This window comes from Garra rufa, chromosome 11 (genome assembly GCF_049309525.1).
Source record: "Garra rufa chromosome 11, GarRuf1.0, whole genome shotgun sequence".
Classification (NCBI taxonomy): Eukaryota; Metazoa; Chordata; class Actinopteri; order Cypriniformes; family Cyprinidae; genus Garra; species Garra rufa.
This window is the reverse complement of record NC_133371.1, coordinates 3,267,122-3,339,210: the sequence shown is the minus strand read 5'-3', so window position 1 is coordinate 3,339,210 and position 72,089 is coordinate 3,267,122. Positions and strand designations below refer to the sequence as shown.

The 72,089-nt window shown below is 37.9% G+C and overlaps 1 protein-coding gene across 1 annotated transcript; it reads right to left on the bottom strand.

The window, feature by feature from the left end:
• Positions 1 to 20,666: 20,666 nt before the first annotated feature.
• cdon (cell adhesion associated, oncogene regulated) lies at positions 20,667 to 69,902 on the bottom strand. The gene is made up of 19 exons (XM_073850294.1): positions 69,531 to 69,902; positions 55,411 to 55,550; positions 54,988 to 55,266; positions 54,097 to 54,243; positions 53,865 to 54,008; positions 53,421 to 53,711; positions 52,928 to 53,197; positions 47,580 to 47,863; positions 46,789 to 46,963; positions 45,093 to 45,206; positions 43,743 to 43,949; positions 42,735 to 42,916; positions 36,142 to 36,247; positions 32,727 to 32,849; positions 30,367 to 30,558; positions 27,513 to 27,808; positions 24,602 to 24,681; positions 21,527 to 21,789; positions 20,667 to 21,316 (listed from the first exon to the last, which is right to left on the bottom strand). The coding sequence occupies exons 2-19, from the start codon at positions 55,481 to 55,483 to the stop codon at positions 21,162 to 21,164; spliced, it is 3,381 nt and encodes a 1,126-aa protein (XP_073706395.1). The 5' UTR covers positions 55,484 to 55,550; positions 69,531 to 69,902; the 3' UTR covers positions 20,667 to 21,161.
• Between the last annotated feature and the right edge of the window lie 2,187 nt (positions 69,903 to 72,089).

Below are 72,089 nucleotides of genomic sequence, written 5' to 3'. Positions count from 1 at the left end.
CTTGGATCACGTAACTCTCCTGCAGCATCTCATTCTGTTTCCTACACTATTTTTTGCATTTTGCATTTTGTCCATAGAAATGTGTCAATTAGTGCTGTAATGTGACATGACCCTCTGAAGTTGTACATGCACAACAGGGCGGATCCGAATAATCGATAATGAGAATCGCCGTCTGTGATTTTTATTATCGATAATAATCGATTTCATTGATTAGTTGTGAGCTCCAGGGTGTCAGTGGCTGTTACAGTGCTCATGAACCCGTCGAGAGCAGCCTTACCTCAGCCAGATCTTCTGAAATTTGCCGTCGACTTTTATGTCTCTATAGTGGTTAAACATGAGATATAATGTGTCTCTGATCTCATTAATCTATTATTTGTTCCAGAGCAAATAGTTTTGCCTGAGGGCAAAATCTCATTACGTTATATTTTATAAATATAAATTACCTAGCAACTTGTATGATTTACGATTACCTATGGCACCCTTGTGCCTATACGGCCGAATCACAGCTGTGCTGATATACAGCGATATACTGCCACTTGTGTGATATTGGTCATATATTACTATTTTACTGCACTGTTAATTAAATAAATTCTTTCAAACTTTTCCTGTGCACATAAATACACACATTGTATAAAATTATTAGTGAATGAGGCACAACATGACGGTTTTATTACTTTATACATTAATTCACAGTTCTGTATACTTGTCCCACAGACCTCTATTGTAAATGCATGACTGTATGCTTGTTTTTACAAACTAAAAGACAAGTTGGAAAAAAAAAAGAAGGGAAAAAAAAGATTTACTGCAATAATGGACAGCATGCCACTGTTGCAATACACACAGCTTAAGTTCTATTTAACCTGGAAAAAAGCACATTTCCTGGTAGTTCAAGGCCAGTTGCTGCAGTCCTGTGCCAGCTGTTCTCAGCATTGTCCTTGATGTCTCCTTATGGTGTCCTTCATCAGTTATCTAGCCAGGACAGCACCAGCCTTGATCTTTTTGAAGAACCTTTTCTGTCCAGCTATCCTTCAGATTTCAATGTGAAGCCTAATCTCCTCTCTTTATCCCCATGGCATTTATCCATGAGATCATCAGAAGCAACACTGGATTGTAAAGGCTAATTGCACATAATTGCTCACTGGCTCTGAGACCGAAACAAGCAGCTCTGGGAGCAAAATAGAGCCGTTTTCAATGAGCTGAGGAGATACGAGATAGACATCAGAGAGAGTTCAGGAAGTCATTTACAGAAAGATACCACATTTTCCTACTGACCAAAAGAGGAGTTGTAAAACTCTTCCCATCTTGTGGGATCACAAAGGGGTCAATGAGAATGTGAGAAAAGTGCGTGGAGTGTATCAAAGATTAAGTAAACCGACCACACTCGCAAAGCGCTTATACCCACGTCCCTACGGACTCGTTTTGCGTTTCTCCACAGAGCGCAAATTGAGCTTCTCATTTTTCCTTGGACCCTTAGAAATATGACATCACACTAGTGCAGGAAATCCTATTTTGGATCCCGTGAATGCTTCATATACATTTGGGTCGGCTAGAGCCAAGAGCAGAGCGCCAAGATGTGAAACCAAAGGAGGAAAAAAAAAGAAATAATTTTCACAAGCTTCTCCTTCCCTCTGCCTTCAGCTTCTGTTGGCAAGACACAGGAAAACAAAGAGGCCTGTTAAGGGCCACCTGCTCAGGGAGGATTGTGGGTAAGCACTTCCGCACACTGAACAGCTGAAGCGGAGCCGCTGAGGCAACGGCCCTGAGGGAGTCTTTTTCTCCGACTGGGGGTCGGTAAGATTAAGAGAAAGCAGGAAGCAGAAGAAGAGGTCTTCGCGGCCATTCGACCGCGGGCGTAGTTGCGAGCGCTGAAGCTTCTTCTCTCTGATGGACAGTAGAGCGGCCCGCATGCAGTACATAAACGCTCCACGCTACATTAGAGGCCAAAGCCTTTCCACATGTTGTTTGCAGAAGGCCTCTGTGGTGCTTTTTTCCCATCTGACTCTTTCCAGGTCAGCTGGACCGCCCCCTTCTCTTATACACACACCCTGCCCGACGTGAACCTGCTTTCCGCTTCACAACCGCTCCACCGAAACACAAGCAAACCCTCTCCAGGGTTTTGTGGTTCGCGCATATATGCACACAAGCCGGTCTCTCCATGTCACGGGTCTCTCGCTCCCTCGGTGGCAGGTCAGCTGAGCTGTAAAACTCACTCTAGTGTGTCTGCCGCTTGGCAGAGCCACAAATACATCCACGGCACTTTGAGAAGCAGTTAAGCTCATCAGCCTGACACACTTTGTTGACAGGCCACAAGCCCCTCTCCATCATTAAGAGCCTGAGTGGGTCTGTGAGAAGCCATTACGGTACTGCAGTGTGGCAGCCAAAGATATTACACAGTATACTGTAACTCTGAACATGGAGCCTGGGAAAATGTGGTTTGTGTGTACAGTACGAACAAAACACGAAGCTGTCAGCAGTTATGGTAATAACGGAATTAGAAATGAATAAGCAGGGCATGTCTGCCACCCTCCTTGAAGCTAGTCAGGATAAATCTGATGCCGCTGGAATGTCCCATAAGGCATCGGGCTCCACTGTAATCCTTCTGTGGCTGAAAGTTATGAAAATTTGTGCTATTTTTTCCCGCCTTCCATAGGCTGTCTTTGCTGTGCCGTCCACTTTTGCTGTCAGGCGCCCTCTGCTTTCTCATCATGCTTATATTTCTGTCATCTGTCTCTAACCTCAAACACTGGGCCGAGAGGGCCGAACCAATGCAGAGCTGACAACTGCAACTATGCAAGGAGAGACGAGGTAAAACAACATGGGATGAGAGAAGACTAGATGAGGACAGATGAGACACAAGGAGACAAGAGAAAACAGAATGAGATGAGAGAAGTAAAGAAGAAACAAGTGAAGAAAAAGATTAAAATGAGGAGAGGAAACAGATGAAGGAGAAAAGATGAAGGGAAAAGAGATGAGACAAGTTGAGAAGTGAGACAAGAAGACAAAATGAGGTGAGATGAGAAAATATCCCATGTAGGAGGGGATGTTCTCACGACCTTGTGCAACATTCCCTGCAAGTCCTATAAAGGTGATGAAAGTATTGATCCTTTACAAAACATTCCTAAAATGTCCTCTTTTGGTTTTGAAAGTGTTGCATTCAAGGTTCCATATACGACTTCAGGGCAGGGTTCCTCAAATCTTACCCTGGAGGGCCAATGCGCTGCAGAGTTTAGCTCCACCGCTGATCAAACTCACCTACCTGTGATTTTCTAATGATCCTGAAGACCTTGATTAGCATGCTCAAGTGTGTTTGAGTAGGGTTAGAGCTAAACTCTGCAGGAAAATCAATTCATTATTGATTATTAATTTTCATTCTGTAACTACCTTAGATGGTTGGGAGCCTAGCTAGCAGCAACAGTATCAGCAAACTGTAAACTTGCTTTCAGATTTGTATAACCATTACGTGTCTACACAAAATATATAGTTGAAAGCTATTCTCTTGTTAATTTGGTTTACGTCATTCAGTGGATAATTTATTTGATTTATTTCATTTGTTGCTGCTAAGATTGTAATAGTGAGTACACTGTGTAAATTATTTGTATATATATTTCTATGCAAGTGTAACTTATTCTCCAATAAATCTTCTCACATTACATGGCAAGTTCATTTGAGATGCCAGGCGCCTCGCCTTGAATACGGATGAGTAGACAGTGGCAGTCATTCTCTTAATGTAAACAAATGTACAAGTGTCTAAATAGGACCAATAAATAACATTCTAGGTTGGTCCCCTAAAGGTACTGCAAACGTTATGGGAATGCAGTGTAGAGACCTAGAGGGAACACCCTATATTAATGGCCCCCTAAACACTCCCAGAATGTCCTGAATGCTTCCTGAAGGTCCGCCAAACAATAAGAACTCGTCATTGTGACCGTCTCAGAACGCTCTGGAAATGTTACTAGGCAACATCCTTGACACCAGCGGGGACATTCTGATAACATTTTGGGAACATCAAATTTCCAAATAAAATATGGTCCCCTAAATGTTCAGAGAACATCCTGAATGTTCCGTGAATGTCCGCCAAATAATGTTCCCCAACCCTTTAAAGAACTCCACATTATGACTGCTCAGAACATTCTGTGAACGTTACTAAGCGACGTCCTCAACACCAGCGGGGATGTTTAAGGAATGTTCTGGGAACGTAAAATTTCTTGCGGGGATGACACGAAGAAGATGACATATGAGAAATAAAAAGAAGAGATGGAAATAGTTGAGATGAGATGAGAGAAGAAGAAGAGACAAGAGAAGAAAACATGTCAAATCAGGATGACAAGACAACCAAAAGGAGGCAATGTGAGAGACAGAAAGTTAGACAAAACAGAGAAAAGAGGAGACAAGATAGGAGGAGGCACTACAAGATGGGACAATATGAGAAAGACTAGACAAGACTATAGAGGACACGAGGTAAGATAAGTTTAAAGGTGATGAGCGAAGAGGGAGACAAGGTGAGACGTGGAAAGAGATGAGATGAGAAAAATGAGGAGAAAATGAGATCAGAGGAACCAAGCCAAGACTCTTAAAAATAAAGATGCTTCACAATGCCATAGAATAACCTTTTTTGTCTAAATGGTTCCTTAAAAAACTTTCAACATCTGAAGAACCTTTGTTTCACAAAAGGTTCTTTGTGGTGAAAGAAGGTTCTTCAGATTATAAAAAGGTAAGAAAGAGATGGTTCTTTAAAGAACCTTTGACGAAATGGTTCTTTTTGAAACCAAAAATGGGTCTTCTACGGCATTGCTGTGAAGAACCTTTTAAAGGACTTTTATTTGTAAGAGTGTAGGAGAAAAACGAACGATCAGATGATACATTTGGAAGTGAGAAGAGGAGGGACATGGGACAATACGTGTAGAGAGATGAAAGGAAAGGAGAATGAGATGGGACAAGAGGACAAAACATGAAATAAAAAGATGAGACAAGTGGAGAGAAAATGAGAAGAGCAGAAACAAGACAAGAGGATGCAATACAATAGGAGACAAGAAAAAAATTAAGAGACAAGAAGAGAAAAGGGAGTGGACGCAGATTATGAGAAAAAAGGAGAGACAAGGAAGCAATTCATATGAGCTAAGACATGAGAAAAGGAGGAAGGTGATATTAGATATGAGAACCGAGGAGATGATATGAGAATAAATGACATGAAAATACAAGAGGAGAAGAAAAAAGAAAAAACTAAACAAGATGACAGCACAAGATGAGGGAAAAGAATAGGGAAAGGCAAAAAAAATAAAGTTAGGACACAAAGATAAGAAAACATCAGAGGGAGAAAAAAAGCTTAGGCTCCAACAGAGATTCTCTTCATGTCCTGTAAGTAAATCACTACTTATGAATAAAATAGACCTGACCTCTTCACCATCTAACACAATTATTAACTAGAAGAAAACCGTGTGCACGTGAGCAAATGCAGACTGATAATGGGAGACAAGAACGAAGGGGAAACACAAAACAGCAGAGGAGCTCACGGCTAGGGGAGGAAATGCCAGGTTACATATTTCAGAACACAGAGGGAGACTGTGCAGCGCTGCAGGTTCACTACACACCGAGCTTAGCCTGATACATTAATGACGCACAGACTGTCTGCACATGCTCAACACATACAGCACAAACACCATCTGATCTGGATATGGCAGTCTTCAGTCAGTGTAAACACAGATCCTGATGCGATCATTTTCTACAACCGTTTTAGCTGAGGCCAGACGCTGAATTCATTATACGGTCATGTGATCGCTGGAAAGGAAATCAATGGCAGAGACTGTGCTATCTGTCTTGCTGTCTTTATCTCTTAATACGTTCCATCAGGAAACTGCAAATGATTAGTGATTAATCATATTATTAAGTAAATACCATGCTATATGAACAAAACAATTAGTTTTGCTTACTCATAAAATTGGTATGGCATCAGTGTTGGGGAAATTATTTTGTAACTGTTGCTTCTGTAACTACGGGATAAAGGCATAGATCACCCAAAAAGGACAATTCTATCATTAATTACTCATCCTCATGTCGTTCTTTTCTGACCCTGCATAGACAGTAATGCAACTACCATGTTTAAGGCCCAGAAAGGTAGTAAGGATATTGTTAAAATAGTCCATGTGAAGTCAGTGGTTCAATCATAATGTTATGAAGCTACAAGAATGCTCTGTGCACAAATAAAACTAAAATAATGACTTTATTCAACAATTTCTTCTCATTCATGTGAGTCTACTTCATGCTTAATTATATTTGTTACTTTTTCTGTTTTTTCTTTATATTACCAGCGACATGACAGTGTGATTAAATATTAAAACCCTGTCATAATATTAAAATATAAAAAATATATATATTAAAAAGGATAGCTGCTGACAAAAAGTAGCTAAAAGTGGCTTACAAGGGCTAATAAACAACAAATAAAACTGCTAAACATTTTTCCACAAAAAGGCATTGAGATGCAATACATCTACAAATGAACCATCTGATCAAATTCCATTAAATTAATCAAACAATTTATGATTAAACAGAATGAGAAATTAAATTTCTAAGTTTGTAATAAGTAATTTCTAGCAACTCTATTTTGAAAACTGCACCATCACACTACACTGTAAAAAATGCTTTTCTTACTTGGATTAGTTTGTCTTGTTTCCAGCCAAAGTATCTTAAAATTATTAAATCAAAAGGATTTTCTAGACGATTAAAAATTAGTCTTGTTTTCAGAAAAAAAAAAAAAAAAAAAGTCAAAATTAAGAGTGTTTTTATAATTTGCCAATGGGGTAAGAAAAATAATCTTGCTTTCTGTTTGAAATAAGATTGTTTTTGCTTACCCCACTGGCAGATTATTTTGCTTGTTCTAACACTTAATTTCGACTTCTTTTTCTGAAAACAAGAAAATAATTTTACTTGTCTAGAAAATCCTTCTTGATTCAAGAATTTTTAGATATTTTGGCTGGAAACAAGACAAAAAAATCTAAGTAAGAAAAGCATTTTTTGCAGTGTACTTGAAAATGTAGTCAATTTTAATAACGTTGTTGCATTTAGTTTTCTATTTAGTCTTTCAAAATGGTATTACCATCTGATATTATTATTGTACCTTACAACATTTTTTGCTAGATTTTTTTTTTCAGGTCCAACAGACCTGTGCTCTTTATAGCCATCCAGGCCTTACTCTAAAGTGCTGCCAACCCTCCTGCCAGGCACAGCCGGATCTGTGTTGAAAGGGCGCCACACCTGAAAGCTTTTACCCAGCAAACAGGCCCCAGATAAGACTCAGAGACTTGTAATACCTTCCACTACAATCTCCCCAATCCTATCTCCTCTCATCGCCATTCCCCCCTCTCGAAAAAAAAACACCCCCAAAACATTTTGTTTTTCTACTGCTCACATTTTCCAGCCTCCCGCCCTCCCTCTCACTCTCCTCCCTCCCAAGGCTGTAGGTCTGCCGGAGCAGATGTGTCTGGTCTCCGCAGTCTCAGACTGCTTTAATAAGGGATGTGTTTCACCGGTAAGGAATTTGGTCAGCCAGTCCGCCCCATCTAAAGCAGGCCCACTCATCCTACTCATCACAAATCAACTCCGCTTGGAATCTCTGCCTTTTATCTACCTTTCATCATTGTCGTCATGCGATGCAGCATCTGCTGTAATAAAATGGCAGGGGTTGCTTTTGTCTTTTTTTAATGTGAACTTGCAGAATTGTGCCGTTCCTGCCAAAGAACATTCTGTTCAATGCAATATGTGCAAATTAACTGCGCATCTCAGCAAAAATTGATATAAACGTCTCACGACTCCAATTTCAGGCATAGGTCCAGTCTAAAAGTATTTGGTCTTAGATTATTCCAGACCTGTATGATTTTCTTTCTTCTGTGGAATTCAGAAGGAGGTATTACACAGACTGTTCATGACCCAACTCTAGTAAGGCTATAGCCTAATTAACCTGGTGTAATCTGTTAACAACGCACATTATAAACCTGTCTTTTTAGGCAAGTACCAGATAATGAGTGTCATGTCATAAATGTTTTTAATACAACAGAAACTGTGTCTAATGTGATCACAATTTAATAAAAATTGTAAGAGCCTATTAATTGTAATGATTTGATTTCAAACAACAAATACATTATATAGAGAAAGCGTACACACAGTACTAACGAAGCTGTTTGAAACTCTGAATCAGTTACCACTGTGTCGCAAAATGATTCACTGTTTCGAAGCGCTCCAATCGTATCACGTATCGTGAATCAACGTTAATTCAAAGTGCGCATGGCGATACATTTGATTCAGAACGGTAATTCAAAGCGCGCATGACAAATTATTTGATTCAGAACGGTAATTCAAAGCACGTTTCGTGAATCATTTGATTCAGAAGGGTAATTCAAAGCGCACATTGCGAATCATTTGATTCAAAACGGTAATTCAAAGAGTGCATTGCAAATCATTTGATTCAAAACGGTAATTCAAAGCGCGCATGGCGAATCATTTGATTCAGAACGGGAATTCAAAGCACGTATCACGAATCATTTGATTCAGAACAGGAATTCAAAGAGCTTATTGCGAATCATTTGATTTAAAACGGGAATTCAAAGTGCGCATGGCGAATCATTTGATTCAAAACGGGAATTCAAAGCACGTAACGTGAATCATTTGATTCAAAACGGGAATTCAAAGTGCATATTGTGAATCATTTGATTCAGAACAGGAATGCAAAGCACGTATCGTGTATCATTTGATTCAGAACGGGAATGCAAAGCACGTATCGTGTATCATTTGATTCAAAATGGGAATTCAAAGCGCGTATCGTGTATCATTTTATTCAAAACGGGAATTCAAAGCGCATATTGTGAATCATTTGATTCAGAACGGGAATGCAAAGCACGTATCGTGTATCATTTGATTCAGAACGGGAATTCAAAGCACGTATCGTGTATCATTTTATTCAAAACGGGAATTCAAAGCGCATATTGTGAATCATTTGATTCAGAACGGGAATGCAAAGCATGTATCGTGTATCATTTGATTCAGAACGGGAATGCAAAGCATGTATCGTGTATCATTTGATTCAGAACGGGAATGCAAAGCATGTATCGTGTATCATTTGATTCAGAACGGGAATGCAAAGCACGTATGGCGAATCATTTGATTCAGAACGAGAATTCAAAGAGTGTATTGCGAATCATTTGATTCAAAACGGGAATTCAAAGCACGTATCACAAATCATTTGATTCAGAACGGGAATTCAAAGCACGTATCACAAATCATTTGATTTAAAGCGGGAATTCAAAGCGCGTATCGTGAATCATTTGATTCAAAACGGGAATTCAAAGCACGTAATGTGAATCATTTGATTCAAAACGGGAATTCAAAGCGCATATTGTGAATCATTTGATTCAGAACGGGAATTCAAAGCACGTATCGTGTATCATTTTATTCAAAACGGGAATTCAAAGAGTGTATTGCGAATCATTTGATTCAAAACGGGAATTCAAAGCATGTATTGCGAATCATTTGATTTAAAACGGGAATTCAAAGCACATATTGCGAATCATTTGATTCAGAACGGGAATGCAAAGCACGTATCATGTATCATTTGATTCAGAACGGGAATGCAAAGAGTGTATTGCGAATCATTTGATTCAAAACGGAAATTCAAAGCACATATTGCGAATCATTTGATTCAGAACGGGAATGCAAAGCACGTATCGTGTATCATTTGATTCAGAACGGAAATTCAAAGCACATATTGCGAATCATTTGATTCAGAACGGGAATGCAAAGCACGTATCATGTCTCATTTGATTCAGAACGGGAATGCAAAGAGTGTATTGCGAATCATTTGATTCAAAACGGAAATTCAAAGCACATATTGCGAATCATTTGATTCAGAACGGGAATGCAAAGCACGTATCGTGTATCATTTGATTCAGAACGGAAATTCAAAGCGCGTATTGCGAATCATTTGATTCAGAACGGGAATTCAAAGCGCGTATTGCGAATCATTTGATTCAAAACGGGAATTCAAAGCACGTATTGCGAATCATTTGATTTAAAACGGGAATTCAAAGCACATATTGCGAATAATTTGATTCAGAATGGGAATGCAAAGCACGTATCGTGTATCATTTGATTCAGAACGGAAATTCAAAGAGTGTATTGCAAATCATTTGATTCAAAACGGGAATTCAAAGCGCGTATTGCGAATCATTTGATTCAGAACGGGAATTCAAAGCACATATTGCGAATCATTTGATTCAGAACGGGAATGCAAAGCACGTATCGTGTATCATTTGATTCAGAACGGAAATTCAAAGAGTGTATTGCAAATCATTTGATTCAAAACGGGAATTCAAAGCGCGTATTGCGAATCGTTTGATTCAGAACGGGAATTCAAAGCACATATCATGTATCATTTGATTCAAAACGGGAATTCAAAGCACGTATTGCGAATCATTTGATTTAAAACGGGAATTCAAAGCACATATTGCGAATCATTTGATTCAGAACGGGAATTCAAAGCGCGTATCACGAATCATTTGATTCAAAATGGGAATTCAAAGCGCCTATCGCGAATCATTTGATTCAGAACGGGAATTTAAAGCACATATAATTTGATTCAGAACAGGAATTCAAAGCGCGTAACGCTAATCATTTGATTCAGAACAAGAATTCGGGTCTTTGGATTGGGTTTGCAGGATATTTTTTATCCACACCGGAGATAAAAAAAAATAATTCAGCAGAGGCAGGGATGCATAGACCATCCCTAGAAGCCACCCCCTTCCTCCCCCACACGACAAATCGCACCATGGATATAACTTTATTTTTAAATGGACATTTTGTTGAATTGGTAACGATAAATATAATGAATGATAGCTGGACAAACTCCTTTTTAAAAAGCCTTGAAGTTTAAACGTTTTAGACCTTAAGGGTGGATGGATGGATGATGTGGGATTATACTTATATATCCCAACCATATGACACACAGCTATGCTCAACCATTTCGATAACTCACTGACCCCAGAAGCCATGTTGGTTTTCCTTTTCCTTTTTTAAAAGTGTTTGTCATCCATAGCTTTTCCAAAAATAGCCAACTCTTTCTCAAGAAGTGCTGCCTGTTAATTAGAGTGTTGGTGTAACGAGGCAAGGCCTATAGCTTACAGCTTTGAAAATTCCCACAGGCCATAAAAAACTTTTATATTAAGAAAGAAAACATTTAATGAAGTAAAAAAGGTTTAGGTCTATATCTATCTATCTATCTATCTATCTATCTATCTATCTATCTATCTATCTATCTATCTATCTATCTATCTATCTATCTACACTGTAGAAAGACAAATGAAGAAATTTATGGTAAAAAATAAATAAATAACAGCTGTGGTTGCCAGAACTTTTAGAATTTTAAACTAAGATTGTGCCTTAACTAATGTTACTTTTTAAATTAGGAATTTGTTTGAATTTAAAATCATTGTAATTTTACTTCCTTACTTCCAGTTGCATGCACCACTAGGCCTTAGTTTGAAAGTGAATACTCACACTTCCAGTAGTTCATGTGTTCAGAAGTGATTGTTAATTAGTAACTGAAGTAAATAGTACTGTTTGTTCTTCTGACTGAACTTCCCTGAACTTATTCTTATTTGAGCAGGTAACAATCATATGGGATTTCAGAAAGTCCTGTCCCTCAGCCTGCTCAATAATGAATGATGCAGTGTCACCTCCAGATACTCTATACCTCTCTCTGCCTCATAGAATGAAAGAAACCATACGAGGCGCACCAGGGCACTGTAAGGCACTAATAAATTATTTAAAGTAACTGAGATGGAGTGCTCTGTCAGTTACCTGAGTCCCTGTAGTCTCTTCATCAGAAGGTTCTGGTTTAGATGGGACAGAAGAGAAACTGTCCAAATGCCTGTTGTGTGTACGTCTGCTTTCAGCATTTCCTGAAGTTTGTGGCACCATGGGGATCGCACAGTTCTTCCCCCTGCTCGGTTGCTTCCTCTTGGTTTTTGTAGAAGGTAAGGAGCAGCAATGATAGAGGATAATGTCTGTTTTAGGTTTCTGGACAGAAGTGTGTCAGGAGCATTCTAGATATTAAGCAAGAGGACAGAGAGTTCATGTTTGAAGGTTAAAATGTTAATTATGTTACGAGGGATCATATAAAATACATGTTATTTATTTTTTTTTTATTTAGTACTAACCTGAATAAGATATTTCACATAAAATACATTTACATATAGTCCACAAAAGAAAATTATAGTTGAATTTATAAAAATGTTCCCGTTCAAATGTTTTTGTTTAATGATAGTTGTTCATGAGTTCCTTGTTTATGCTGAACAATTGAACTGCCTGTTCACTGAAAAAAACAATTTGTTGAGTCAACTTTAAGTTTAAAAAGTTTAGTCAACTTAAAATGTTAAGTTGTACTAAGTGACAACTTAGATATTAAGGTTGATTCAACTTAAAAATTTAACAAACCCAGCTTTAAAGTTTAACAAACCAAATTTTTAGGTTAGTCAGCTCAAATATTTAAGTTGTCACTTAGTACAACTTAACATTTCAAGTTAACTAAACTTTTTAGAGTTGACTGAACTTAAAATAATTTGTTACCTCGCTGCCTTAAAATTGTAAGTTAACTCAACAACTGTTTATTGTTTTTTACAGAAAAACAACTTTAGGCCCCACAAATTTCATTGGTTTTTCAGCATTCTTGTTTATCTAAATGCTTTCCAACAATGACTGTATTATTTTGAGATCCATCTTTTCACACTGAGCACAATTGAGGGACTCATATGCAACTATTACAGAAAGTTCAAACACTCACTGATGCCCACTGACTTTGAACCTTCTGTAATAGTTGCATATGAGTCCTTTAGTTGTCCTCAGTGTGAAAAGATGGATCTCAAAATCATACAGTAATTGTTGGAAAGGGTCTAAATACACAAAAATGCTATTATGTGAAATATCGGTAACACTTTACAATAAGGTTCATTAGTTAACCATATTAGTTAACATGAACTAATAATGAACTGGACTTATACAGCATGTATTAATCTTTGTTAATGTTAATTTCAACATTTACTAATACATTATTAAAATTTTGTTAACATTAGTTAATGCAGTGTGAACTAACATGAACAAACAACGAACAACTGTATTTCCGTTAACTAACGTTAATGAAGATTAGTAAATACATTAACAAATGTATTGCTCATGGTTAGTTCATGTTAGTTAATACATTAACTAATGTTTAACTAATGAACCTTATTGTAAAGTGTTACCGAAATATCTTATTCAGGTCAGTACTAAATAAAATATAACATGCATTTTGTATGATCCCTCTTATTTTGGTCAAATAATTAACATATTGCAGATTCTGCAAAGTGTATGTAAACTTTTGACCTCAACTGTATGCTGAACAGGAAGTTCTGTTTGTACCTTTGTAGTCAAATGTGCTTGGGGAGAATATTGTTTATAAAGAAACCAAACCGAGCCAATTAGAACATCACAGGTTTTAGTTTAAAATATTTGTGTTTTTTTTTGGCAAGCTTAAGTTTAAATTTAGCCTATGCAATTTTTAAAAACTGCAAACCTGGTAAATTCAGAGTGTTATTTATGTCCATCGTTTAATATTAAGTAAAGCACTTACATCTGTGAAGATGTTAAGTTTGTTGCACTATGGGATGCATTTTTGCGAAATATACTAGGCGCAAAACTTATTAAAGTTACTTGTATATGATTTTTTGGAATTTGTGAAAAATTTACAGTTAGTCTGTGTTTGTTTGTGCTTAGGTCTAGATATCCCTGACCCTGATGAAATCGAGTACATCAGGCAAAATGTGGAGGCGACTATAAACAGCACTGTGCACCTTCATTGTGGATCCGACGTGCCCACATTGTTCATCTGGGTCTTCTCTAGGCCCGGGACAGAGAAAAATGAGCCTCTAGCCTACAACTATGGCCAGGGCTCCAAACTCCTGGCCTTGGCCAGCACCCTGGGAGAGATTTCCCTGCTTACCAACACAACCACTCTGGTGATTGAGGGGGTCTCGGATGAAGCTGAGGGGGTCTACACCTGTCAGGCCTTATACGACATGGATGAACCGCCTAAGGTTAAGTTTTACTACACCCAGCTGCATCTGCAGGATGAGGAAGAGAGATCCAGGGGGTCAGGACTCCCCTCCAGCGATTAAGTAGCAGTTTAACTAACTATAATATAACTAATCACAGATTTTTAAAGAATGATCTATGCTGACCAGTGTGTGTAGTTTCACTGTGATTCAATTAGACTTCCCTAAGAGTAACATTTATGTTTAAATAAATGTTTTAAATACAAATTAACTGCTGTTTATTGCCATGTTCGTTCACACTGATTCTGTAATTCAAATTCTGTAATCACATTGATATTTTCAAACCAAAACATTTTTAATTTCAACGAAACTGATATTCACATCCAACTGACTCGACCGTTATCCAAGTTTCCATCATTCCATTTGAGGTACTAATAACACAGTCAAACTGTCTCTGAATATCTGCGTAGCTAAATATTTTGTTTGTAAGTTACCACCAGGAACATAACTATCCCTTAGTGTGGGAAATAAACAGCTTTTGGCCTTGAGTAATGAATCCATAAACCACCATGTCTGGGCTTCTATGCTGCAATAGATCAGTCAGAAAACCAAAGCTACAGATATAAATATTGGTCACATAACTCAGTTATTTTTATGATGGGAAATTCAGCCTCGGCCATCGCTATGCTAAGGCAAAAGGATTGCTCCGCAATTGTAGCACATTTAAAACGTTATGTCTACAAATTATGAACAACAAATTTCTTTGGGGGAATTGTTCAGTCTTTGCTACCTCTGATTCACTATACTGATGACTATGATTTTGCCAGGTACTGTGGGAGCTCTGGAACTACAACCATAGTTCTAACCCTTGTGCAAACCGCAACCCCAACCTTAACCCACAATCCGGAGGAAATGATAGGTCGATACGCCCTAGATAGTTTGCCCAAAAATGATAATTATGTTATTATTTACTCACCATCATGTCATTCCAAACTATTCCAAAATACGTGGTTGGGTAAATTCAGGACTGTGGCAGTACACCAAGATCCTTAAAAAGGCACCCAAGATCATTTTAAGTAGGCTTACATCAGTAAGTTTTGGTGCCAAACAACTTGATAAGAGAGGAAGTAAAATGCAGTGTGAATTTCTGCCACCTCCTGGACTGGAGCATGAGGCTTAAATGGCTAAATAGCTGGCAAAGTTTTAAATATTGGGTTGTTTTCTTTCAAAATATTTGGGGCACTTGAAAATGATCCGTGAGCCAAGCTTTGCTGACACTCCTAGGTGCTTTGTGATCATGTGTTAAAGTGTTCTTCCACTGTATTTAATTCACCATTGACATTTATTCAGTCGTCTCCTTTTCTTTTCCCCAGATGAATGAAAATATTATTCCAATTAAATCACACCCGTCAAAAATATACTAAGTGACAATAAGGACAGGCGTTGCACTCTTCCTCTCATCCCACAAGGTTAAAAAAAGGAACTGACTTCCACACAGCGTCATTTGGGATTGGGAAATGTTGTGAAGGTTGACTGAGGTAACGGCTGGTTCTGTCAGCATGTATAAGTGACTTGTCATCATTGGCCTAATTATGAGCAGAAACACAGACACATGGAACGCAGAAGCGTAACGCAGGTCAGACCTCAGGCATGACAGAACGCTTGTAAATTAACTTTACGAGACCTTTATCCCTTCCGCACAACAGAAATATAGTGATAGCCATACATAATTCAAACCCCATATGGAGTAGCAACCCAATCATCAGCTGATCTGCTAAGTCTTGCATACATTTCCTATCGACTGCGGAGATCATGGTCAAGAAAATGGTCATTTATTTGTACAGCGCTGATTATGGGGCTGAAATTTGCTTAAAATAATAGAGGTCTGGGGCAGGGCCAGAGTCTCAGAGTCTTTGTGCGGTTTTGTAACCTCTCGTGGATAAACGGCTTGGAAGCCGAGTCAAATCAGGCCACTCTCAGAACAAGAGACAAGAAAAGAGAAAGAAGCGCGGCCTAATTCATGAGTGTTACATTCATTCAGGGTGTGCCAAAGAGACAGGCGAAGAATGGTGGGCGGAGGAGGGGGCTGGAGAGGGTGCTAACAGGTCCTCTCAGAGACTGGGGGAGGAATTTTTGGGGTGGACAATGGCCACATTTGTTCCCATGGTGCCCTTAATAAGGGGTCTGAGTGCCGTGTAGGAGCAACGGGACAGGGTTAAGGCAGGGTAAGTAGAGAGCGACTTCAGACAGAAGCAGGTCTTTATCAGGAGGTCCTCAACCTTATCTTCATCTCATCAAATGACCTGAGACTTCTGTCAACATCTTTCTTCCTTCTGTCTCTGTCACAGTCACTCTATTCTTCCTCACTATCCTTTTCCCATCTATTGTTTCAGGACGCTTTCTCAATAGAGCAGGGATAGGAGGTTTGGGTCCTGGAGGGCCACGGACTTATGGAGTTTAGCTCCATCCCTAAACTAAGGTACATCTTTGTACCTAAAGGGTCTATGTTGGTACTCTAAATGTACATATTAGTACCTAAAAGGTATAATATCTAATGATCTGAGACCTCTATCAACATCTTTCTTCCTTTCCTCCTTACTATCCTTTTCCAAACTATTGTTTCAGGACTCTTTCTCAATAGAGCAGGGATGGGCAGTTTGGGTCCTGGAGGGCCCACAAACTTACAGAGTTTAGTTCCATCCCTAAACATTAATCTAAACTAAGGTACATCTTTGTACCCAAAGGGTCCATGTTGGTACTCTAAACCCCGGTTTCACGGACAAGGCTTAAGCCTAGTCCTAGACTAAAGTGTAAGTCTGAGCTGTTTCAACTGAAATAAAATTGCACTGATTGGTTTTAAAATATATCCTTGCCTTTGTTTTGTCTCAAGATGCACACCAGTAATGTTTTTTTTTTTTCTAAGCACGTTTATAAAAATTACTTAAATGTCCTAATTGAACTATGGCCTAATCCTGGCTTAGTCTAAGCCCTGTCTGTGAAACCGGGCCTAAATGTACATATTAGTACCTAAAAGGTACAAAGTACTTTTATCCAGAGAGTCTTACATTGCATTTAAGGCATACTTTTAATCAGTTGTAGGAGGCAACAGGACAGGGTTGAGGCAGGTTAAGTAAAGAGCAACTTCAGACAGAAGCAGGTCTTTATTAGAAGGTCCTTAACCTTATCTTCATCTCATCAAGTGATCTGAGACCTCTATCAACATCTTTCTTCCTTTCTTCCTGACTATCCTTTTCCCATCTATTGTTTCAGGAATCTTTTTCAATAGAGCAGGGATGGGAGGTTTGGGTCCTGGAGGGCCACGGACTTACGGAGTTTAGTTCCATCACTAAACATCAATCTAAACTAAGGTACATCTTTGTACCTAAAAGGTCCATGTTAGTACTCTAAATGTACATATTAGTACCTAAAAGGTACAAAGTACTTTTATCCAGAGTGTCTTACATTGCATTTAAGGCATAATTTTGATCAGTTGTAGGAGGCAACAGGACAGGGTTAAGGCAGGGTAAGTAGAGAACGACTTCAGACAGAAGCAGGTCTTTATCAGGAGGGCCTCAACCTTATCTTCATCTCATCAAATGACCCGAGACCTCTGTCGACATCTTTCTTTCTGCCTTTGTCACAGTCACTCTATTCTTCCTCACTGCCCTTTTCCCATCTATTATTTCAGGACTATTTCTCAGTAGAGTTTTGGTCCTGGAGGGCCACGGACTTACAGAGTTTATTTCCACCCCTAAACATCAATCTAACCTAAGGTACATTTTTGTACCTAAAAGGTCCATATTGGTACTCTAAATGTACATATTAGTACCTAAAAGGTACAAAAGTTAACCTTCTGAAAAGGTACTGCCCCAGTGACAGTGAAGTTGCCTGTCCCTGGAGTACAGTATCAAAGTAAATGGTTTTATTACCTTGCCAAAAAGTTCAGATTCTCTTGGCCACATCCAGAGTGTCTTGCATTGCATTCAGGGCATATGTTTGATCAGTTTCTGCATTCCCTGGGAACTGAACCCTTGACCTTGGCGTTTCTAGATTCTTTGTGCTACAGGAATGCCTTTGTGGCTCAGGCTACGCTGTTCACCCCTCTAAAAGTCATCTTGACAATACTAAAGCAAATTCACAGGTCCAGCAGGATGAGATCCGATATCATTGTGTGATCTGATATGCTTCAGTTTTCTGAGCCTACCTTTGCCTGGTGTTTAGATCCTGGCTTTGGTTTTCCAGCTGAAGCCCAGTGGAACCAAAAGGAAATTTTAAAATCCAGACCCTGTAAGCCCAGCCAGAATTCAGGAAACCACCTTGAAGAGACCTGGACGGTGCGCTAAACGGTTCAGCACAATCTGGCAACAGCAAGACCTCCTGTCTTTCCAGTGTCTTCATTTTTCTTTCCAACCAAGAATGACAGATGGAAGCATCATGATGTCAATGGGTTTGTAGGGTATAACCAGCAGGCCTGACTATAATTGATGGACAGTGACTGGGTTTTCTGAGGACTCTGAGACTAAACTCTGATTCACTCCAACCAGCCTACTTTACCTTGAACTCAGGCCAAAATATAAACATCTCAACATAAAACATATCAACATCTCAGTCATGGGTGGGCAAGATGTCATCACATGAATATTAAGTTAGACCATATACAATTAATCTCTTATCTGGTTTGTAGAGCATCTAATTTGCAAGTTAGTGGGAACATCAATGACTTATTAGTAACATTACATTTAGCAGTAAAATGTAAAAAAATTAAACAATTTCAACAGTACCTTAACAACATCTTTTTTAATCAGACAGTGAGATGTGAGTGCAAACGTTTTTTTGATCAGTGGTCAAATGAGTGTAGTGTGGAATACTTCATGTGTATTTTTGCATTCTCCTGGCGGCAACAAATCTCAGTGCTCTAGGGTGTGATAAAGTAGCATTCAAATGTCTGGATTAATATTTAGGTACGTTGCTATAAACATTGACTTTAACTTGTTTAGGAAGATCCTCTCCAAACTGTTGCTCCACCATGACAACAGCAAAAACTGACAATAAAATAAACCATTTGCACTAATTCCTGCTATACTGCCCCTTGTGGAAATATTGACAAAGTACATACTTGTAAATCACATAATGTTTACATGAGCATATTTTCTTTAACAATAAAAACAAAAATTAGTGAATGTATTTCATATCAGGAATATGAGCTTATTTGGTTGCTTATAATTCAGAAAGAGTCAGCTTTGGGTGAGTTACAGATGGAGAATGTTTGACTTTCCATGTGCTTTTACAGAAAGGATGTAGCAAGGAGTCACTATGTCTATAGGGAGGTCAAGATGACATTAAGCGAACATATAATTCATTATTACCATCATTGTAGTTGTCAGTCATAATAGCAAAAGTTCAGGAGGAAACATTTTTGAAGGTTTGTATCAGTAAATGCTCTTCATGGGTGGAGGAGGATTTTCGGGGTCTAAAAGTTATGGTTTGCTTCCATAAGTACATCAAGCTCAAAATGAAATATGTGATATTCAATGACTATGGAAGCACATTTCTGCTACTGAATAAAAAATAAAAAGGTTATTGTGACTTTATCTCACAATTCTGACTTTTTTCCTCAGAATTATGTGATGTAAACTCACAATCACAAGAAATAAAGTCCGAATTGCAAAATAAAAACGGGGGGAAAAAAATTATCAAGTCCAATTTTGAGGGAAAAAAGTGATGCGTTCTCATAATTGAGTCGATCCCCCGGTTTCACAGACATGGCTTAAACCTAGTCCAGACTAAAATGTAAGTCTGAGCTGTTTCAACTTGAAGAAACTTGCACTTACTGATCTTAAAATATATGCACATCCAGTAATGTTTTTTTTTTTTCTAAGGAATGTTCATATAAAATAATTAAATGTCTTAATTGAACTATGGCCTAATCCTGGCTTAGGCTAAGCCCTGCCGATGAAACCAGGCCCATGTCTCGCAATTCTGAGTCAGAATTGCGTTGGTCTGACATTTACTAAACAGGCTTCTATACATGACAGATGGAATTACTATGAAAAGCTATAATAAAAACATCTTAATCCAGCCAGCCTGAAATCAGATGTTAAAATACTGCAAAACATGACAATGCATCCACCCTTCGGAAATTTGCTTATGTAGACAGTCAACTTGAGTACAAGCCACATCTGAAGCTGGCATAAGGAGACCGCAGTAATGAGCTCCACTAAGCAACCAAACAAAAACGCTCACGTGATGTCAACACAACTACTGGCTTTCAACACAAAGTCTGGAAGGGTCAAAGGTCATTCAAGCACTCGCATGTTTGTTTATGGTTAACAAAGAGACGTGGAGAGCAGCGAGGAGGTGCGGCCGCGAGGCTGCGGGGATTGACTGTGGGAAACTTCAAAGAGCCGTCGCAATTACCGGATACTTGAGCAGATATTTCTGATATCCCTCAGGCACTGACAGTGCTGAGTGCTTTATTGATTATAGTAGGGGCGACCTAATTTTAGACTTGGTAAAAACCGCAAAAGCAAACGTTTTAGATGCGAGCTTGCAGGGTGTTTTAGGTGTGCAATAAACCATGGAGGTGGAAAATAGATGTAATACTTAAACTTCTCTTTATATTATTACAAAACTTTACACATACAATGGCTAAACTCCACACTGTGTGGAACAAACGAAAAAATATAAAGTCAAATAAACAACAAAATAAAACGTTTCTCGTCAAAACAAAAAAAAAAGCATAAATAATATAAAAGACAAACTTTTTTCTTACAACAGATACATTCATATGAAATAATATTTTACTACTACAAAAAAAATAAATAAGTCATCTAAAGAGTTTCTGCTTGTATTTGTTTACTTATAAAAGTCCTCCCACAAATGGGATAGTTTCAGCCTTTGAGTCTTCCATCATCTTTGCATAAAAGTCTGTTTATATCCATCCTTCTTTCCCTCATCAGTCTCCAGCTCAGTAAGCAGTCAGTTTAGTGTCCATTTCAAGTCACAATGTCTCTGACCATTCCATCTTTTTTTTCCAAATTCCCAATTCTCTTTCTTAATGTGTACGCATGTTTGATAAGTGTTTAAACGTGTTCAGATCTCCTGCACGGTAGGCTGGATGAGATCTCCAGTCAGGCTTCCAGTAGAGATCCAGGCTGTTTTTTCCTTACAGTCCAGATCAGGCAGTCCCAGCCGTTCCCAACACACCACAGGACCCTCCAAGTCTTCATGCTGCACGAGCTGAACTCCTGTTACACACACACAAGCAGATAGAAAAAAAATTATGCACCAGCTCAAGTATGCAGAAGTCTAGTCAGCTAAAATAACATTGCATGATGGGTAATTTACAGTTTGCCAATGCAGTAATTTCCTGGACAGCAAAGCAACACTGACTTTCCTCACTCAGAGGGTGTGCGGAGTGAATCAGAGAGCTCTTTATAGCGCTGCAACTCTCTCACCTCTCTGCTGCTCGAGGGTGGACTTTGTTTCCACTGGCAGACAAGGGGAATTCTGGGAAAAGGGTGGAGCCTTGCCCTCCTCTGCCTCTTCGGCTGGATCTCTCTCCAGGGAGCCGTTGAGCTGTGGGCTGTCACGTCCATGGCAGCGAGACAAAACGGGGTTGAGGGGCATCATTTCCAGCCCGTCGGGTTGGCGCGCTGCCACGCGGTGCATTAGAGGGAGAGTGCCGGCCGTGAAAGTGCCGTTGGTTTTTGTGTAACACCTGTCCACAAAACACAAACACAAGACGTAAGTAATGGCCACCGCACGCGGCGAGGATGAAACTTGAACTTTTCTGAAACAAACTTCAAATTTAGCATTTTCCAGATATTCTTATGAAAACACAGATTTAAACTTGGGTCCTTTTGCCAAATGAACAGGTTTTGGGCCAAAAAAACTACCAAAAGCATCATAAAAGTGGTGTGTGTGACTATTTCAGTGCAAAAAATGCTTTTCTTAAGATTTTTTCTTGTTTCCAGACAAAATATCAAAAAAAAATTTAAACCGAGAATGATTCTCTACAGTAAAAATTTGTTTCTTGTTTTCAGAAAAAAAAACAAGTCAAAATTAAGTGACAGAAAACAAGATTATTTTTCTTACCCCATTGGAAAATGATTTAGCTTGTTTCAAGCAAAAATGCATTTAATTTTGATCAGGTTTTTTTTTCTGAAAAAAGACAATTTTTACTTTAGAAAATCCTTTTTGATAGATATATTTTGGCTGGAAACAAGACAAAAAAAATCTAAGTAAGAAAATATGTATTTCCGTGTTACTGAGACAAGATTAAAGTTTTAATTAATAGTTTGAATATTTTTTTTTTCCGATTTTCCCATTTTTTAATTTTTGGTAAAGTTTTAGTAATTTTGTGTATTCTGTCATTTGTATTACATATTTTTACAGATATTTACACACACATACATACATACATATATGCATGGGTCAAAGACGTTAAGATGTCCACATCAAAATAAATTTAAAAAAGTGATTTTATGTCCACAGAAAGCACATTAAATGAAAGTGTCTAATTTTAGGGTTTCGAATAAGTTTTTGGAGAATAAAATGTCAAAATTTGATTGAAATAATGTTACATTGTCATTCAGTGTAACACAATATCTATGTAATATTAAAATATATAAAAGGGCATATTAAATTTTATTTTATTGTGTTTTAAATGTGTAAAACATTACCCGACAAATGGACAAAATCTAGGACAGTGGCAAATTTAAAAAATGTAGAATTACAAATAATTAATATTTGGGGTGAAAGTAATTTGTCTTTTAATGTCGCAAATAGATTTTAGTTGTAAATATGCCTGACAAGATTGTTACACTAAGTGACATTTTAATGTCATTCTCTGTAAATTAGGGGAAAAATGTATAATATTTATTTTTTGCTCAGAAAAAAAAAATGCAATTAAATTAAACAGAAAACTTTTTAATATTTATTTGGAAAAACTAAAATTATTAAGTACAATTAAGAAGTATTACACTTTTTTATGGACTAGTTTTTTATGCTTAAACCCTTTTTCGTCTTAGGCCCATATTATATATATAAATTAAATCGTTTTTTTTTTATCTTTTTATGTACATTTATTTCAATTAACAGTTATTTTATTTCAAATAACAAATTATTTTGTGTAAATAAATATAAAAATAAATCACTAAAAACTAGTTGAAATGTAAGCAAAACTTAAATACTGCAAAAAATGCTTTTCTTACTTAGATTTTTTGTCTTGTTTCCAGCCAAAATTTCTAAAAAGTTTTAAATCAAGAGTTTCTAGACAAGAAAAAAAAAATCTTGTTTTCAGTAAAAACAAGTCAAAATTAAGGGTGTTTTTACTTGAAACAAGCAAAATAATCTGCCAATGGGGTAAGAAAAATAATCTTGTTTTCTGTGTGAAATAAGATTATTTTTGCTTACCCCACTGGCAGATTATTTAGCTAGTTCTAATCAAAAACTCACTTAATTTTGACTTGTTTTTACTGAAAACAAGAAAATAATTTTTACTTGTCTAGAAAATGATTCTTGATTTTAGAATTTTTTGATATTTTGGCTGGAAACAAGTAAAAAAAATCAAAGTAAGAAATAAATTTTTTGCAGTGAACGGGGCAAAATGTGAGAGTACAATATCCAATATCAACAAAAAATTATAATTAAATAATTTTAATCATGCATTCAACTTTTATTATGTTCTTTGTAAACACAAATGTGTTTACATCCCTTTTCACAATACGCATTCACTGTGCATCATTAACATTCTTCTTTCACTAAAGAAAGTCACAGGTTTGAAAGGATGTAAGTTATAAATGATAACAGAATTTTAATTTGCTTTGGTGAATAATATTTTATAAGAGCTTAAAGCTTGTGTACCAGCTAAAAACAAGCATCTCTGCAATGTTCAAACTCTGATCGCATCTGAGATCACAGATTTATTTCCGCGAGTCTCTACGCTGCCTGAGCAGACTCAACAGCCTGTGTCTCTGTGTGTTTGCACATGCTGATAAGACACAGGCTTCAACAGACACACACACACACACTCACAATAAACACATAAACAAACAATACCTGAGAGTATAAATACACATGCAGATAACTGTATGCTCACTCAAGAAGTAATCAGGGATAGAAAGCGCACACAGATGCACACGTTTAGTTGGTGCGCTGATATCAGCTTCATTCAGAAGGATTTCCCTCTGCTCTCCCGCTGGCCGCGGCTAAATAAACAGTGCGCTCATTAAGACTGTAGCAAGGGTGCGTTCAGTGTAAACTGTTACTGCCGGACACACTAGAGTACACAAACAAGCCTCGTCGAGGGGAGTTGCCATGTGTGTATGTGTGTGTGTATGTGTGTGTGTGTTTAGCCCAGAACAGAATACGCTCAGGTCAGGGGTGAAATGAGAACCAGATGGAACAGATGATTGGTTTGCTGACTGGAGGCGTGCTGAGCAAAACATAATTCTGCAGGCATGTAAACACCAAACATTAACAAGCTACTGGGCTTGACTTTTCCAGCGTAACATTTCCCTCTTTCTCACCTGTTGTTGTTGCAGAAGTTTTGACAGCTCATGCAGTCCGACGAGTCGTTTTGGGGCAGAGCCGTGTATATCCCTCCACCCTGCCACAACAAACACATGACGGATATAACACTAGCCATATTTCACTTCCAGTCTCATATACAGTGCCTTGCAAAAGTATTCACACCCCTTCATTTTTTTTCACATTTTGTTTTGTTGCAGCATTATGTTAAACTGCTTTAAATTAGTTTTTCCCCACATCAGTTTACACTCCATACACCATAATAATGACAAAGCAAAAACCAGATTTGTACATTTCACAAGTGTATTAAAAATAAAACACTGAAATAAGTACATTGCATAAGTATTAATACCCTTAACTCAGTACATCGTTAAAGCACCTTTACAGCCTCAAGTCTTTTTGGGTATGATGTGACAAGCTTTGCACATCTGCATTTGGCAATTATCTGCCATTCTTTGCCTCACCTTTTCACCTCTCAATCTCTGTCAGCTTGGACATTTTCTAGAGTCCTAGTTGTTCCAATCCTCTTCCATTATGGATAATGGAGGCTACATGCTTCTGTGAACCTTCAATGCAGCAGATTTGTTTCTGAACTCTTCCCTAGATCATTGCCTTAACACAAGTCTGTCACTGAGCTCTACAGGCAGTTATCTTGACCTCAGGACTTGGTTTTTGCTCGGATATGCATTTTCAGCTGTTAGAGCTTTTCTGAGAGGTGTGTGCCTTTCTAAATCAGACTCATTCAAATGAATTTGCCACAGTTTAACTCCACTCGAAGTGTAGTAACGTCTAGAAGCAATGTGAATGCTCCTGAGCTAAATTTCGAGTGTCCCAGAAAAGGGTATGAATACGGGATCTTTTCAGTTTTTTATTTCTAATAAATTTGTAAAGTTGTTACAAACCTGTTTTGTGCTTTGTCATTATGGTGTATGAGATGAAGATTGATGTGGAGAAAAAAAAAGTAATTTAAAGCAGTTTAACATAATGCTGCAACAAAATGTGAAGAAAATGAAGGGGTATGAATACTTTTGCAAGGCACTGTAAGTGTTTTATGGTATTGTTTGTTACATTCAGTATCACTAAACTGCACTATAAGAACAATTATATGAGGGTGATGGGAGATGTAAAAATGGACATAGGCCTTACACATTAGCCTTTTCCTGTACCATATTTGACACTAGTCCATACTGTACAATACCACATTGTATACACTATATACTAGTGTTCTGTACTGTTTTATATTGTAGTATACTTTATTATAAAAACATAAGGGTTGTCTGTGGACACTACAGTTCAAAGGTATTTAAGAGAAGTCTCTTTTTCTCACTAAGGCTGCATTTATTTGATCGAAAATACAGTAAAACAGTAATATTTTTATGATTTAAAGAACTATTTTATATTTTAATATATTTTAAATTATAATTTATTCCTGATATGCAAAGCTGAATTTTCAGCATCATTATTTCCGTCTTCAGTGTCGCATGATCTTTCAGAAATAAGGGTACATTTTTTGAAATTGAGATTTATACATTTGTTAGGATAGGACAATATTTGGCCGACATACAACTATTTGAAAATCTGAAATCTGAAGGCGCAAAAAAATCTAAATATTGAGAAAATCGCCTTTAAAGTTGTCTGAATTAAGTTTTTAGAAATGCATATTACCAATCAAAAATTACGTTGTTATATATTTACGGTAGGAAATTTACAAAATATCTTCATGGAACATGAACTTAATATCCTAATGATTTTTGGCATAAAAGAAAAATCGATAATTTTGACCCATACAATGTATTTTCGGCTATTGCTACAAATATACCCGTGCTCCTTAAGACAGGGTCACATATGTTGATTTTGTCATCAAATTCTCAAATGTAAATTTTTTTTGTGAAAAGAGAGTGTTGGCCACAAGAAAGGATGCATTAAACTGATCAAATGTGTCAGTAAAGATATTTACAATGCTGTAAAAGATTCTATTTCAAATAAATGCTGTTCTTTCGAACCTTCTATTTATCAAAGAATCCTGGAAAAAATGCATCAGTTTTTACAAGATCATTAAAAAGCAAAAAACATTTTCAACACTGAAAATAATACGAACCATTATTGAGTACCACAACTGAGTACCAATGATAAAATAATAATAATTGATCAGCAAATCAGCATATTAAAATGATTAATGATGCTGAAAATTTAGCTTTGATCACAGGAATAAATTGCATGGAATAAATAAGGAATAAATTAAAATCGTGACCCTGGACCACAAAACTATTTGTGGCAGTAGCCAAAAATACATTGTATGGGTCAAAATTATAAATTTTTCTTTTAGGCAAAAAATCATTAGAATATATAGCAGTATTGCAAATAAAGATCATGTTCCATGAAGATATTTAGTAAAATTCTTACCATAAATATATCAAAACCTAATTTTTGATTAGTAATATTTGTTATGTTGACAACTTTAAAGGCGATTTTCTCAATATTTCGATTTTTTTGCACGTTCAGATTCCAGATTTTCAAATAGTCCGAAAATCTCTGCCAAATATCGTCCTATCCTAACAAAGCTTATTTATTCAGCTTTCAGATTATTTATAAATCTTAATTTCAGAAAATTGATCCTCATAACTGGTTTTGTGGACCAGGGTCACAATTGATATTTCAAATTATAATATTTCAGAATACAACTTTTTTCCTAATCAAATTGTTTAGTGCATTAAACTGTGCAACACTATACACTATAATGCTTTACAGTGAAAAATGGATTGACACTGGTTCTGAATGCTAATTGGTTAATACAGCTTTCCACAATACAATAATGCATGGGAACCAAAGAGGCAAGCAACGCCAGACACATTATTTTCACATGATTACCAGAATCTAAAGACAATCACATGTAGGCACACATTTACTCACGTTATGAAGGTGATGAGGGTGTGGGTGATCGTACTCCATGGTGTTGTGGGGCAGAGAGGTGTCATGTGCATGCGGATGCCCAGGAGGGTAGAGGCCTCCTGATCCGTTCAGCAAAGCCAGGCCGTTGGGCAGTTTGTGGTGGAGGTGATGGCAGGTCTGGGGCATCATGGGAGCGGTGTGACCACAGCCCGTGTGCACGCTTCCATTTAGATGGCTGGAGCCAGGCAACGTGGAATATTCCAGAACATGGCCGTTCATCTCCGCAGGCTGGTACAGGTAACTTGGAGGATCGAATTCTACAGAGAATATTTTTGTACGTTAGTATGTTTTTGGTAATTAGTAGTTGAGACTTTAATTATTATAATTTTGGAGAAAGGACTTTTTTTTTTTTCAAATACTTCAAGAAATCAAATACTTTTATTCATCAATGACAGCAAAGACATTTAGAATGTGACAAAATATTGAAAATAAATGCAGATTTTTTTGCTATTTATCAAAGAATCCTGAAAAAAATATTTCAGTTTCTACAAAAAGTATTTGTGCAGCACAACTGTTTTGAACATTGATAATAATAATAAAGTTTATGAGCAGCAAATCATATTAGAATGATTTCTGAAGTGATAGAAAACTAGAGTAATGATGCTGAAAATTCAGCTGTGCATCACAGGAATAAATTACATGCTAAAATATACTTAACCCTTGTGCAACCTTATGGATATTTTTTTCCATTTTAGTTTAATTTTATTTTTATTTTTTTGCCTGTGCTCATGCTAACTACATACATTTTGGTTCAGCTGTGTATTTTTATTGAAATTGTAATATTTCACCCTCATTTCCTTTAATAAATCTATTTCACACTACGTGCAAAAATTAGTTCCTCTCAGCACCTTTGGGACAAAAATATCTCTCCTATTATTAATCCTAGGGCCATTTAACTATAAAATGATGCAATATTTGTTAATAGGCTTTTATTCTGTTGGCAAGGCTTTAAAAATGTTTTTTGATATTTTTTTAATCGTTTTTTGATATCTTTGGAACTTTGGTGTTGCCAACTTTACATTTAAAGGCCTCAAAATTAAAATTTTGACTACTTTGTACTACATGGTACCATTTTTGCTGTATAAAGTTTGGCATATAAAGCAAATACTTGCTTTATTCCTGTTTTCTGCTTATGCAAATTATAGTCTATTATAGAGTCAATTGAATAAATTATGCAGCTATAATTGTGTGTGTGTGTGTGTGTGTGTGTGCCTCCTGTAATGTTTGAGAGAGAGAAATCATTTTCATAAACTTAAACCTTTTTGGTTTTAATTCTTTACTATTTTTTGACATGGACATTTTTTGTCTTCTATGAAGCCATGTCTAACTTTTTTTAAATTAATGCACAAGGATTAAAAAAAGAAAACAGTTATTTTAAAGGGTAATAATATTTCACAATATTAATAAATGGAAAAACCTTTTTTAAAAAACTTTTTTACAAAAAATCTTAACGCACAAAAACAGAACTACACTGACAAATTATAGCCAAGATGTCAGTATTGCATACAAATTTTAAAGAACCCGAACCGGAGTGTGTGTGATTACAGTTAGCAGGCCCATTTGAAGCCTATTTCAGGGGGAGGTGTGTCTGTGTTACTACTTATACACACCACTGTGGCCAGCACTGTTTATTCTGTTACTCAATCTCATTGAGAGTGAAAGAGAGAGAAAAAAGACAGAAAGAAAGAACACTTCAAAGGGCCGGCTGTTGAGGAGAGGCAATGAAAACCAGGCCTGGATCAGGAGGTGGACTCTAATTCAATTTCACAAAGAATTTATTGACATAACATAACCTCTCTTAACCTTACAGAAATACTACATAAACTAAACCAACACAGTGCTGCTGGTCTCATTACTACATATCTAAATATAATAATAACAACAGCAGCAGCAAAATAAACCAATACTTAAAAAAAGTAACATATATACTAAACAAAAATATACATCATAAAAAACATAAAAATATATTTTTTAGACACTACAGTGATGGAAATTCAGTAGTTTTTTTTTTGTTTTGTTTTTTTTAAAGTAATCATTTTGTACTCAGTGTTGTTTTTGACAACCATCTTAGATTTAGTCTTAGTCTTAGTCTTTTGAACTAAAATGCTTCTAAGTTTTAGTCAAATTTTAGTCACTTCTATATGTGATAGTTTTAGTCCAATTTTAGTCGACGAAAAGTCAAAAAGGTTTTAGTCTAGTTTTAGTCAAAAAAAAGGGGGAAAAAGTAGTCTTTGAACAAATTAATGTAGGTCAGTAAGTATTTTGCTGCTGGGTAGTGTCACTTATAAGTTGTGAAAATAGCAGATCTATAGTTCAACACAATGTGAGCTTCCGGATCGACTATTTTCACCAATAATTACAATAATGAAGGAATGGTTTTAGAACATAAAAGACAAAAAAGGATGGAATGCTAAAACGGCTTGCCATACTAGTATAGCAAAGAGTATTTAATGCTGAAACGGCTTGCCATAGCGTCAGATACTTTTTAAGTTTTAATTGGCATGCACAATAAGCAGAAATGTCATGCATTTTAAACGTCTGACGGACCACCCACTAACATTTGTCTATTCTCGTCTCATTAACGAAAACTCACACACGTCTCGTCATGTTTTAGTCATCAACGAGCCATTTTTATCTCGTCATCGTCTCGTTATCGTCATGAAAAAAAGTGGCGTCAACGAAATGATTTCGTCATCGTCATCGTTGACGAAAACAACACTGTTTGTACTATGGTACACAGTGGAAAAGCATCCAGCTTTTTTTGGACAAAAAGTCAAACCTTGACCAGGAAGTGAACAGAAAGTGTGGCACTTACTATGCAGACTGTGCTGCTGACGGTTCCTCCACAAGCACATAACGATGAAGACCAGCAGAATAAGCACCATGACTCCCAGAACACAGCCCACGATCAGGTAGAGCAGGCCGCCCGGCTGGCTGGGTGTATCTGCAGGGTAAAAGCCTGGAGGGGTTATGGGGCGCTGGCTGGGCACACCTGGAGGTTGACGGGCTGAAGGACAAGAAATAAAACAGTGAGTGAAGGGATGAAACATCTGGAACATCAAAAGAATATGTCAAAAGCTATATTTATTAGTTAGTGATTTAGTGTTTTTACATTAACATTTATTTTTATATTTGTGATGCAATCTGGGAAAACCCACTGGATGTCGCTTTGGGACATTTTCAGGAAATTTTGTCAAAGTTTTCATTAAATTATTATTCTATAACATCTTGTCTATCAATATCCTGTCAAAATTCACTTGTTTAGTGGAGAAAAATAGCGATTGCAGCAAGCAGAAATGACTGTCTTTCTCTTTGTTAGGAACGCACTGCGGAGGTACTTTCTATAAACACCACAAACACAGTTCTGAAAGAAAGGTGTATTAAATTTAAGAAAGGTGCATCAATGCACATTACCCAACAGTTCTGTGTAAACTATGGCACGCAAAGTTTTGAGATGGCAACAACGCAGTCTGAAGTACTGTATAGCTTGTTTCACTCAGTTCAATCTTGGTGATGTTAGTGCCCTAAACAATGTTACAATGGACTATTTCACATCCAGAGATGAAGGATCGGATGAAGTTACTAAAGAGAAGGAGTCCAAAGACAGACTGTTATATAAAAAGGTGCGCGAACAGTGCGCAAACTAACTACAAGGTACACTATTCATGCTATTTAAACATACAAGGGGTGATCAAAAGTTCAGAGACTATGCCCACACTGCAAAAAAATGCTTTTCTTACTTAGATTTTTTTGTCTTGTTTCTAGGCAAAATATCTAAAAATTCTTAAATCAAAAAGGATTTTCTAGACGAGTGAAATTTTTCGTTTTAAGAAAAAAACAAGTCAAAATGAATGTTTTTGCTTAGAACAAGCAAAATAATCTGCCAATGGGATAAGAAACAAAAATCTTATTTCAAACAGAAAGCAACATTATTTTTCTTACCCCATTAGCAGATTATTTTGCTTGTTTCAGGCAAAAATGCACTTAATTTTGACTTGTTTTTTCTGAAAACAAGACAATAATTTTTTACTTGTCTAGAAAATCCTTCTTGATTTAAGAATTTTTAGATATTTTGCCTGGAAAAAAGACAAAAAATCTAATCCAGGCATTTTTTGCAGTGCACGATAAGCACCAGAAAACAGACATTAGCGTGTTTGTGTAATAACGCAGTATAGCGATCCTGATTGACAGACAGCTCTCATTAAACCTGTGAAGTGAAAGTAAAATCAGTCTCACGTCAAACCCGTTTTTCACAAAATTCAGATAGCCATGACTTTTGTTACATTTAAGCTTAGGACAAAATAAAATCAGTTCTGGAAAGGGCCTGAACCCTTTCATGTATCAAGTATCAAAACGTAAATAAGGTCAAATTTCACCATGTGTTGGGATTTCCACAGCGAAATGGGCTGATGGCACAACAGGAGGCTCAGTGTACACTGTCCTACATGCTAAGTTTAATGGTTTCTCATGCGCACATAAAAGTCTGTATATTTTTTATTTTTGCAAAAGTCCTCAAGGCTATGTAATACGGTGCTAAGAATATTCTGAGAAGAAACCCAAATGCCTATAACCTGCATTTTGCATAATCAAAAAGTGCTAAAGAATGACTAAACAGCTGCCATGAAATCTCACTTCCTGTACAATAAATTTATTTTCATTAAATTGTTAATTTTTTATTATTAAAAAAAAAATAAAAAAAATAGGGACACAAGTCTGGAAACACAAATATTTTTCAATATTATTTTTTTCTTTTCATACTTTTCCAAAATGTCCAATATTATGCACCATTTAATCCTAATGCTCTAAATTTTAGGATTAGGAGTTTGTTCAAATCTCTAACCCAAGTATAAGCAATTATCAAGCACCACTAACAAGTGCTGGCAGATAACAAAGCAACTGTTGTCAGCCTTAAAGTTTGTGGTAGCAGCAGGTCTGTTTGCACTCCATGATTTTTATTTGCTCTGGCAGTGAATGACGCTCTGGTTTGATTTCAACAGTGCTGTATTAGGGCAGTTATCAGTGAATGATGTCAAGGAGACACAGCACAATGTCTCTCTTTGTCTAGCTACTAATAAAACGATAGCCCGCTTTCCTCTGTCATTACCGCAGGGGCTTTATGGGTTCCTGTCTACACGTTAAATATAGCATTCCTGTGATGGTACTTCAGCCGCTCACCTTTGGTCTCGCAGATCATGACGTTACTATATTCGCTCTCGCCGCCGTCGTTAAAGCACTGCATCTTGATGTCGTACGACGTCTCGGGTTGGAGCTGACCAATCAAGTGCCAGAATTTGAAGCCTAGGGAAAGGAGGGCGGGAAAAGGAACGCAATGAATGAGAAGGGCTTTTCTCAAAGCATGTGTTGTTCTCTCCAAACCACAATTCATTTTCTCAATCTCATTTTTCTCTCGCGCACACACTCGCTCTCTCATTCTCACAGTGTCCCAGAAGGATTCAGACAGTTGCTTTGCTGCAGACAGGCTCCTTATAAGGCAGCTTAACGTTTGTTCTGGCCTGGCTCCAGTATTCCCACTGAACACACTCAGGGCCCTATGCACACACACACACACACACACACACACACACACACGTCATAGCAGCCGCTCACCACAGTCTCTCACACACGTATGTTGAGAGCCAGCTCTCTAATTACAGTTTGTGTCACAATATTTTATTTGTGTAGCTCGCTTCTCTTTTTAATACAGTGAAGGCATGGTGTACACTAAACGACCAGCTGCTGTACTGCATAATGAGAGAGAAAAACACAAAACACACACTTACAGACAACTGTTTAAAGCATTTTTTTTCCCTGCACACACAATATATCAGTCTTTCCCGCATTACTATTTAGCGCCGATGCTGAAACAACTGTGACATGGCAAAAGAAATATAAACTGTGACTTTGCAGTTTGAAGCGATTGCGATGAGAAAACTTAAATGTAAGACTAAAATGTAAATCTGAGCTGTTTTAACTGAAAGAAACTTGCACTGACCGATCTTAAAATATATCAGTAGCCTACCTTTGTTTTGTCTAAAGATGCACACCATTAATGTTTTTTTCTAAGGCACGTTTATAAAAATGACTTAAATGTCTTAATTGATCTATGGCCTAAATCCTGGTTTAGGCTAATTAAGCCCTGTCTATGAAACCGGGTGTTGATATACCACAAAATTATACAAATATAATGTCTACTACTGCATTGTTTTTGCTGGATATTCACTAAAATGACTATATAGCACAGCCAGTGTAGTCTGATTGAAAAATAAATGACTTATGAACCAATTCTCATAATGAATCGGTCACAAAGACTTAAAAACTTCAAATAAAAAGGTTTGAATCAGCCTACTGAATTTAATCAAAGCGGTTACATCTGATTGATTTTTTTATAAAAAACATGGTTATAAACACTTTTCACAAAATAATTATTATATTTGGTAGTTTATCATCATCAACAACAACAACAACAACAAAATATGTTACTAAAATGGACTGTTTTATTTACTACGCATTTGAAGTTAGCAGGAAATTATCCCTGTAAAGCTATATGAAATTGTTCAGATTTTTTTTATTTATAATGGAACTTTTAGACAAAATATATATATAGAAATTCTATATATATTTGTATGGTTTATTAACAGAAAAATATTTTGAGAATTATACTAAAAGGCCTTTTACTTGCTAAAAATGATAAACTATCAATCAATATATTGTGTAAAACAGATTTTTAAAAAGTTTTGATCATGCTGATATTATCAAATGGCTTTTTACTAGGGCTGTCAAGTTGATTCAAATTTTATCTAATCTAATTAATCGCAAAATAAACTTGACTGTGAAAATACCCACAAAAATTATTTAAAGCTATTTTTGTGTTAAATGAGAACGTATCAATTAGACATTACAAATTGTAGCTTTAGAAAGATTTATTTTTTTTTGACTCAACAAAATGTATTTAGGCTGCAACGGTCTAACATAAACTATGAAACATAAAAGAAGATTATTTGAGAAGCACCTCTATTTTTTTTATTATACTCTAAATAAGAAACTAAATCTGCCAGCAGGTGACAGGAAAATATCTTTGAGTTATCTGATTCGTTCAAACAGCTGATTTATTCAGGAATTAAGTAAACAGCTCACTTTACGAATGAGCGATTTGAATTTAGGAGTGAATCACTGGTTCACAAGAATCGTTCAAAATTTTGGGCTTTTTTTCAGCCTAGTGGAAAGAAAACATCAAAAAGGCACCGTTAAGCTGTTTCTTTTATAGCACTTTATCTTTTTGTATCAATAGATTTCAATTACAATTACAATTTTAAAGGCCATTTTCTCAAAATGAGATTTTTCTCCAACACTGAGCCATAAATCTCTACTTTACATTTTATTCCCATCAAAATGTAAAAAATATATTGTTTTCTGTCTCTTCTAAGTATTTTCTGAATTAAGGAGTGACAAAATGAGATACCCAAAATTCCCTCCGTAAAAACATTCGACTCTAATAAGTCCAAAGATTTTAACAAGAATTTTGAAACTGACTTCATCCAGTGTTCAGATTTTTGTACTGAAATATGCATATTTAAACCTAACATTTTAGGAAACTTGTAATACAAAAAATGTTTGCAATTATCAGTGTGATCAATCAACTGGGTAAGGTGATAACTATTAGTAAAATTTTGTACCCTATTCACCTGCAGTGTCTCTCCTTAAATCGCATTATTTGTTTTAGAACTAAATAATTAAGTTAACGCGTTAAACTAACAGCCCTACTTTTTAAGGGTCGAAAAAGACGCTATTTAGTTTCATAATTCAAATCCTAATTCATAATCCAGTCCATTTTTTATGATTCAAATAAAGTTCCTTCCTACTTTTTTTCACTGTTTCACTTAGAAATATCTCAGATTGTTAAGTAAAATGGGCTGCAAACCGCATTCACATTAACTTTAAACCCAACAATTTGCAGGACACACTCCTGAGGTTTCTACAAACTGAGACTTATGAAGTCATCTTATCTGCCCAGCGTGTTTCTGACAGCTCGTTGTTTGGATGGACGAGGAGAGGTTTGAGACGCCAGTGTGAACCGAGAGAAAGTGGGGGTAAAGAGTAAAAATAGGAGGCGGAGGAGAGGCGACGGCAGTTAACATTCCTCTCAGAAACTCGAATCCCTCTCTGAGCGGTCAGTGTTGGGTTTCAGTTCAGGCCCATTAGTATGGCAGCCATTTATTAAAAACACATTTTACACAGGCTCATTACTATGAGTGCAGAACTCGCTACACATCAATCAACAGATTACGCCTTCTTTGTCCCGCCCCCTCTGAGACCAAATATACATTACGCACTCATATTTCACAGCTCTCTGGAAGACTTCATCCTGATTAGTCAACTATAGCACGTATCAGTCAAATACTTCTACGTAATGTCTACTCAACTCTATAGCTGACCACTGTCCCAGGCAACTGATTTCCTGTACAGCTGTGTTTGTTTCATTTAGCGTATTCTCACAGAATGAAATTTCAATATTTCATGTCCAGTTGTTTATGTATTGTGTAAGTCTCCATGTAATAAGAGCAATCATCGAAGAAAGACACCATGATCTCACCTTCCACCACATCTCTCTTGTAATCACTGTCATTGTCGCTGTCTGTTGGCCGATAGTAGATGTAGAATCCCTGGATGGGGGTGTTGTTATTACTGGAGGGAGTGTACTATGAAAGAGAGAGAAAGGAAAAGCAAGTTACATATTTTTTGCTTCCTCAATATAACCTCGCTAATGATTATGCCATCAAAGATAAGAACCTAACTAAAGTTTAACTAGAAGCATGACATCCTGCTCTACTTTAAAATCGCTTTATTCTTTAATTAAGTCTATCAATAATGTTATTCATGGATTCTTGCACCAAAAAGAGTCACAATTTAGTTTTAGGCCGTGTTCACACTTGCCGTCCTTTTTCAAACTGCCAGCGTCTGTTTTACATTCTAATCCTATGGAGTAAACCGTCTTTTAAAAAAAGCCCTAGCGCTTTTTTTAAACGCCACCGCCGGCGTCTTTTTTTGCAGCTCAGAGCGTCTCTTTAAGTTGAAAAAAGTTGAACTTTTTTTAAGAAACGCCCTACGTCAAGCGCTTTTTTGACAGCTGACCAATGACAAGCGAGTAGCGGGACCTATCGTTTCCATAACAACAAAAACAACAAGAAAAAAACGGAGAAGTTGCCAGTAGATAAACTTATCGTACTAGTTTCGGAGCACAAGGAGTTGTATGATATGAGTAAACAACTCTATCGTAATATACATCACAAAGAGGCTCTTTCTCGACATTTCTTCACCACACAGCACTACGCTACTGTTGCAGCTGTTGTTATAGCAACAAAAGACGCACTCGGCTGCTTTTTGTAACAGAACGCTGCCAGCTTTTTTTTTTTTACTAAAAAAACGCCCTAGTCAACTTTTTCTTGTGAAAAAAGACGCCAAGTGTGAACACGGCCTTACATGGCTATTTTCCATTTTTTGAACGATATATTTTTGGTGCTATCACTTTAAGACACTCTATACAACAATGAGCTAACCTTGGCTAACCTTTTAGCTGAAGAGTTAGTCAAAAATAAAATTTCTGTTTTTATTTAGGCACCTTCATGTCATTCCAAACATGCATGACTGAACAGGGACAAACTCTACAAAAAAAAAAGCATTGTAATGGAGCGTCCAGGCTGCAATGTCTATTTTGCAAAAACAATTCTTTTTTTTAGGGCTGCATTAAGGACTATTTTTATATCGATTAATCTATTGACTAATTTATGGATTAATTGATTATTCTAACCCCCCCCCCCCAAAAAAAAAAAAAAAAATCAACAACTTTACTGGAGCATATTTATTTAAAAAAATCTATTAATTGGAGATGGTTTTGATCAGTGTTGTTTTCGTCAACGATGACGATGCCGAAATCATTTCGTTGATGCCACTTTTTTCATGACGATAATGAGACGATGACGAGATAAAAATGGCTCGTTGATGACTAAAACATGACGAGACGTGTGTGAGTTTTCGTTGACGAGACGAGAATAGACGAAAGTGGTGGTCCGTCAGACGTTTAAAATGCTTGACATTTCTGCTTATTGTGCATGCCAATTAAAACCAAAAAAGTATCTGCCGCTATGGCAAGCCATTTTAGCATTAAATACTCTTTGCCATACTAGTATGGCAAGCCGTTTTAGCATTCTATCCTTGTTTGGTTACGCTCAACACGTCACATTGTTGTCACTCAGACAGACAGACGATTAACCATGATGGCGGCAGTTTGCACACAGGGTGGTCGCAAACGGTGAGAGGACCTATGGGTGTATTTCAAATATATGTCTTTTATGTCTAAAACCATTCCTTCATTATTGTAATTATTGGTGAAAATAGTCGATCCGGAAGCTCACATTGTGTTGAACTATAGATCTGCTATTTTCACAACTTATAAGTGACACTACCCAACAGCAAAATACTTACTGACCTACATTAATTTGTTAAAAGACTTTTTCCCCTTTTTTTTGACTAAAACTAGACTAAAACCTTTTTGACTTTTCATCAACTAAAATTGGACTAAAACTATCACATTTAGAAGTGACTAAAATTTGACTAAAACTAATAAGCATTTTAGTCCAAAAGACTAAGACTAAATCTAAGATGGTTGTCAAAAACAACACTGGTTTTGATAACAATTAAATGAAACCATTAAAATGGAATCCAGAGTAATGGAAAAAATTTGGTAAAAATAACAGACTTTTTGAATAAAAAATATTAAAACAACCATTAGAACAGAGTACAGAAAAACTCTAATGGTAAAAAATGATTTTGAAAATAAAATGATTTCACAGGGCACCTATACTAATTTTTTGTGCGGTAATAAAAATAGATGTAAGTAAGCAATAGCCTTTAAAATTACTTAAAATACATATATAATAGCAATGAGTTAATAATTAGTAAAAAAAAAAAAAGAATCAAAAGCAAGAAATCATATGGTTTTATTGCACAAAACTGTTGAAATGCATAATGTATTTTAAACAATAGACCTAATGTACGCATTACAACAAAGGCCCGCAGAGGGTGCCAACGGCCTGACGATTGTTTTTACACTTTACTGCACGATCTAATCCTTGTTTAATATTGACTAAACAACATTTAAGTCAAATTTCCACTTTAATCTTTAATATTTGGCCATATCTTTACCACAAAAATGCTATAACCACAGTAATTTAATGAATATGTGGATATCAGAATGTGTAAACTCAGAGTGAGGGTTTAAACTTTTATTTTGAAATCGCGATGAACACTTAGCATAATGAGAAGAGGTTTATAAATGATTTACCTTACAAATCTGATGAAATGGCATAAGTTGCGTTCCCAGATGAAAGTTATAATAAACCCAAACTCACAACAACATGCAGAGATGGAGTTTAAGAAGCTCCACACATGTAAACAATAACAGTCACACATACGACGCATATATTAACCCTGGTACGCATTTATGTATTTATCTGAATAGTAGCCTTTGTAAATTCACAATTATGCTTAATTATGGATTTAAATGGGTTTAATATATAATGCAGCCTTGGAAAACAGTCTAATAATGCATTTCATGGATTCTCGTCCGTGAAACGCGCCACGTCTGGTATTTTGCCGGTTACTCGATGCAGGCAAAATGAAATCGAAGATTTTTAAAATTCGAATAGTCGATTAGAAATGACGAATCGTGAATTTATTCAAATTTGTTCTTTTCTAAGAAGTGGTTGTCCTGATTAACCAAATGAATCATTTCTCAAGTTCCGCTCTGGATTTAGTCCAGGATCCAGACTGTCAGTCAGTAATGACAGATTTTGTTGCGTTTCTCATATTTTTTTTATGAGCTGAAATGCACTGCAAAAGTTTTTAGGTCATTTTTTTAAGCTTGAAAGTTTTCAATACAAGTAATTGAAATGGCACGGGAAAGAACAACCAGTAAATTCTTCAAAATAACATGTTTGGAATAACATAAAGGTAAGTAAACAGAACAAATGATAACTTCTGGATGAACTACTCCTTTAAGATACAAACCTTTCTTCTCATGCATGTCTTCTAAAAATAGCCCAACTCACTCAGTCCGTTCCACTCGTTAGAGCTACATAAGGCCTCCTAATCTGTCCTGAACTCACACACACTTTTTCCTGCAACACTGCACCAGTAACCATTGCCAATTACAGGTCTGTTTGGACATTCTGAGGTGGCTCTCAGGGGCTGATGGGAAAAGCTACTACAGTGTCTGGAAAAGTGCACAGACGAATACTCTGCTAACTTGCTGAAAAACACTTCAGCACAACTGGCACTGCACAGAAGAACGAACCGAGAAGGTGTGTTGTGAGTGAGCTTGTTATGTGGTTAGTTCTGGACAGTTTTTACACTCTCATTTTCGAATTAAGCATGAAATGTGAGTATAATTAAATTGGCCATTATATATAAATGGCATGTGTCTAAAATATTAAAACACAACCTGGTCTAAACCCCTGAGCTGCTAATACGATGTTCAGGGTTATTCCTTCAACAGGCTAGAAACAGAAACAACATTTGTTTGTACAAGTGGCTGAGACCCTTTTTAAGATTAATGTGCTAATAATACACATACAGAAGCATGGAATGATAGAAAAACTCACAGTTTATTCAGTGATGAGTTATTGAGTGCCTGACAGAAACTGTTCCAAATCCTAGAGAGCTGCCTCGCTGTCTAGTGCTCCTATACGCAGCTGCCTTTATTTTACCCAGAACGGTAGCATATTTTGTTGCCTACTGTTAGTAATAGCCTTTATGTCAACACTGCACTCTGTCAGAATGGGCAGCTTAGGTTTCGGGGCAGAGTTAGTGTACTTTATTTAGAAGTTAAGGTCATTGCACACAGAGTCCGAAATTTTTGTCAGAAATGTTCGCAGGTTCACAAATAAATACGACCTCACGTTGTGTCAATCACGTTTACACACTGCCTTCAAAATTTTCGTCCTTCAGAAAAATTTTTTGCATCAGGTTCACTGCAAAAAATGCTTTTCTTATTTAGATTTTTTTCTTGTTTGCAGCCAAAATATCTAAAAATTCTGAAATCAATAATTATTTTCTAGACGAGTAAAAAAAATTAAGTGGTTTTTTGATTGAAACAAGCAAAATAATCTGCCAATGGGGTAAGAAAAATATGTTTTCTGTTTTTTTTTTGCTTACTCCATTGGCAGATTGTCTTGTTTGTTCTAAGCAAAAACTCACTTAATTTTGACAATTTTTTTCTGAAAACAAGACAATTTTTACTCGTCTAGAAAATCTTTAATGATTTAAGAATTTTTAGATATTTTGGCTGGAAACAAGACAAAAAAATTTAAGTAAGAAAAGCATTTTTTGCAGTGTTCAATTTTCATTTTTGCATCTGTAGCAAGCATTTTGATAGAAAAGAATAAGTTAAGGTCATTGCACACAGAGTCTGAAATGTTTGTCAGAAATGTTCGCAGGTTAAAAAATAAATACAACCTCGCGTTGTGTCAATCACGTTTACACACTGCCTTCAAAATTGTCGTCCTTCAGAAAAAAAATTTGCATCAGGTTCACTGCAAAAAATGCTTTTCTTATTTAGATTTTTTTCTTGTTTGCAGCCAAAATATCTAAAAATTCTGAAATCAATAATTATTTTCTAGACGAGTAAAAAAAATTAAGTGGTTTTTTGATTGAAACAAGCAAAATAATCTGCCAATGGGGTAAGAAAAATATGTTTTCTGTTTGAAATAAGATTCTTTGCTTACCACAATGGCAGATTATCTTGTTTGTTCTTAGCAAAAACTATTTTTTTTCTAAAAACAAGACAACATTTTTACTCATCTAGAAAATCCTTAATGATTTAAGAATTTTTAGATATTTTGGCTGGAAACAAGACAAAAAATCTAAGAAAAGCATTTTTTGCCATGTTCAATTTTCTGCGTTTTCGCATCTGAAGCAAGCATTTTGATAGAAAAGAATAAGTTAAGGTCATTGCACACAGAGTCTGAAATGTTTGTCAGAAATGTTCGCAGGTTAAAAAATAAATACGACCTCACGTTGTGTCAATCACGTTTACACACTGCCAACAAAACTTTCGTCCATCAGAAAAAAAAATTCACATCAGGTTCACTGCAAAAATTGCTGTTCTTATTTAGATTTTTTTTCTTGTTTGCAGCCAAAATATCTAAAAATTCTTAAATCAATAAGGATTTTCTAGAGGAGTAAAAATTTGTGAAAAAAATTGTCAAAAGTCAAAATTAAGTGCATTTTTGCTTGAAACAAACTTAAATAAACTGCCAATGGGGTAATAAAAATGTTTTCTGTTTGAAATAAGATTTTTTTTGCTTATCCCATTGGCAGATTGTCTTGTTTGTTTTAAGCAAAAACTCACTTAATTTTGACTATTTTTTTCTGAAAACAAGACAATTTTTACTCGTCTAGAAAATTTTTAATGATTTAAGAATTTTAAGATATTTTGGCTGGAAACAAGACAAAAAAATCTAAGTAAGAAAAGCATTTTTTGCAGTGTTCGATTTTCATTTTTGCATCTGTAGCAAGCATTTTGATAGAAAAGAATAAGTTAAGGTCATTGCACACAGAGTCCGAAATTTTTGTCAGAAATGTTCGCAGGTTAAAAAAAAAAAAAAAACGACCTCACTTTGTTTCAATCACGTTTCTTGTTTGCAGCCAAAATATCTAAAAACTAAATTCTTATTAATTCAATAATTATTTTCTAGACGAGTAAAAAAAAAAAAATAATAATAAAGATTAGTCAAAATTAAGTGGGTTTTTGATTGAAACAAGCAAAATAATCTGCCAATGGGGTAAGAAAAATATGTTTTCTGTTTGAAATAAGATTCTTTGCTTACCACAATGGCAGATTATCTTGTTTGTTCTTAGCAAAAACTATTTTTTTTCTAAAAACAAGACAACATTTTTACTCATCTAGAAAATCCTTAATGATTTAAGAATTTTTAGATATTTTGGCTGGAAACAAGACAAAAAAATCTAAGAAAAGCATTTTTGCCATGTTCAATTTTCTGTGTTTTCGCATCTGTAGCAAGCATTATGATTGGAAACGATGGCGAATATAAAAAAACGTAGTGCAAGTATGCAAGGACCTTTATTGTACAGTACTGCATTCGTGTGAGTGTTTACATATATACTCACAGTCCAGCGTAACATGATCTGAGTATCGCTGACAGCGTCAGTGGAAGAGATGTGAGGGCCAGTGATTGGACGGTTTGAGACGGGTGGATTCGACAGGGAGACCTGGTATGGCCTGGAGGTGGCGCTAGCAGGACTTTCACCATAGTTGTTCATGGCAATGACACGGAAACGATATGTGGAACCTGTCACAAAAGATTTATTAGATTTTTATATTTTGTAGTATGCTCATTATACATTACCATCTCCAGTTATTTGGACCAGATGGGCATAGTTCACTCAAAAATGAAAATTCTGTCATTAATTACTCACCCTCATGTTGTTCCAAACCTGTAAGATCTTTGTTCGTCTTTGGAACACAAAGGAAGATATTTTTGATGAAATCTAACCCCGAATGGCCAGCAACACAAATGACACACAACCGTTCAAGGCCCAGAAAGTTAGTAAAAACATCAATAAAACAGTTCATGTGACATCAGTGGGTCAACATAATGTTATAAAGCTATGAGAATATGCTTCGTGTGCAAAGAAAACAAAAATAATGACTTTATACAATAATTTCTTCTCTTCCGAGTCAGTCTTTGACTTCATTTTGTAAACGAGGCGCAGCACACCCGGTTTTAAATTGTTGAATAAAGTAATTTTTGTTTTCTTTGCGCACAAAAAGTATTCTTGTAGCTTCATAAAATTACGGTTGAACCACTGATGTCACATGGACTATTTTAACAAAGTCCTTACAACCTTTCTGGGCCTTGAAAGTGGTAGTTGCATTGCAGCTTATGCAGGGTCAGAAAGCTCTCGGATTTCATCAAAAATATCTTCATTTGTGTTCTAAAGATGAAGTTTTTACAGGTTTGGAACGACATGAGGGTGAGTAAACAATGACAGAATTTTCATTTTTGGGCGAACTGTTTCTTTCATAGTTATTTAATTGAGAGAATTGCTCCCCAAACTAAAGTGTGACCCAAGTAATATATTTAAATAATATTAATAAGGTTGGTTTCACCTCACCTGGTTCCAAGTTACGCACTTCCACAGACAGTTTCAGCGGTGAGATATTATCAGCCGCGATGATCCAGTCACCACTTCGGCCTTGCTTCTTGTATTCCACACGAAAGGCTGTGATTGGAGAGCCACCATTGGCTCGTGGGATCCATGTGACATAAACAGAGCTTTCCGTAGCCATAGAGATAGTTGGGCGGTCTGGGGCCTCAGGAACTTGGGGATGAAACCAACCAATTAGACGTTTGTAAAAAAGTGCATGCAAACTAAAGCCTTATTAGTCGGTTTTCCAAAAATAAATAGCAGCTTTCATGTCAAGTGCATAATGTAAACTCAACATCCGTCAGTGAAAAAACCAAAAGAGCAGACAAAGATTAAATAAACGAACACGCACAACAGACCGACAGCATGCCAGAGTCAATTGAGTACTTACTGAATGGGCTCTGAGCCATAGACACAGAGACGCAAGCAGAGAGAGAAAGACAGAGCAAAATTTATGTGGCAAATAAAAGTGGGTCCATACCCCTTAGAATCTAAATGTGCACAAACACACTCAAACTCGAATTAGAGAAATACATGTCACACATTCCCAGTCCCTGTGCATGTTATAAGAATACTTCACCCAAAATGAACATTTTGACATGGAACACAAAAGAAGATATCGTGAACAATTTTCTTGCACTCTGGACCACAAAACCTTAGTCTTAGGTAGAACGGGTGTATTTGTATAAATAGCCAAAAATACATAGTATGGGTCAAAATTATTGTTTTTTTCTTTTATGCTAAAAATCATTAGGATAACAAGTCTCAAGATCATGTTCCATGAAGATATTTTGTAAATTTCCTACCATAAATATATTAAAGCCTAATTTTTGATTAGTAATATGCTTTGCTAAGAACTATATTTTGGCAACTTTAAAGGCAATTTTCTTCTTAAATCTTGGCCAAATATTTTCCTATCCTAACAAATATACATCAACTGAAATCTAATTTATTCAGCTTTCAGGTGATGTATAAATCTTAATTTAGAAAAAAAATGGTTTTATGGTCTAAGGTCACATATGAGATTTTCATACATAAAAGCATATTGCTACCAGAAAGTTCTTGTATGGCTTCAGAAGACTCAAAATAAAATGCACAAGTTGTGTGGACTAAAATGATGGTAGTTTTTTTGACTGGTCACAATATGGTCTCACTATGCAAACAAAATAAGTATGAACACTCCTCAAAATATCTCCTTTTGTGCTCCACATACAAGAGGATTTGTATCTTTGGTGAACTACTCTTGGAGGTAAATACATCACTGATCATTAGTAAGCACAAGACAAAGTGTAATAATGTTGTGGGACGTCCTCTTACCTCTGTCATGTATAACCACTCCATAATAAGTGTTAGTGGTTTTATCTTCCTGTGTTTTCTCTGGAAGAGACACAATTGGAGCCTTGGAGGGGTTCTTGTTGGAGGAAGTCCTCTCTAAGAGGAAGAGAAAGAAAAGTTATAATTTGATTCAGAGTGTTGTATTGTATAATACTGTAACTGTAAGATGATGGAAAACATGGTCTGGTTTCAGTTACCAAATCAAGAGTATGCATTATGAGCAGCAAGAGGCAAAGGCAACAGTGCTTTCTTTTGTTTACTGTAATTCTAGAGCTAGAAAATATTTAAATATAATATAATAATATACAAAAGTTTAGAGTTGGTAAGATTTTCTTTTTCTCCTATGCCCACCTTTGGTCAAAAATACAGTGACAACAGTAATATTTAAAAATATTTTTCTATTTATTCTTGTGATTACCTAACATGATTCTTAAGTCTATCAATTTAACATGCCGATTTGGTGCTCAATAAACATTTCTTATTATTATCCATGTTGAAAACAGTTGTGCTTCTTAACAGGTTTGTGGAAATCATTTTTCTAGGATTCTTTAATGAACAAAGTTCAAAAGAACATTTTATTTGAAAAAAAAATTGTTTAATGTAAAATTAATATTGAAGTATGTAATGCCTCTACTGTCACTTTTGGTCAATTTAATGCATAGTTTGCTAAATAAAAGTGTAAATTTGCATCAAAAAAAACAAAAAAACTTACTGACCCCAAACTTGGTGATGTATATGCAGTGCTTAATTTGAGCTGGATCCTACTGGATCCTGTTCCAGACAATGTAAGATTTTGGAGTTTTGCATTCCGGTAATTGTTTTTTAAAGATCCGACATTAACAAGTGCATTAGATCGTGACAGTGTGTGTGTGCATACGAGAGCAAGCGCTGGTTTATGTAGATTTGGAGGTTATGTATTGGTCCTCAACATATTTTTGGCCAATCAGCTTTCTTAAGTTCAAAATCGCTCTCATTGATTGGTGCTTAGTCCATAACCACTCTCTCCAAACGTTTTTTTTTGCACACACAAAGTAAAAACAGAACATTTGTGTTTTTGTAAAATAAAGCAAACAAACAGAATGTGCGCTCTGTCATCTCGGTTCTTCGTTTACTTTCTGTGAACTTTTTTTGCGGCGCACCGCGCCTCACATCTGTTTTAAATCTGTTAATTATTTAAGTCAGATATATTTCGCATATTTGAACCTTTCATATATAGACTATGATTGTTTTTACTTTTATGATAACAAATTTTATTTTTAATGTAACTTACATATAGGCTATATTTTCCATCATCCTGCGACCCAGGGTTTGAAAATGTGTGCCTTAGACTGTAGCAAGGTTCATGCAGAAACTTGTAAAGGATGTTCTTATAGCTACAGGTAGTTGTGGCATCAACGTTTAGTGACGTCATTGAATGATCCAGGAAAACGGAAGTTGTACTGTTAGTGTCGGCCACAGCGCCTTTTAACTGCTGTTTTGGATCCGGCAATTATTCATTTACAAATGAAGCACTGTGTATATGTAATGTAATATGTATTCATTTCTAAACCAAAACAATTCTGGAGCTATTTTACACTGTTCCGATTCACTTGTATGATCTAGTTCTGAAGTAATTCAAAGGCAAACAGTGAAAGTGAAAATCAGTTTCAGCTGGGTGAAACATTGACTGTATTCTTACCCTTTCCTGTGCGGAAAGTCAGCATTGCGGGCTGGCCCTCTCCTGCAGCACTGCGGGCCACCATCAGAACCTCATACAGGCTGGATGGCTCAAGCTCAGACAAGGGCAGAGACTTCTCACTGCCTGGCACCCGCACCGTATGCCAGTTCCCCACCACATTACCCATGTCGTCCACCTACAAAGACATTCAGCACATGCAGTCAGGTGACAGTATGTAGTGATCTAATGAACACAGGTGAACCTTTCAACCCTCATATAACCCTCAAAGTCTGACTTTGCACATACTGCACGTAAAGTACAACAAAGAACAGTAATTTCTTTCTTATTCTCCTACTCTGAATCATGACAAAAGATCAACCCACTCAACGATTTTCGAGAGCGCAAGCTGTGTCACTTTTTCCTGAGCCAATGTGACAAACGCCAATGCAATCTTGAAAAGAACCAGAGCAGTTTTATTAGCCAAGGGAGCTTATTATTGAAGAAAACACAGACTTTTAAAGAGGAAATGACCAACTTCTTACCAAAATGCACTTGGCTGGCAGATACTGCTGAATTGTGTTAGCTTTACAGTAAACGGTGCAGGGCGTTGTTATGAGTATGTGCTCATTCTCAAATCTAATAACTATAAATCTGACCTGATAACTAGTGCCAAGGGAAAAGAAGAGGGTGGAGTGAGATTCAGTCATTCTTGACGAGGTAATAACAGTCTACATTTTGTGCCCCACTTCAAAAAGTACATCAGCAAACCATTAATAATGGAAAATCGACAAGCATACATTATGATTTCTTACCTTGCGGTATTTAACGAAGTATGCATTGATGGGGATCCCCCAGTCCCGACCTGCTCGCCATTCTAGATCATACATGTTGGGTTTGTGCGTTTGCGGCGGGCTGATTATGATCGGAGCTTCTGGTGTAGGTTTGTCGCTGCTTCTTTCAGTGGGCAGTCCTATCATTTCACCAGTCCCTTCCTCCCCAGTGGAGGGGAACAGTTCATCACCTTCATCACTCTGGACAGGGTGGATAGAAGGCTGAATCTCCATAGGAGCTCCAGACATGGAACTAGACTGGGGTTCTGTATGGGGAAAAAAAGCAATTTTAGTCCTAAATCTTTTATTTGTTTTTCATATACAGTATGTGACAAAAGTGAGTACAAACTCACATTGCAGCAACCACTTTAGTATAAGGGACAATACTATAGAAATAAAACTTGGATATATTTTAGAGGTTTTCCAAGATGAGTTCCATTCAGCTCCTCAGTACCAGCAGCACTCATGCAGACCCAGACCATGCTGAACACCATCTGAGCCAAACAAGTTTATCTTATAGTCTCATCAGACCACAGGGCATGGTTCCAGTAATTCATGCTCTTGGACTGGTTGTCTTCAGCAAACTGTTTGCGGGCTTTCTTGTGAGCCAGGCTTCCTTCTGGGACGACGCCTATGCAAACCGACTTGTTGCAGTGCTGGCAGCGCTCATGCATCTGTTTTTTGAAGCCAGGTTCTGCACCTGACGCACAGAACGAGTGCTCAACTTCATTGATCAACCCTTGTAAGGCCTGTTCCGAATAGAACCCATCTTGGAAAACCTCTGTATGACCCTGACCACTGTAGTGTAACTCGGTTTCAGGCTGTTACTGAACCTCTAATGGCCTTGGTCATTTTTGTGGAGAGCAACAAGTCTAATATTATATAACTATTAGGGCTGGGACACGATTAATCGCGATTAATCGCATCCAAAATAAAAGTTTATGTTAACATACTAAATGTGTGTTTACTGTGTATATTTATTATGTATATATAAATACACACACAAACATGTATATTAAAGAAAACTGAAAATAAAAATTAAATTAAAATAAATAAAATATTTATAATTCTATATATAATCTAAATTAAATACAAATATAACTATCCACACATATAAGTATTTTTTAAAGGCTATACATGTATGTGTGTGTATTTATATATACATAATAAATATACACAGTAAACACACATTTAGTATGTTAATCGCGATTAATCGTGTCCCAGCCCTAATAACTATATATTACAATGGTTGCTATAATGTAAGGGGTGTACTCACTTTTGTTAGATACTTTATATATACGTATATATAAGGTGTTGATGTTACAGTGTAATTACACAAGTACTGAGTAATATTAATTAACCACATTACTATAGTATCATATGCTTGTAATTATGTATCATTTATTTACTATAATAAGTACATGTAACATTTGTATCTACTGGCAAAATGCAAGGCTGGAAACTACTTTGCACTTTGCAACTTTCCACTGGCGTTAAAACAAAAAGCTGGGAACCTGAAAAAGAAGCATTTAATAAAGCTTTATTATTAATGAATTCATTTTTATTAAACCCCACCAGTCCGCTTGGGAAACTGTGGTTCTGACACTGGCTTGGCAGCCTATCATCTGAACAGAATGTGTGTGAACTTGGATTTAGTAATAGACGTCATAAACTCGCACATATGTGGATTCCTTTTAAGTGTGAAAAGCCATTCATATCCATGTTGTTTACATGTTAAAGTATTCATGTCACCGCAAAGTAAGGGTCAGATATCAACTAAATAATCCCAGCTAAACAGCTGAAAAGCAGTTGTAGGAGAGGTGAGGTTTGTTGCTGGTTCTTAGGGTCTCTCATTGGTAGTTGTTGGGTGTGTGGCACTGGTTTACCTTACAAAACAAACAGCCCCAGAGTCAGTAACACTAGAGCTCAAACTGGGCCCGTCGCCAGCCACCACACATTCCACCCTCGGCCATTAAAATACCAGAGCGAATCAGAGTCCTACACCAGCTCACAAACCCATCAAGTTCTGTTTAAGCCATAGGGCAAACCCTGAATGCTTTTGGGGTAAGCCACAGTTATACACCTGGCATCTGAAATGAAAGAAAAGTACTAGACTTTTACATTTCGTAAGAAAATTTGAGTGTAACGGCGCAAGACTCCATTTGAAGTTGCCAGGCTGGTCCTGGGGTGTTCTGTGTGATTGCTAGGACATTGTGAGTGTTTTCTGAATAGCTTCTTACTGATACCACGCTCACCTTGAAGTCAGTATGACATACTGGTACCTAAATGTGACTCAGGTTCTCCCTTCAAGTAAGTCTATTGGCCTGTCCCAAAACTAGCACTTGCGTGTACACGTCAGAAAGTGCACAAGACTGTCCCAGATTTGAAAAATGCTTAAACCTCAGTGTCCTTAACACACACTATTAAGTCAATTTAAGGTCATGCGATCTCTAAATCCATAAAAAAAAACATATATATATTCCACCATTCATGTTCCTGCCCTGAAATCGTGAGAATTCCGGGAACACTTTACGGTGCAAGTAAAATCAATTAGATATTACATATAATTACATTTTGAATGTGCAGAGATGAGTATGCGCATTTTGTAAAATGCCAAACCTTATACTTAAGTTGCAGGTTTGTTTAAATCCCTGATCGTAAGAATGAGCAATAGTAATAGCAATGCTTATAAATATTGTTTTGACATTTTGATCTTCTCTCTAAGTCTTTCTCCTTTGTGACTCACATGTGCCCAACCATGTTTGATCATTAATGTCTGGTGTGGTGGGTATAATATAAACAATACAAGGGTGAGGCAAAGACACAGAAAGCGAGTTTGAGAGAAATAATCAGGGCTCAGACTGTGCTCGGGCTGTACATCATCTTGACTCACCCACTGTCAAAAAGGCCTCTGCTTGGACAGAGCCAAGCTCACGGGATGCCTTGCATGCGTACTGACTAACATGAGCGGCAGTCACAGTCTGGACGTACAGGTTGCTGCTGCCAAGACGAGACATGGTAAGGTGGGCAGCCTTGTTAACTGGCGACCTGCCCGCTGCTGGGGGCTGAAGTAGCAGGGTGGAATGTGTGGTGACTGGACCGACAGAGTTGTATCTGCGGCTAACGGGAAGTGGCTTTCCACAAGAGAAAGCTATAGAGTAGCCCTCCACATAGATGTTGCTTTTAGGAGGGAACAGGATTATGGGCATGGAATTTGTCACCCTATGAAATCAAAATGTGACTTTTGTGGTCTCTTAGTTATTTACTGAGGTCATTCATCTGTATATGTACTCTAAAAGGTGGATGAAATGAACATATTTTTATATAACAGTTCGACCAAAACTACTGCATGCGACTATGAAAAAATATTTAGGAGCACCATTCTCTAAAACAAAGTGTAGAGAGGGTGTAAATAAGAGATTCACTGTGGAGTGTAGGGCTTTGTTGTTTATAATGGAACTCTGTGAGATCGCGATTACCTAAGATAAGTGAAAGTTTTTAATGATTTTTAAGAGAGTTTGTAAGTGAGATATTGATTGAATACAACGGTTTAATAAACAAGAAGTTAATATTAAGTGACTTACATTGTCTGACTATAACACTCTTGTCTGATTTGGCTCTATTTCTTCGTCAAAAATTGTCACAACTGAGCCTCTGAGCATCTCCTTTCAAACAGCGTTGTTTCGTTTATGAATGAACGATGAATGAATCAGCCGTTCGTACGAATCAAAGTAATGATATGGTTCAGGAATGAAATCAGTGACTTGCTGCCACCTACTAGCAGATTGTTTTATTTTTAAAGTATCTTTTTAGATATTTAAATAATTTAATATTTCTGTATTCATAATTTTATACTGAAAACATTAATCTCAACATGCACTCATGCCATCTCAGAGCCTCATTAAGCATGAAAATACACCTACAAGCCACTTTTGTGTTCTTTTGTGCCACCTCTAAATACTGATTTAATTTGATTAGTAACTTATTTTTATTCTACTTTTATTCTTAAGAATTTAAAAAAAAGCTTAAATATAAATATATATATAAAAAAATTGACATAACAGAAGACATCCTTTTAATAAAATTGCCAAAAATGTCATTACAAAGGTAAAACAAAATTAACCTGTAAGTCACTTTAAGGAGTCAAATATCGCCTCGTAATGGGAAGGGAAATTTTTTATTATTATTAAATCAGACTTTTTTATTATTAATTAGAAGGTGCTCCTGAAATTTTAACTACTCCTAAATTTTTCACGTTGCTAAGCACAAGTGCTCCTAAAAAAAAGTAAGCGTACAGCCCTGTATAATGCATTTAACGGTGAAATACTGATCAATACTCGTTTAAATCTTGTTTAAATTTGTATCCAATCAAATGCTTTCTGGAATGAGAAAGCCCCTCCCTCTAATTCCACCTGCCTTTGACCAGCAAAAGCTAATAACAAATCACAGTTCATGGTTTTGACAAACTAAATTCAGTTGGCTACTAAAAATACAGGAAATTAAACTGCTCAGCGAGATATTTTATGGGGTCAACACAAGTCCAATCAGCACCCTTAGTTATATCTAAAGCATAAAATCCACAATGTGTTTTCCCAGACCCAGAGTTGATCACGTCTAACAGCGTTTCTTCTGTTTCCAGCGGCCTTCGGATCACGTATCCATCTCAAATACTGTCGTTAAACATAAACAACTCTGCTTTTACACTGACCTGCATTTTATCAGTGCGAAATAAATCACCCTTGTAGCTGAGCCAGGAAAAAAGCGATACGAGCCAACATTTGGAAAAGACCTCCGTCATGTTTTATCTATTCTGAAGTCTGCATATCTCTAAGCTTATCAATCATGTTTGGAGACAGAGCAAGGCTGAAGAATAGCCTCAGAGGAGGGCAGGGAAGGGTTGTGTGTTTGAGAGAGATGTGAATTAATAAATATAGGGCTAGTTGTGTGTGATGTTGACAGCTGGGTGGTCTGGTCCTCGTCATAACCTTGTGTAGTTACTCCTTACATTCCGCTGTCCAAGAGCTTATCCCCAACAGCACGCACAAAGCTCACTCTCACAACCTTCTCATTGCCAGCCAAATACACCCACCCCAACTCCCCCTTCTCCAGCCAAACTCCAGCTAAACTTTCTGCCCTGCTGGAAGGATATACTGTCCCAACTCACTGTACGGTCAAACCGAAACCAATATCTTATGTACTAAAAATGCAGATTTTGGTAAGCTTAATAGGTATGTTTACCCTATCTTCTGCTAGTAAAATTCTGTTTTGCCAGTTTTGTTGGGGTGTTCTGAAAGGTTACTATAGGAAGCATTACAGCATTATTGTCTCACCTGATTGGACACTAAGACTTCCTGCCGACTGTGCAGAGCTAATTCCATTGTCAAACAGGCATTGGTAGATTCCCTGATCTTGAACCATTACTGAAGAGATGTGAAGGGAAGAGCCAGCGATTTGGAGGCGGGGTGAAGATGTGAGAGGGGTGGAGTTGAGAAGCCATGTAATGTTGGGGGTTGGACTACCACTGGCAGCACAGGTAAATCTCACAGAGGAGCCCACAGTCACAGCCTGATCTGACAAACCTTGCAGGACACTTACTTCTGCTGTAAAGAGAGGAAGAGTGCAGAAGTTATTAAACAGAATAAATAAGCAACTATTTCCATGAAATGAAACAAAATGGCAATGCTAGCATTTGTTGTGCAGGTGTAAACACTTTCTAAACAAGTTTCCAAGCTGGACATCATGTCCTATTTTATTGCACACATAGCAGGAAAAGTTGAAATGAAACCTTGGTAGCATAATGAGATATTAATACTGACTCCTTACCAAGCACATTCACAGTGTAGTTGACACTGACCACAGCTCCACGGTCAGTCAGAACAGAGCAGCAATAATGTCCTCCATCACTCAGTTGTGCGTCATTTAAAATCAGGTTGCTTTGCAACAACATAAATTTGGAGCTCAACGAAAGCTCTGACCCATCTTTAATCCATTTAACCTTTGAAGAAAGGCTTACTGATACGACACACTCAAGGGTCAGAGATCCAGATTGGTCCACTGTAAGATTGCGAGGGGTGACAGGATAGACGATCCTTACAGGCGAAGGGCTTTCTGAATCTACATGAAAAGAAAGAGTGCAATAGCTTCATTAGTTTTCTTCACATTACACCATCCCTTCCATAAGAGATATTACCATTTTTATTTACAGTATGGAAAAAGCATCTCAGAATATGTAGCTGCAGAGAAAAATTAAGCATATGCTCAACCAACCTTTGACTATGAGTTTAGTGCCATGAGCCTCTACTTGAGTCTCTCGGGTTAGAGGATTAGAAGCACCACACTTATACATGCCCTGATGTTCTGAAGACACTGACACAATCTGAAGGTTCCCGGAGGGCAGGATTAAATACTCGTCTGAAAAACAGACAAAAGAAACAAAAAAATGTACAACTGTATTCTATGTTTCTACAGGTTTTGGCATTTGAAGCCATCTAGTCTGTACCTGTAGACTGTTCCAGCCATTTCCCCCGTATCCGGAAACGTGGCAGCGCAGGTGGATTGCTGCGAGGAAGTGGGCATTCAATAACAGCAGTGTCGCCTTTATTTACAGTAAATGTCCTCCGATGGGTCTCGGCAAACCCCTCAATATCTGAATGGAGAAGAAATCAAAGGAGTGCACAATTATTTCAAAGCAACACACCTAAAAGAACCAGCTGATTGTCCTGCTTTTTACATGGCTATGTATTAAGTAAACTAAATAAGCAAACATAAAATATGCATATTATTTTGAGCTGAAGAAGGAAGGATATGATAGATATGAAACTAGCTCAGCTAGTTTTGTAAATGGTTACCTTATTGTACAAGCGTTATACAAAGAATGTGTGTAACCGATCAGAATCAAACATTTGTGAGAGCTGCGTAATAAACTGCATTCATAGCAGCAGCAGTTCACACAAAGACCTTCTGTCAAAGAGGTGTTTATATTGGATTGTGAGTGGCAGAGAACATGTGCTTTCCACTGAATAATGCAGTCTTATCTGCAACCCTGATCAGGCCCTGGGTCGACCGCCGGGGGGTTTGCGTCCGATAGGGCGCCCTTCCCGGCATCAGCTCTCGGGGCGACACAGGAAGCCCCCGGGCTCATTAAGGATACTGCCGAAGAGGTGTCTGGATAAGTGCCAGACTGAAAAGAAAGAACCATTTCCTTCCCCTCCAACACTCATCTATGGTTGGCCATTCTAACAGTGTTAATGGCTCGAGAAATCCGCCTTCTGATACTTCCTGTCTTTCTTCTCCAGTGACCTCTTTGAAGTGCATTCTTGTAAGAGTGTTGTTCTTACAGCTGCGCTGAAAGTGTATTTGTCATAGTATGCATGCGATCAAATGTGCCTACCTGCAATGCGCACTTGTGCGTGCCGGCTGATGATGGTGCCCGTCTCAGACTGAGCCAAGCACTGGTAGGAGCCCGTGAGAGCTGGTTGGAGAGATGACAGTGAGAGGGAGCCTGGACCAAGCTCCACTCCAGATTGGTGACTAGGGTCTAGCGGTTGACCCTGAAACAGCCAGCTGATTCTGGCGGTGGCTGGACGCGCTGTGCAACGCAGGTGGACCACACTGCCCTGCTTCTGTACCACAGAGAGAGGCTCCACACGAAAAGAGAGACACAGGACAGCTGAAGGAGAGAGACAGGGGAAACAAAAAGAAAATAGATCAACAGACCATAATCCATAAATATTCTTCTTTCAGCTTGCTGAAAACATTAGCTTGGATCATTGCATGTTATTTCTCTGTTTGCAGGTTTAGGAGTGTTACTAACATGGGCAGTTGAGGAGCAGGGTATGACAGACACATAGCACAGCGGACAATAATCTCAGGCCACTGTCCTCCATGACGCTGTTTCACCTCTGTGCACAAACCTGGGGCCTCACACACACCCCCTCCAGACACACTGCACACCTGAAACGCATAAAAACAATTCAGAAACATTAAAAACTGTCATGGGCAACACAACATTTGAAAAATCTAAACATGGTCAGTGACAGTTCATTCAACAGCAATGACAACAAAGGCTATTACTGGCAAAACATGAAATGGACATATTTGACACATTTTATTTTGATTGTGGTAGAAAAGCTCTTCCTTAATTCTGTAAAGTGTATTTAAATATGGTGAAATGTGTCAAAGAGCTGAGCTATTTCAGAATTAGTGATCAAATTTCCTGAAATAATGTATATATTAAATTACAGTTGTTCTAAGTGGTTTAAGTGCATCAGGTTGATATGGTGTCTCTACAATATTTTGGTCCAGTGCTTGCCTTTAGTGTAAGACTTAATGTTTTTATTTAGCTCATATTATTATTATGCAATGATAAAACCACAAAACTACTTTGGAAGGTCACAGCACCCCATCTCTCAAAAAGCCACCCAAGTGCACACAGCATTCATGACTACAGTGCAAATGACAAAGGATGAAGTGTGCATGGAAGTTTAATACTTCGGGGTTTGTTCGGATCACTAGAGTTGAAGTGCCTCAACAAGCAAAAAAAAAATAAAAACAAAAACTCTTTCTACAGATCTTTCTATATGTAGCTAGCTGAGAAGTTCATCTTGTAGGAATTACGAAACCTAACATTTCACGGTTAATCCAAAACAATACTTTTAACCTTTAGGACTCATCCCTTATACTCGCCTTGATCTTGCACAGCCATCCCCCTAAGAGAAATTTCTTTCTGCTGATCTACGACCCATTCCCACAGAGCGCTTCTCTAGTGAAACAGAAATTCCTGAACTTCTACGCCCCCTCACCCACCCTCAACCTACAATCCTTCTTCTCCCTTGCTCTCTTTTGCCCCCTTCACTTATGCCCGTCTCTGATGGACTGCATTCGAGAGTCTGCTTGTGGTCTACTCTTAATATCACTATCCTGTCACAGTGCACTGCTTTCTCACAGACTCACTGTAGCCTGAAGAGCCTGCACATGGCGTTCACACACTCGCACACAGTCTCAAACGCCCTAAAAGAAAGACGAGGGGAGCGCCCAAAGGGTGAGAGACAGAAAAGAGTGAAAGGATCGTAATTAGGAGCATTCCTCCTTGCTTTTGAACCCATCCCTCCCCTAGCGCCAGTCCTCTGTATCTGGGCCGCGTTAATCCGGAGGGCCTTTGATCACAGGCTCCTGGTCTGTGAGTGTAGTTTGGGCCGGGGACTGACAGACAATGGTCGCCCAGCTGTGATATTCACACTGTGGGTGCCATGGGGCTCTGTGCCCGGCCCAACATCAGCCCAAAGGACAGGCCACTCGACTGGGTCAAATTAAAGAGGTTATGTCTGGGTGAGACCACTAAAACTGAACAACTCTATGACAGGACACACACGCTCAAATTTACTCACACTCAAGCATACTAATACCTTCTCCTGTGTTGCTCTTCTTTAGCAGTGCCTGCTATGATGTACATCTTAGGACCAAACTAAGAAATGGATTCTTTGGTCAGCCACCTAGCAATGATTTAGAACACTCCATAATCTGCCCTAGCAAACATTCATTGCAAAACAAGAGCACATTAGCAATCATACTGCAACACCCGGTCAACTACCCACAACACTTTCGTGAGTGCTGGATGTAAAAAATTCTAGTTAACAGTTGCATTCTAAACAAATTTGTTATCCCATCATTCATTTCAGCTGCAGTGGCACCTGAAAACACTTTTTGCAAGCATCAAACATGCATATACATTCATATCATCTCCCCCGCCCCCTGCGGGACCACTCAGAGGAAGACGGAGTAGGAAACACAGGAAATAATAAACTCTCCCAGCCTCCCGCTCACGCCCCCTCTAAACCCAAATGTCAAGGGTCAACGGAGACCAGAAAGTCAGCGGGTGTCTGGCAGTTGTGGCCCCACCCCTTTGGGGTCACCCCAAGAAACAGGGTGATAAAAGAGTCTGCACTTGACATGCACAAAATACAGCATGACATGCAATGAGGGAGTGAGGCAGAGGGGCCTTTAATAAATCTACACACTTCTGAAAACATGGTTCGTCAGCCCAAGGATTCTAAGGGTAACGTGTCTTGTCCACGAGTCCCAACAAGCCCTCTGCAGTGCCCCTATGCCATCAGTGGAAACAATCTTCTCACTCCCAGAATAATAATATGTAATTACAACAATAACAACAGCCTTGAATGAAATACACAGACAAAAATGGGCAACATCGCCCCATGTGTACATAGAAGGTGATGGTATGTACCCTTGGAAGGGAGGGCATAACCCTGGATCAAGATATCTGGTGTCAGGAGTGATGCTGCGAGTCTTGCTATCTCTGCAACAGATCTGGCATGACGAGGAAACACAAGCATCATTCCTGTGTTTTATCTCGGTGCCTTTCTTTTGACATCCGCCTGTATGTGCTAGGCTCAGGGCAGAGAGACACTTTGTAGGATATCTGCTGTCCTCCATCAGAGAGAGAGAGAGAGAGACAGGCAGCTACTACTATATGCAGGCAAGAGAGACAGAAGGGAATTGGAGCAGTCTAGAGCCTTCAATAACAGAGATATAAGTATAGAGAGAGACAGAGCGGGTAGCGGAGTGCTGGGACATGTCTGATAGCAGAAGGGAAAGGAAGTCCCCTATACCTGCAGAAGACCTATATCATTCAGGCCACATCAAAAGAGAGGATTCAGGGCAAAGGGAAAACAGTGCAAAAAGAAGCAAGGGGCTAACAAACTGAGAGAATTACAACATTAACCTGACAGTGCCTCTGTTTATGTAACATCACTGTACTACAGATGACTTGAGCAAGAATGCTTGCTAATGCAGTTATTGAACCTATGACTGAAAAAGCTTTACTCTTGGTCATCCATTCCTTGCTGAAAGAACCTGCCTAACCAACTAGAAACCTTTTCAATATCCCATTAGGAGATACATTTTACAGCAACACTCAAGCATATCTTGTGGGCAAGAGCATGCTGTTCTCCAACAAACCCAAAGTTTTAGCTTAAACTAGATATGAGCCTGATGTGGACACTAGCACGACAGCGTCCCATCACAAATACAACATATGCTGGTCAGCAGGGGTATTTGACTTACAGGGCAACTGTTCTACTCCAAAGTCTGCAAATGTTGTGGAAGACATCTCCTACATGCCTCTCTCTCTATTCTGTTTTTACATTTACAAGCGTGATTGAGGACTTTCTCAAGCCAGAAGAGAAGATTCACACACACTAAGTGTTTTTCTGAAAGGCTTCCAAAAAGCTTGATCTAACAGCAGTCCAACAAACCCACAGGCAGTTGATGATCATAAATCTTATCTTATCAGTTGTCAGAGCAAAAACTGTTTTTCCTTACTGTTTTCTCTCAGGAATGAGGGAATAAGTCCAGGGTCAAACCTGAGACCCTGCCAAAGTTCAGGGAACGAGGACAAGGCTTCTCGGGGTGTACAAGAGCACCCATCATTAAAAATAAAATTTTCTGCAGTTTTACCAAGACTATTCTAGTCAGTAGACCATGTGCATTACAGAGTATCCTTACTGAAAATAAAGATAGCTCTGACACCCTTATATCTGTATGTGACACACAGCCTCTGCAAAAACATGAAATGCTGGGGCAATCTTGCAGAAAGATGGATGCAGTGTAAGCAAAAAATAACACAGGATGACAGCAAGAAAAATAAACAGTCTGACAAGCCCCTAGGTGTGTGTGTGTGTGTGTGTGTGTGTGTGTGTGTGTGTGTGTGTGTGTGTGTGTGTGTGTGTATATAAAGGGGGAGGGAAGTGGCACCTGCAGTCCTATAAAAAAAGGTGTGAACGAAAAAGAGTCTTTCTCTGCAGGTGGTGCTTGAAGTGTCATCTGCCCTCTGCCATATTGAGTAAACATGGACAAAAAAACCCACAGGGCTATAGAAGAACGGGTCACAACTGGTAAAAAAAATGGAGGCCTGAACTTCACAAACCTAGCAAAGGAAGATCCACAAAATGAATGCAAATGCCTGTCTTATTAAACAGACAAATGAGTCACTGTATAGCTATGGTCATTAGAGAATCTAGAAAATAACCAAAAACAGGACACACAAAAAGGCAAAAACATGAAGGGCACGGAAAAAAACAGAGAACAGAAGAACAGAGAGGTAAGTTAATATCTTTTCTGATAGTCTGATCTGACCCTATGTGGTAAAGTTGATACTCCTGCTGTATCCTGAACCTGTCCACACTCGCTCCCCACAAATGCTGAGAGGAGCCTCTTTCCGCACATTCCACAGAGAGAGAGGTGAAGGAGAACAACAAAGAAGTACAGAGGTTACAAAAATAAAAGAAAAAGAAATATATGACAGAGACACAATAAGAGAGGTGGAAGTGAAAGGAGTAAACCCATCAAAAGGGAGAGAACAGGAACAGGAGGCAGGAGAGCGTGAGGAAGGGAGTGCCAGTGGGCAAAAAAGGATTCATCGGGAGGTGAATACTTGCCAAACCTCAAAACAGTTTCCCCAGATAATGCCTGACAAACAAACTCATACTGTGTGAACCTTGCTTGTAATCCTCCCAGTCAACTGATAGTACAATGTCTTGACTTGGTGCAATAAGAGAGGTCTGGCAACCAAGATAGTTTAGGAATCGGGAGAAGGACTAAGAGATTGGAAGAGGGAGTGGGAACCAAGAACCAGTATGGATGACCCGAGTGAGGCTTAAACAGACTACTATTGGTCCAAGTGGCAGGAATGAGGGCAGCTCCAGGCCATGCAGATGGGACTAATGAATGGAAATACTGGGCCTCTGAACTGAGCAGTGATTAAAGGGAGCAGACATTATTAAAAAGAGAGAGAGGAAGAGGAACAGGAGAGAGTGAGAGTCAGAGACATCTGTAAGGTACTGAGCATTAAAAAGGGAGCATTTGCTCTTTTCTTTTACCATGAACAGAGATGGAAATCAAACTGCAGTTAGGCAGCGCTTATCAGCATTCAGAAGACTGCAATGCCAAAGAAAGGGCAAACAGAGGTTAACCTTCAACCGCTCTAATTTGGTGAAAGAGTGTGTGAGTATGTATGCTTGTGAAGAGGCATTACATTAGGAGCTTGATGCTACTTCCCAAGACTGGTCCCCCAGCTGTAAAACGCAGCTTGTCTCTGTTGACAGGAAATTGTATCAGAGTCTACATAGTGCAGGCAGCCCCGGGGTGAGATGCTCGTGGGATGACGGGCCACAGCCTGGACGACCATGGCGTGGATAACAGTAAAAGGAAAGATGGGAGGGGAGGAGAGAAGACAGGAATGAGAACAGAGGCCCCAGGGATCAGACAGTCACCTCTAACAAAGCAATGTTTACCAAGAACACACACATCTCCTTCCCGCCTCTCTCCTCCCGGGGGTTCTCAGCAGAAACAACCCGGTCTACCTCCGCCTCCTTCCCATGAGTGCCAGGCCTCAGACCAGGGAGACAGTGCTAATTCCTGCCCCGGGCAGCTTGGCCCTGGTCACAAACACTCCACACACAGATCGCCCGGTGAGATGGGGTGGGAGGGAGACCCTTAGCCCCAGTACAGTACAGAAGAACCCTCCTAATTGGAGTTTGTTCTGTGGCGTCTTGTTTGCCTGGGAATAGGAGGAGGAGGTGGTGACAGAGGAGGGGTGCAGAGGTAAGGGGGCCGTTTCCCAAGGTTTTCAACAACAGGGATTAGGCAGAGGACTGAAACTCAATAGGGTCGTCTCGGACACTGGAAATGGATCTCAGGGTATCCCGCCGCACAAGGCCACAGTCAAAACTGCGGAAAAGCAACACGCATAACTAACAACACTCACAGTATTGTGGGAGCTACTGAATATCCTTCCAGCTGAGTTCACAGCTACTCAGAACCCTCGAGGAGACGTTTGCACACAGGAAGGGTAATTCTAATGGAGAGGAGGAATGTTACAGACAGGAGAGACAGAGGTTCTGTCTGCCCAGAGGGTGTGCTGAGAGACAAAGTTGATAGGCAGGCTGTGCCAAGAGCGTCTGATTCATCAGCCAAGCAGTGGAGGATGAGAACGAGTGTGTATGTGTGGGGGTTAGAGTTAGGCAAAGCATTGGATGACTTCTCCTGCACAAGCACTCAAATTCTAAAAAACAGTAACATGTCAGAGCTGTGGCCTAGTTAAATCACAGGCTCCAGACACATTGAGCTTTGGTGCTTGTGTGGGAAATGCAGATTTTAATGTTGACTCTTCTCCGTTCCTTCTAAATTCTCTTAAAATTTAAAGACAGCATACAGTTTTTGATAGGCTGCAGAAAAGTTGGAGGCAGCTAGAGGTTTTCCATCTACTGTCTGCATATCTCTGCTCTCCTCTCCCTCTCTCTCTCTCTCTCTCTCTCTCTCTCTCTGCTTCAGCTCAGATTCGGTCCTCCCTAACCCTCCTGGATTCCATCACCTCTCTGTCACTATGGCAACTAAGCTGGACATACAGCTACACAACAGGTCCTGCTCAGTATCCCGCCGATAGGTCTTTGGCCTCCGACCAAAAGCACTCACAGGGCAGGGACATATATTAGAAGCTGCGATTCAAAGCATGCACAAAACAAAAACAAGACGACAGCAGGACTTGAAATCATCCCTGGCAAATAATGAAGACCAAGAACATCACTGTAACATTCATGCTGACCAAAAACCCAAGAGTGTAAGAGATAACTAGATATGCAGTACAAATCCAATCAAGAAAAAAAAAGGTAAAAGGATCAAGATTCATTAGTTCAAGGGTATCATTCTGTGCCTTTTCAACCATTGGGGTTTCCCAAATTGAAAAATTAGCCTCAAAGAAAAAAAAAAACAAACAAGATGTAAGAGGCTGTGAAGGCTGAATTATACTTTCTGAGTGTGTTGAAAACCCCCCAAAAACATAAGGCCAGCTCTCTGCCTTGTGTGTACAAGCTTGAGGGCTCTGAAATAAATATCCACTCCAAACACTGCCTCTGACTGAATCTATTTAGGTTGTCTAAATGTTTATCTGTCTTGTCTTGTAACCCTCTACAAGCCAAGAGGTCATGTTTTCCAGTGCTTCCAAAATACCAAAACAAATTGTGTGGTGTGAGTTCAACAAATGTGCTTGTCTGAATTGCTATCACTGGCTTCATGTCAAAAAGCTGAAGTCTTCGTCATGTTCAGGCTTTAGCCGTTCTCTTATCCTGGTGGTGAGCAGATTCTGAACAGCGGCATAAGACGGTGCCAAGACCGACATAACCTTAATAAATTGTCAAAATAATAATAATATGCATAAATAAATGCATTTTCCCACTACTGGAATGATAGTGGTAGCACACTGGATTCAACAGATGGGGAGCGCTTATAAAAGGCCTCGTTCAGAGCACCAATGGATGAGGTTTTACAGTCACAGACCAGGAAGCCTGTTTGTCTGACAATCATAAATATTATGCATCTCCCATCCTGTATCGTAATCTAATCTGGGTCGCTCAAAAGAGATGGGTCAGAGGCGTAACAATGCAGGGCTTTCTTTGGGCTTACCCTTGTAATTAATTCCTGTTTCCTCAAGCAGTTGAAAAAGACTCTATAAATGACCGTTTAACTTTGTTCCCCAGAGGGGCTGCCTCTTCCCGCATTGCGAGGCTCAAAATGGCACTTACAACCACAGGCCTCACAGTAGTAGTACCCACAGCGCCTGAGGCTCTGATCCACCAGTTATGCAGTCCTTCCAAACAAACAGTCTGTTTGTCAGGAGCAAGGGGGGAGTCAGCGGTGGCTGCTTTTGCCTTAATATAGTCGTGCTGATCTGTTGCCTGGCTTGGGCACTGGGCTACAGTGAAAACCCATGTCAGATGTCGCTTATGGGCTGCAGAGTTTGAAATAGAACTCTGTGGTGTAGCAGGGCCGGTACCAAAGCAGAAAAAAGGAAAAAAGATACAAGGAAGAGTTCTGGCTGCTCTTGAGGCTGAACTTAGAACAGGATCTAGAGAAGAAGGGTCAGTTCAGGAAGCCTCCGAGCAATGAATCTTGAAAACAGGAAGGTGCTGAGGATGCAGAAAACCCCTCCTACAATCTGCAAAGGGTCAGGGCTCCCCTGTCTTTTTTAAAAGTGGGAACTGTCAGCAATGCGTAAAGTTCAGAAGTTCACCTCAAACATTACCCAAGGCGAGGATTCTTTAATTGTCATATATGTTGAGAAAGTCTATTGGGTTTATTTAACCAACAACAGCTAAGCATGCACAATTCCATTTAAAAAAAACATGCTTATTTAAAGATTATAAATTAGCAAATACCAGACACACCAATTTTAAAAGGATACTTGAGGTTTCTCAAAAAATAAAAATAAATAAAACACACAAGTTCCTTTAGTAAAGGCATGGCAACAGTGTTGAACGTTGATACAAAAATCTCAGATGTGACAAACTCAACAACCTCAACTGAACAACACATATGTGAAGAAAAAAAAAATTAAAATTGCTGGTCCCCACTGACGTCTATAGTATTGTTTTGCTCCATATACTATTGAGTCAGTGGGGACCAGAAACAGGTTTAGAACAACTTGAGGGTGATTAAATAATTAAATAATTAAAATTTTATGCTTTAAATGACAACTCATCACATGAATAAACTTTGTCCACAGTTTTGCTGTTATCACTTATAGGAGTCAAGGGACAACTCTGATGCACTAAAAGCTAGACTATTGGAATTGACTGTAATCAATTGATTAATTGTGCATAAAAACTAGGGAGTAGGTTTTAAGGATGCGTCTACATTTTTGGTTTAACTCTAAATACATTAAAAGTACAGTGGGCAATGAATCACAAGAAATAAATTCTTATTGGTGCCTCAGACCAGTGGGAGACGACCTTGGCGTCTAGTGAATTCCATTGTGTTAGGATCATCTTTATAGAGCAAAATTTGCTACGATCCGCTTAGCGAGAAACAAAACCTGTGCGATACACCATTTACCCAATGCACATAACTGCTGGACGGTATCCATCACCACTACCAGGGCCCTAAATCACAGCAAAGCTTTGGCAGCCAGCCGTAATCCCTCTCCAGTTCCTACGGCACTCCAGAAGGACGACGGCTGTCAGCTAACCCGAACTAATGAGACCTGGACTTCAGGGATTAAAGGCAATTATTCCGGGTGGTGGACCGACACAGTATCACTGTAGTTATGGTATGTGTAACGTACCATCATGAAATCTTCCAACTCTATCAAATCCTTTATACTGTTCGAAGCTGGACGCCATGGTCCCAATTAAAAAACAAAAACCTCAAATTTGTTTGGTGGTTCCTCTAATCAGAATGGGGCCGATTAAGTACAGAGTATAACAGTTTGCTTGCCACACCGCATGACCACATATGTCCTGTCTGCACAGAATGAAATTTATCCATCATAAATTCACAACACAATGTATTTTGACTACAAATGTTAAAATATATTTAAAAAAAATGTCCTTATTGTCCAGCCCTATGTGAAACTATATTACTTCATCTCACCATCTACAGCCAACAGCTAATCTTGGAATGGCGCTGAGAGCAAAGATCATAGCCCCAAGCTAAATAAACCTTCAAACCACACTGCCCAACAAAATCACTTTCATCCCTCTCTGCCCAGGGCGGGGGTAATAAGAAAGCTGCCTAACATCTGTTGGGCAGCAAAAGCAGGGCAGAGGATGACTCCCTAAATACACCCTGAGTGCCCCGTCACCGATTCTCCAACTTTCTCTCTTTCGTTCCAAGTCTCACATGCCAATACGCCTAGGCTGTCACTCAAAGCTACTTAAACACATTCATCACTCACTTATAATTTGCATTTACATTCTATGTAACTGCCCGCAGCCCAAACAAACATAGATGGAATTAAAAAAAATTGCACAAAACTTCATCTGAATTGCTCAATCCACTTCTATAAAAACTCTCCAGCCTATTCTATCCCCAGAGTGATCTCTCACAACAACCACAGTCCTTACTACAGAGAGAGGGTTTTTACTTGCCCGTGATCTAAAGCGGTGCTTCCAACCCACAAAGTGCGACAAAGTACGACAGACCACCAGAATGACTGGAAAGGCCATCACTGGGTCCGAATCATTACACATGCTTACATTCAAATTGGCCACTTAGCATACCTTTTCAACAGCCCCATGTGTTTATCATTACCCAGAACCCTTTAAACGGCCAAACATTATTCTAGCGCTCTAAATAGAACTGCAGCGTTTAGCTCCAGCCTGTACTGGATAACCGATGCCCTGCTAATGATTTATAAATGCTCGTAATTAGTGAAGGAACACTGATGGGTCATGACTTTAAAAATCACAAAATGTCATCAAGTCATTTAATTGGGAAACTAAGAGGGCTTGATCACAAACATGAAAATGGAGAAACAAAAGCAATTGAAGATAAGTACTTCTCTACCCAACTTATTTAGAAAGATAAATGCTAACTTGAGTAAAAAAGAGTGACCCTAGACACTAGTAATCAATCAACTAGAGGATATGAATTAACGGGAAACGCTCGCTTGTCCCCCCTCCAGGACGTATCACAATTTGAGAGTCTGAACGTGGGTTCTCTAGAGGTGCCCACCTGTGGCCCGAAGCCTCACTGAAAAATATTCAGGATGATGTTTTCTGGAACGTCAACTCCTCCAGGTTCTAAGTGCAGCCCCTATGTAAGAAAAGTCTGTTTGAAACAGTGGAAGCATACGGGCATCATTACAATCCAGTAGCAGACAGAAAATGGAGATCCCATCTAAGATGTGGGGGCTTAATAAACACTATCAGTAAATGATCAAAGCTACTGGAGGAAAAGGACCAGAAACTTTGTTTCATCCTTTTTTTTAAGCTGATAAATAATGGGGATGGCGCAATTTACCATTAAGGTAAAATCAAAGATACACATTTCCTATAAGCTACACATTTCCTATGTAGCTTCCCAAGATTCAAGCTACTAAATTTAAAGCAGTTAAACCACAGTAGTGTTAGCTATGGTACTAAGTTACTAAAAAAAAGTAGCTCATTACACTGACATTACAAAGAGTGGTATTATCTTTTATAAATATATAAACATCCAATTGTTTCATCACAGCTGGCAACAAAACAAGGGTTTCTCAACTAGAGTGACAGGATTAAAATTTAACAAATATGTTTACACTAAAAATCTAAAAAATGGAACACACTACTTTTAAAATAAAAACCAAAAGCATTCAAGACACCTAATTTAAAATGCTGGAACTACAAAGGTGCATTTACATCTTAACAAATGAATTCCTCTGAATAAATTTCCTCTCCTACATATTAAGTTTCATTATTATAACCGCTTCCCGATTCTAAAGCCATAGCACTCTAGGAATACTCTTTGGGAAAAGCTGTTACTGGAAAAGCTACTGTTCTGAAAATAGCTGAGCCATCAAAAGATTAGGTTATTAAGTCTCTAATAGCTCTAATACCACTAAAGACAAAAACTACTTCCTAAAATGAAGGGAAAAGAACTGCCTGAACGACAGAGAGACTTGAGAACAAACTAGAAATACAACCAACACAACAAAACTGGAATCTTCTACCACCGCAATGCATTTAAAACACAACTCGAGCTGCATATATACCATATATTTGCGGTTATGAACTCTAAACATTGTTTTATCTCTAACCAGAGTGACAGGAAACTATTTCGACAGCTCCAACTGTGCAAAGTAAGAATTTGTTGTGCAGTGATTATGATGAGATGACAAGCATATGTTTAAGCCATCTCTCGCCACGCTTTATTCTGACAAGATCGTCTGAAAAATGAGAGACAGAGAGAGCCAACAGGTGAAAGAGAACAAGCTGGATTATACGTGACCGAGCTCAACATTCCTGCTTGGATAAAAATAAAGACATGATAAAAGTCCTACAGTCTCTCATCCTTCTGTCTACGCCTTTCACACGTCCCATAAAATACCGCAACATAACTACACAGCAATTTTCAGCTAAATCCATGGGGTGATAAAAAAAAAGCTGTGAATGTAGCAAAAATTACAACTGAAAGAAAGTCACATACATTCTTACATTCATTCATAACACTTGCCTTTTCCTGGAAAGCACTTTTTTAAACTTTTATTGTGCTGGTATCTTGAGATCTCTCGGTCTCTTTCTTTCCCGAGCAGAAAGCATGAGGGCTTTGTTACCCAGCAGTCATGTTGTCCTAACCTCTCTGATCACACAAAAGACACTCACATGCCACATGTAGGCATCCATTTACGCCTCTTTAGAGGCAGAACATCAAAAGAGTCATTACGCCCACAGGAGGAACAATACACAGATACAAACCTCTATCTGCTGCCGGAATCATAAACATCAGTATGCAAATGAGCAATCGTTGTTTTTAATAATCTACACTAACCTATGAAACACAAGTACACTGTTACTATTATAAGACAGTAAAATGAGTGAGTTAGTTACTATACAGAAAGTTTCACCTTTTAAAAGAGAGGTTTTTATACAAATTTATACACATTTGCATTAAAATTATTTTACATCAAATGATGACAGTCTTTTTCAAAAGCTTGCAAAAAACACATACGCTTTTACTCTGTTCATACAGTGAGAAGACCAATTTCTATAAAATGTTACTTAAATATTATATAAATATCTAAAAATACTAACCTATATTTTAATCTACAACAATTTCGGCTGTAAAGGTCGATCGGGTACTAACCCATGGATTCTCTATTCTGCGAAAGGTGCTATTTATTTCTTTTTTTTACAGTTTTTAATGTCTTTCAATCTAGTGCTATTTGTTTTCCAGAACAAAAACCCATGGGTTCTGTCTCACAGGTATCTCATTTCAAGGAGCCAAGTGTTTGGGGTCTGACGAATACATATTGGGGTGTTTGTTTTCACGAAGAAATAGCTTTTATCAAACTGCAACGTCTTGCTTCTTTCCATGTTAATCAAGACGTACAGTTAAAAACCTATAAATTACGCTAAGTGGATGTCAACTTGAGCACTTCAGTGGAAAGCCAATGAAAAACAGCACTATGTAAAATGATTACACATTAATTCAATGTTGCACTTATATACAAAAACATGCAATTAATAGCCAAACGTTTCCTATAGGAGACTCAAGAGCTTATGACTAGACTAACAATCCAAACAAAAAACTTGTCACAGAAGGAAACTTGTCCAGTAGTTTAATGTTTTCATATTTACTGAGACAAACTCTACAAGTGGCCCCAAGGCCAACAGGAACATCATGTTGTGTTTATACAGTTACAGTTATGATTAAAGTCACTGTCAGAAGAAGAAAAAAAACTAAAGTCAACCCAGTCTCAAAGAAAACTAAAATGGTTTCATTCATGGGAAAGAAAGTTTTTTTAGCGTGCAACTTTTACACAGGAACAGTCTGAACAGTCTGACTCTAGATACTATGTTTCAACACACTTTACACTTAAGGAAAAGTGTTCATGCATTCCAACATAAAATCTTTTATATTTACACTTAAAGCTCATTCTACTTTAAAAACCTTTACAATTTCAAAATGTTTAAACTTTGTTTATACACTTTAAACTTTGTTTCTGCATATATTCGTTATATGCGTTTCTTTTATATAGCCCTTTAACACTCAAATAGTCTTGAACTTTATTTTCTACAATTTAATTTTTGTTTCTACACTCTTTACATTTTGGAAAAAGAGGTATGTATGCCTAAACAAAACTTTTTCACTTGGTACTTTACACCTATACATACGCTTTGACATCTACACAGTGTAGTCGAGTTTGTCGTAAAGCTTTTCCACATTAAATCTTCGTCTGAAGGGAAAAGGGTCTTCATACACTCTCAAACTAAACAAAAAGTCATTTTTAACACTTTCTCCCTGTATGATGTTCACAGTGCAGACAGCTGCGTCTCGTGCAGGATAAATAAGTGAATGCACATTAACTTTTCACACTGTTACACTTTTCAGCGGAAGACGCTCCATGTCCGTAACAGTAGGTGAAGACTCTCTGAAGTTTCTTACCTTTTACAAGAGGGCAAAAGCCTCGGGCAGGCGGACACACTAGCAGCCAAACACATTCTCTTCATGGCAGATCCGCACGGGGCCCTCCATTAGACGCGGGCGCAAAGTGCAAAACAACGGGGAAAAGAGAGTAACGATACGCCGTTTCACTCGCTCGTCCCAGACTTACAGACGCGTGAACGCCGCCGATTCCAAGTACGTACTCAAGCCTTCAGATCCCGGTGAAGTTCGTAGTAAGTGAACCCTGCTCGTCTAACTGTTTCACTCTGTCTTCCCTTTCCCCTGCACACGTTCACTCTCTCTCTCTACTACTACTACTGTCTTTTTCTACACACACGGAGAGAGAGAGGGGATCATATTGCTCAGCAGCTCGTCAGAGCAGGAATGTTCCAGCCCTTCAGCAGCAGGGCAGAGCTTCAGTATGCAGGGGGTTGCCCTACTGCCGGTGTGTGTGTGTGTGTGTGTGTGTGTGTGTGTGTGTGTGTGTGTGTGTTTAATGAATATTACCAACATACCCACCGCCTGCATCCCTACGACCATCCTCATCCTCAGCCTGAATTAGTCTCTGACTGAAATGCTTTTTACTTTAGCATTTCCTTACATTTAGTTCAAAATGCGGAGTATTTAAAATACATAAAAATGTAAGTGCAATAAATGTAACTTAAGTGTAACTAGAAAGTCTGTTTTGTCTCATATAACCAATGGTCAATATAACAGTTATATATAAAATATATAAAAAGTCTTGAATGTATCAGAATAGTCCTTACAGACATTGAGAACAAACATGTACAAATGTCCAAATTAAAACAGTCATTCTTGAGAAGTGATACAAAACAGGATGCAAAATGGAAAAAATAAAACCTTGTACTCGGACAAATAAAACTACATTTATGTATCTTATAAGCTACTGAGCTATGCTTTGATACAACCTCACAACTTTTCTCTTTTTTTTTTAACAAAAATAAAGGTGCTTCACGATGCCATTGAAGAAAAACTTTTTTGTCTAAATGGTTCCATAAAGAACCTTTAACATCTGAAGATGCCATAGAAGATCCTCTTTTTTTTTTTTGTTAAAATGGTTCCATAAGAACCTTTAACATCTGAAGAACCTTTCTGTTTCACAAAAGGTTCTTCGTGGTGAAAGAAGGTTCTTCAGATTATAAAAAGGTAAGAAAGAGATGGTTCTTTAAAGAACCTTTGACTGAATGGTTCTTTGTGGAACCAAAAATGGTTCTTCTATGGCATTGCTGTGAAGAACCTATTAAATCACCTTTATTTTGGGGGCATGACACACACAGTTTCACCCAATCTAATGTTAATCTAGAGTACCAATAGAGTAGTACTGCGTCCTTCATATCCCCAAAAAGGCTTTAGTTTTATCATATTTACAAAAGAAATATACAGCTTTACGATTCTCTCCGAAAACTGCTGAGCTTGTGGGCGGAGCTAAAGATTGAAGAGAACTTAAGCGCTGATTGCCAACAAAACAGACATTTGATGCCGTTTCACTTACCATCTGCAGTTCTGAATCATGAGTGGTATCTTTTACAGATGGGACCGCTCCATCTTTCAGTATCAAACGATGTGCAAATCCAGCGTCGAACTGGGGCTTGTTTATAAAACATTCATCAACAAACACACTTGCAAAACTTTCTGCCCCGGAAAATGAAACTGCATCCACTCTTCATGTAACGCTGGGTTCTTTGGGAAGCTGAGCAAGGTTATCTTTGCCTTACAAGTTACAACCAAAACCACACTTCTTTAGAGACATTCTTCCCGAGCGAGTCCAGTGCAGCAGTGCAGCTGAATGAAGCACGTTGATGGGCGCGCTCTTGCTCTGGTCGATGTGTGCACGGTCGCGCTTTTTCGGGAGAAATTACCATACAAGGAGTTTCACCCTTCAGGATGTCATGAAGAGCCATGATCGAAAAAAACTTTCAGAAACTTGTAAGAAGTTCAACCTGTAAGAATTTCAACTTTCAAAGTGTTTTTAACATTTCAAAACACATTCTCATGTTAGCAGACAGATTACACTTTCACGTGTGACCAACAATTCCACAACAAATATAAAATATCATAATGAAATATCAAAATATTCAACTGACGGAGGTGATGGAAAAACGGAATGAAATGGTAATGAAAACCTGAATTTGTAGTCATTTGAACTATTAAATACATCAAATCAATCAATTACTGTATTAAAACAAACACCACAAACAGTGAGTTATTGTTTATTCAACAGTCACATTTAAGTATTTTAATATATCATTGAAACACAAAATCTTATGGTGGTGACATCCGACGGTGTTGACAAATTTGGCATTTCTTTCACAAAACAAATGCAATTCATGTAGTCGCCATTTTGTTTGTAGGTCTATATCTCGTCACATCTAAATGTTTTAAATTGCCACTGATCTACCCTCACTTATTATAACACTATTTTGTTTTTCCATTGTTCTAAACCTGTGAAAAGTTCTACTGAGCATTACTGAGACAGATGTTGGTGCGATTGGCAGGTGGTGTCCCTGTTTGCATGCCTCTGTAATCCTCAGCAATGCA

Bases quoted from the DNA above. Each gene is read 5' to 3' on its own strand.
- cdon (XM_073850294.1), bottom strand. From the start codon at position 55,483: ATGGAGGACAGTGGCCTGAGATTATTGTCCGCTGTGCTATGTGTCTGT. The intron at 54,244-54,987 runs GTAGGCACATTT...TTCTCCATTCAG, and splicing joins CGCACAAGTGCGCATTGCAG to ATATTGAGGGGTTTGCCGAG. The intron at 42,917-43,742 runs GTGAGGTGAAAC...CTTTTGTGACAG, and splicing joins AGTGCGTAACTTGGAACCAG to GTTCCACATATCGTTTCCGT.